This window comes from Bradysia coprophila, chromosome III, assembly GCF_014529535.1.
Source record: "Bradysia coprophila strain Holo2 chromosome III, BU_Bcop_v1, whole genome shotgun sequence".
NCBI classification, from domain to species: Eukaryota; Metazoa; Arthropoda; class Insecta; order Diptera; family Sciaridae; genus Bradysia; species Bradysia coprophila.
The window spans coordinates 38,944-111,032 of NC_050736.1; the positions used below are offsets into that span (position 1 = coordinate 38,944).

General features: G+C 34.8%; 3 protein-coding genes across 5 annotated transcripts; 1 reads left to right on the forward strand and 2 right to left on the reverse strand.

Annotated features, from left to right (window-relative positions):
- Positions 1-377: 377 nt before the first annotated feature.
- On the reverse strand, positions 378-4,157 carry LOC119080168 (hyphally regulated cell wall protein 3-like). 3 transcript variants are annotated; one of them, XM_037188409.1, is made up of 3 exons: positions 4,016-4,157; positions 1,845-3,762; positions 378-1,814 (listed from the first exon to the last, which is right to left on the reverse strand). In XM_037188409.1, the coding sequence occupies exons 1-3, from the start codon at positions 4,055-4,057 to the stop codon at positions 460-462; spliced, it is 3,315 nt and encodes a 1,104-aa protein (XP_037044304.1). In that variant the 5' UTR covers positions 4,058-4,157; the 3' UTR covers positions 378-459. The 3 variants fall into 3 exon arrangements, with proteins under 3 accessions (XP_037044304.1, XP_037044296.1, XP_037044287.1); XM_037188401.1 differs by having other exon boundaries at positions 378-720; positions 751-3,762; XM_037188392.1 differs by having other exon boundaries at positions 378-3,762.
- A 2,848-nt stretch (positions 4,158-7,005) lies between these two features.
- Positions 7,006-12,092, forward strand: LOC119074309 (cyclopropane-fatty-acyl-phospholipid synthase-like). The gene is made up of 3 exons (XM_037180360.1): positions 7,006-7,016; positions 10,486-10,919; positions 11,034-12,092. Exons 2-3 carry the CDS (start codon positions 10,496-10,498, stop codon positions 11,825-11,827), a joined length of 1,218 nt encoding a protein of 405 aa, XP_037036255.1. The 5' UTR covers positions 7,006-7,016; positions 10,486-10,495; the 3' UTR covers positions 11,828-12,092.
- A 35,204-nt stretch (positions 12,093-47,296) lies between these two features.
- LOC119079892 lies at positions 47,297-48,718 on the reverse strand. Its single transcript, XM_037187984.1, has 4 exons — positions 48,658-48,718; positions 48,523-48,601; positions 47,872-48,417; positions 47,297-47,812 (listed from the first exon to the last, which is right to left on the reverse strand). Exons 1-4 carry the CDS (start codon positions 48,691-48,693, stop codon positions 47,370-47,372), a joined length of 1,104 nt encoding a protein of 367 aa, XP_037043879.1. The 5' UTR covers positions 48,694-48,718; the 3' UTR covers positions 47,297-47,369.
- Between the last annotated feature and the right edge of the window lie 23,371 nt (positions 48,719-72,089).

Genomic DNA, 72,089 nt, shown 5'->3' on the forward strand with positions numbered 1-72,089 from the left:
AAAGAAACTATTCTACCTATCTCTATAAGAATTTTTGGATATTCTTATACAAATAATACCATTTGCTACCATCGGCCGAAGTTCAGAATGAATTGATTTAAGTATTAGTCTGGGTTCTTATGTTGAAAAAAACCGATCCGCGCGCAAACAATTTATGAAAAATGACTAATTTTGAAAAAGACATATGTTTCATGATTTTTCAAGCCCAATCGAATGCTATAACTGAAAAACTCGGGAAACGCCTAGCGCGCGGATTAACATAAGAACCCAGACTATATGTAAAATGACAACAATTTTAGATTTCTAGAGTAGTCTTCTCAAAATATTGACGATTACGAATAGATATTTGGTTTTTTATAATAATTAAAATTGCAAACGAACAACAAATACGTTTATTGGGTCAGTTTCAGATGTTTGCACTTACAAAGAAGTGTACTTTCTTGATTTTAATAATTCACATTATTCTTCTGTATCTGTGCCACTTCCTGTATCTGCGCCACTTCCTGTATCTGTGCCACTTCCTGTATCTGTGCCACTTCCTGTATCTGCGCCACTTCCTGTATCTGCGCCACTTCCTGTATCTGTGTCTGCGCCACTTCCTGTATCTGCGCCACTTCCTGTATCTGTGTCTGCGCCACTTCCAGTATCTGCGCCACTTCCAGTATCTGCGCCACTTCCAGTATCTGCGCCACTTCCAGTATCTGCGCCACTTCCAGTATCTGCGCCGCTTCCAGTATCTGCGCCGCTGTCGCCTCCACTTCCACCATCTTCCCCACTATCGCCTCCGCTTTCATCACTATCGCCGTTGTCCTTATTATATTTGCCGCATACTTCTTTCACTTTTCCTCCCAGCTCACTTGGATCAGCGTCTGGACTGCTCACATCAGCACTGACAGCGTCAGATACCCCCTTGTAAAACTCTGTACATTCTGTTGGAATATCAACTATGTACACCTTGAAGCTAATGAAAAGTGAGTTAATTATGGTTATAGTTGACTTGACGACGTAGTTAAGAGCAAACTGTGCGTTATAACCTTTTGGATCTAATTCAGTACTAGATGCACACAGAGTGTACGAATCAATCAATTCAATAAGGGCCAAACTAATTTGAGCAAGGAAATCTTGTAAGACTACGCTTACATCGGTCGTCGTGGTTACGTTACGAATAAAAGCGGTAATTGTTGAAGATATTTTTGTAACAGCTTTACCGACGGGATCTACTGGGGTGGTGTAATATTTAGTATATGATGTGACGGCTTTGCTTAGTATGGTAAAAGCGGCTGACACGCTCGTTGATAGTTCGGAGAAGGTAGCTTCGACTTCTCCTTCTGCCGGTTCTGTTTCACTGATTTTAGTTTCGGTTTCCTTAACGGCATCCAGAGCAGGTTTGGCTGTATCAACGGTTGTACCGTAACATAGCAAACCATCTACGTCAGTGGTCAGAGTTTCGAAGTTAATTTCGGCCTCACTCGTGGCTTTCGTTAAGATTTCGACTCCAAGCGAAAGCAGAATTGACACATCTATGGATTGCTCGGAAACAGCCGTAGAGAGTCCAGTTAAGACTTCTGTTACTGTTGTCAGTAATTTTTTCAAAATCAGCTGGAACATTTCCAATACCTTTGGATCCAATGATGTGTCAGTTGTAACGGATTTTGATGCGTCCACGATGCTTAGTATCGCTGCAAAAACGAGTTTGAAACGATCTGGAGCAACGTCCTTGCAGTCACATTTCTTGTCACCGCTTTCTACAGAAGATCCTGATCCATCATCAGCAGCCTCGCTTCCATCCGATTCACCATCTGCTCCGCTTCCATTTGAAGATTCATCTTCTGCTGCGCTACCCCCGGTAGATTCGCCTTGTGTAGATCCACTTCCTGCTTTACTGGCCTCGACGCAGGATAAGGTCGCAAAAATTTCTTTGATTAAAACGCTAAAGCTTGTCTGCAAGCTGGTGGTACCAGTACAAACTTTTGGTACTTTTAGCTTTTGCAAGGTGTAGCCGAATGCATTGAATATGAATGAAATGCGTGACTCAAACTTTCCGGAATCTTTCGATTTAATCTCACCCACAGCTTCGGTCGTGCATTCGCCTAGTCGTTCAACAACTTTCGTACAAGATTCAGCATTCACTTCCGTTGGCGATGTGATTTCAGTTAAATCCGTGACAATTTTTTTGGAATCTACACTTTCCACATTAATTTCACCAAGTGCTGCAACGACTGCATCGAAAGTTACAGTAACGAAAAGGTCTAATTTTTCAACAACAACTGAAGCTGCTGTTACTACTTTGATTGAAATGGAAACAATTGTTTTTCTAATTACTTCAAGTGCAGCAGTAGCAGTCGTCGCTGCTACAGAGGTGTCTGTAGACAATGATTCGATGAGGCTAGTCAATAAGTTTAAGAATTCTGTCAATGATTTCACATAAGCTGCAATACCAGCATCAATTCGTGTTGACAAGTCAATAACCGATGAACTTTCTGATGACTGTACAATGGACAGAAGACTAGTGAGTGCGGCACCAACACTACTTAGTGAAGCATCTACTTTTCCACCCATAGCGGGAACATCCGTTTTTAACGGAGCACAAGATTTTGTAATGCTTGTAATGGATAAATTGATTTTTGCTGTTATTTTTATGAGAAGTTCCATGGCTGAAGGTTTCTCAGTTGTTTCACCTGGTGTTTCACCTGGTGTTTCACCTGGAGTTTCGCCTGGAGTTTCGCCTGGGGTTTCACTTGGAGTTTCGCCAGGAGTTTCACTTGGAGTTTCGCCTGGAGTTTCACTTGGAGTTTCAGCTCCATCGGCACCTGAATCAACTTCTATTTCAGATGCTGAATCCGTCAATTCACCGAGTTCCGTTTCGATAGTGCCGCATTCTTCAGTTAACGCTTCTATATCAACTGAACTTACGCTGTTTATTATGACAGTCAGATTAGCAGAAAACTCGATGCAAACACTTCCGAGTATCTTGACATTTCCACCCGCAACCTTAGTACTTAATGCCTCAACGGTTTCACTTAACGTCTTTGTAATTTGACTGGCTTCCAAAGATAATTCTACTGAAGCAGAAGCCACCAAGTCAAGAATAGTCTTCACATTAAGTAAAATGTTGCTCAAGAATACTTCTGATGTTGCTACTGCGTCTGCGGCGTTTGTTCCGGCTGCTGGTTTTGCAGATCCTATAACGGCATTCAGCACATCAAAGAGCGCTTTAAGTAATATCGCCAAGTTTTTCACAGACACGTCGATATCTTTTCCACACTTTTTAGTTTCTCCTGCAGTCGATGCTGCACTGAGGGAATCGAATATCTTTTCAGCATTTGATACGAAGCCTTTAATTACCGGATCAACTTTTTCTGAACAACTTGGAAACTCGTAGGAAATTTGTTCGGTCACAGTAAAGAACAATTTGAACTCGGCTGTCATGTTCGCTTTGGCTGTCATACACTGGCCTGCAAGTGGGCCCTTACTCTTTTTGACATTGGAGCATGATCCTCTGACTCTTCCAAACAATGCTTTCAACAGTGCAGTCAATCCCTTCAAATCGCATTTTGGATTTGGTAGTGGAACTTTGGGAGGATTGACAATCACTTGATCCGGATTGGCCGGAGTAGGCACCTTGGGTGCAGTTGGAAGTTTGACTGTAGTTCCTGCTGCGGCGTTAGCTTGTTTTTGTTTGTCGGCTAGCACTGCGTCCATTTGCTTTTGAATCGTACCCAGTAATTTACCAACGGTGGTTATGGTAGCACCGTTAATATCCTGCAGGCAATCAATTTTTTTATGATGAAAATATATTCTTTATGCTTTAAAATATGCACAATTTTCAAACTTTAGATGCCTCTGTGGCATAAAACGTTGTATGCAACTCGATGCAAAGTACTTAAGTAGGCTCACAATGTGTAATATGACACAACGCCTGCGGCCTCGTGTCGAAATTACACATCTAGAGCCTAATAAAGTACTTTGCATCTCGGTTGCATAAATAACTATTATCATTCAATGTATATATTACCTGCGCTAAACAGCAAACTAGCAATAAAGCTAGAAACTTCATTGTGATGAAATCGACCAGAAATTTCAATAATATTGATAAGCTGCTATTCTAAGCGATCTCCTTTTATAGAAGAACTTTTTTCATCTTATTGATTCAAAAATACAGACATGTGTCGATCTTTCTCACATGAGTCGATTTTTATGTAAACAATTATTTTAATTTGTTCACCTGGTTAGAACGTACTCGCAAGCACACGTTGGTTTTGACCTTTGAAAGTGATGCGATACATTATTAGGCCAATAGGCGATCTTTAAAGAAATCTCAATTTTGATTATGTACCTTGTAATTATGACCTCATTACCTGACGATATTTGGATATATAATATAACGGACATTTCTCGAAGCTCTAATAAAAGTTATGCAACCAGGTGTCTAACGAAAGGGCTGGTCTACAACCAGAAATGTTGTAATGACTAACTGATTGTCTTCTTTGTCGTGTTCTCTTATTCCGAATCGAAGGTACAGAATCGAATAATCTGATTATTGGCCATTGAAGCATTTCTTCTGTAGAAAGTCAAGCGAAATTTACAAACTTTTTTGGAAAACCTGTGAGACTTAGAAACAGTATTTTTGATGTGCGTATCGAATGGGTTAATATTTCTGTTTTCATTCAGGTTCGAGGCTGAATCGTGCAAAAAAATACAAAGAGCGATATGCGTCATACAATTAATACAATGTGAGCTTAAAACAGATGAAGGTGCAAATATACTTTGAATTAATAATTAACTATATACCACTAGAGTATTTTTTTGACAGAATTACGTCGGTCTTATATTCTGTCTATTCAAGGAGCGATATTTGATTAGTTAAACGGAAGAATATACACAAAACTCAATTTTTATTTACCTATTTGAACTATTTTTAATTCAAATTGTGTTTATAATTTGAGTCAACGATTTGTCAGACAATTTTCCTACTGGGTGTATAGTATACAAGCATTTAACAAGCGATTTTATATCTTGCAAAAACTCATTTTGGCTGAAAATCACACTGATTGTAGAAAATGCGAAATACCTTAAGGACCCACAAAAATTTTGTGGGTCACTTATTGATTCGATGGATTTATCAATGAATCAAAACCGAGTTTGTTTATCTTAACAATAAAAAAAACTTTGTAAATTCAGTTGAACTATTTGAACAGTATGATTTTTTCTTTTTAATTTCAACATTTCAGTCTTTTGACATCCATTTATTTATATAATCAAATACACTAACGATAGGCTTATGGTTTGAACAAAAACAGCAAGGGCCTTGAAGTTCGCGAATTACTGTTTTTTTTTTCATTAGTGGCGTTTTCGACGTGTTTTTAAAATCTGATTACGGTGTATACAACTCAGTTTGTAAAGCTTCGAGCAAATTTTCATTTTAATTCTCACCGCGAAGAAGTGGTTGAGAACTAACTCATTTTTCCCGATTTTACGTTGTATGAATAGACCGTGTGCAGTATAAATAATTTATTTTTAATTGATGTAGATTATTATTCTGTAGAACAAAAGTGTAAACAGAATATCTGAAAAATGTCTGCTTGATTTTATATCTCACTTTAAAAGCTGTAATTTTAATGAAAATAAAAGGATATCCGAACCATTCTAACTCATTCTAATTGGATTCTTACTAAGATTCTAATAAGTGGGATGGCATCGGGATGGCAACAATATTTTTCAATAATTTCTATAAAAAAAAATTATATATTTTTTTCAATGGTTTTCATGGTAAATCTTCTTTTTATTGAAATATGAAACTTTTTTCTCAAAATCGCACACGCTCTATTCAGAGCACTTGTATGTGAAATATTGTATGAAACATTCACACTTTCAACCTAATTAAAACAATTAAAAGAGCTAAGTCACATTATGGTTTGGAAATAGTCTTATAGACCCGTACGAAATCACAAGAACCGAAATTTTCAATTAGTATTCCAAATAAAAGTGTATCAAAAGTAAATAGCCATTTTGGACAGGGCTGTCCTCAGGATCCTCACTCCCAACCCAGTTGCTTTGTTAGACTTATCTGAGAGGACAGTTCATATTGGAATACATTCTTTAAAAGATTTGTATGTGCAGAATAAGCACCACCTGGTGTACAAACAAAAACACTGTATTGTAAACAATTCAAAGACAGCATACACTCAGTGCATTTCTACGTTAACGTCATCTATGCGCGCACATAACACGTATGATTGAAGTAAACACATTGTTAGGAATGTGTTTTGATTGTTTATCATACAAGAAGTGTTTTAGGCAATTTCGAGAGATATAGCGTCCACAACAGATGCGTATACAACTTTTCATGCTGAGGGCCTAATTTGCGAGAATAATTCCGTAATTTGTGCCGAAGGCATAAACGATTCTTTGCAATACGAAAAGATGCATTTGGAAGTAAAGAACCAACCACCCTAACCTTGTATTGAAAGATTGAGCTTACTTGGAGGAAATTACCAGCGCCTAAAACTATCAGTTAATAATTGGTAACATTGCATCAGTCCAAGTGAAAGAGATATATCTGCATACCTGCAGTAGTTCAGTTTTCTGTACCAGCATGGATCGTGCATTTATATTTTATTGGTGGATAAATATAGCAATTACCTTTCTCGTGATCAACAAAGTGTGTTATTATTATTGGTTTATAAAAAAAAGTGTTTAATCAGTTTGGCTACCTAAATGTGTAGCTTTAAAAATGCGTACAAGTGCGATAATGTATTCTATGCCAACTAAATTGGAAAGATCTGCATTTCGCGATAACATCTGTTTCAACAGGATTTGACGTCATCTTTAATTGTGTTCGAAAAACTGCTAAAAATTTAAATATGAAACTTGTGTGCAAATTCATTTTTAACGATCCGCTTGCTAGAAGATAAATTAAAAATTTAAATTTTTTGCTAAAACCAACGAAGCGTGTGCAGCTTTTTTATGGGTGATCAACAACATGATTCTCAAAAAGTTACGAACAAAAACTGAAGGTCAATTTGTAGTCACTTTCGAACCTCGTAAATATATTGTTTTCTCAACTCAGTGATGGGATGTGAAGCTTTCGTAACCTTTATTGAGAAAGACATTGAATGCAACTCGGTTAATAACGTTTTTCTTGCTTGCCACACAAGGTCTCGTGTAACACATCTAGTCCATCTAGTGGTTGAAAAAGCAACTATAGCTCAGTGTCATAACGGTCATAACAGTTATTTCTGCAACGGTGCGGTCGACCCCTTACATGAAAATTTTTTTTGAGTATCTGTTTTGGACGATTGATTTTAGGCCTAAAAACAATCGTCCAAAACAGATAGACAAATAACTATTAATTGATATTGAAAAGCGCCAAAATCATGTGCAATATGAAGCGGACATCATTTTCTGCAGTAAAATTCGTTCCACTTTCAGATGTTCCATAAAAAAGTCACAGTTTCACCTTCGATGGAACAAAAGATAATATGGGCAAGAATACAATTTAGCTGAAACCCTTTTGTTATGTAATCAGCGACCGACTACAAAAATAATCACAAAATGTCTGTTGGTTGAAACTAAATCGTTTGTATTATTATACGTTCTGGTGTCAAATTCATCTTCCTTTTTATCGCATTTTAAAACAATTATCTTTTTGGCATCAGTTGTTCAATTAAAGAATTCCTCGTTTGTGTACACTATTAATAAAAATTTTACCGGATATCGATGTTGATATAAAAAATAGTAAGACACAAAAAAATACAATAAAAACAATGCCATAATAATTGTAGCAAATATTATATAGCCGTTCTCTGTACAAGACACCCACTTGCTGGCTACATTCTCCACTTCGTGTAATGTGGGTTTTATGATATCGATTTTATTTTCTTGTGTATTATGAACGAAAAAAAAATTGAGGTAGATATGAGATTTATTAGATTTCCTATTATTTATCTTCGTGATATAGCAATAACCCCGTAATACGTTTAAGAGCTTTCATAAATAACATTAAATGGAATTTCATAAGGAAAATATCCGTGTTAGTGTACGTGTACGTGAGAATTTTTCGAAAACTTGGAATTATTTATACCGTAAATAAGGCAACGAACCTTATAAATGTAGAGAAAACAAGAACAAAATACAAATCAGTAAGAAACGTATTATGGATAAAGTATGCCAAAGTCGTTTCATTTCAATTATAAGTTGTAGTAACTACTCATCTCGTTAGATTGTTCTGTGCATACTGCAACATTGCTTCGTATTCAGAGCAGCTAATTATAATATGCATATGAATATGCTTCAAACGTTCCTTACTTCTGACTTTACACGGGCTTTTGCTTTATGTATGAAGCATGAAATTTATTCAATGCTCTGCAATGCTCTAATTTCGAATCGAACGAAGTTTAATATTCGATATGCCTCCGCTACTCTCTTCTGGTAATAAAAATAATGCTAATTCCAGCAATTCATTTTATATTCATATAAGAAGAAACCCTTCATCACAACTTCAAAAATTTATTCAGTTTAAGTGGATGCTGCAATTTTATTACACACATTACCACTGCCAGGCAGACTCGGGATGCTGGGAAGTGTAAAGAGCTGTCAAGTATTGATGATTAATTCGATTCTTATATGCAAAATTACTGATGAAAAAGAATTCGATTTGCAATTTCATTTTTTTCCTTTCTAAATGAAATTATGGAAGCTATTTATATTTGCTAGTAATTAAGGAAGAAACCGACTAGTGTATGGGTATTGAGGGGTGTGTCAGGTAGAGTTTTTTCCAACCGACACGGACACCCATAAATGTGGCTTTTCTCATTCCCTTAATCTTGCGACTAAACTACAAGCATTTATAATAATTCCCAACAGCCTGTCGTTCCGATTAATATTCATTTCAGAAAAACGTAAATTATATTTTAAAAACGTGGCATTGCGCGCTAGCAAATAAGAGTCTGAATTTCATTTAAATTACGGTCTGTAACGAAATTTAATTGCGAAATAAGAGCGTCCAATTTAAAGCTGCAATTTTTTGTATGTGAACAATTATTGTGATGTAATGTTGTAATATGAGCAGTAAACTTGTCAGACGATTTTCCATTTTTAGAAATAATTCATATTAAAAGTTCTGTTAATGCAAGCATAAATATATTTAATTCGAGTAAATAAAGAAAATGAAAATGGTAAAAAAGTGTTTGAGTTAAATCTTTTTTGGAGTAGAAAATGCACTTTGATACATCCTTAGAGATTCATCGATTGTGGCGTATTACTACTTCTTTGGAAATTATTACTTTTTTCTGTGCACATAGTTGAAATCCACAGACCATGTTGACTCAGTAATTCTCGTTAAATATATACATCTTTATCTCAGCTTTCTAACAAACCCACTCTCACCCGGAACGATCATTTATAGCGGCCAAAAAATGAGGTTAAAAAACACTCTTTTTCCATCTTCGCATATCTTCCACCAGTAACCAGGTGTAGCTCGAGACTATTTGAGGACTGTTTTGAGGTCTACTGGCAAAGACCTTTCAAACAATGTATATATCCATCCCAGACGAAATGGGTCCGATTTTGATTGGTGGATTTTAAAAGAATCCCTCATAACATTTGCTGTTGTAAATAAATTGAATTTTTTTTGTGGTTCTATTTCATTTAGTCGTTTTTGACTGCTTTTATTCTTCACCACAAATCGGAACTTCCAACAGGTTATGGGCCCAGATCGGGGATAGGGCAGTGGATAGTGTAATGTTAATATTTGCAATGTGAAGCAAAAGAAAGAACGGCAGGAGTGAGAAATGGACCAATTATTTTAAAGCAAACGATCAAACCTACTCAGATTACATTCATCTTTCGCCGCGAGTAATAAATAAAACGTTTCACGATAGTGATGCGGAATACCAGGATTCTCATACCTTTTTTTAATTTCCATTTTTTCTCACAGAGTGAAATTATATTGGCGAAAATGAGAGTTTTGGCACCGCGGGCAGATGTGAAAACAATTTTCACCACAGTTTAACGATTAAACTTTAACCAATCGAAATAAAATGTTTATGACGTAAAAACAAAAAAAAATCATGAAACACAAGAACATTTAATGCTTATAAGGCCTGTGTAACTAACTGCCCAATCTATTTATAATTTAATTTGTTTTTATTTTATGATAACGTTACATTACATCAAACAGACAGTGCATGGTCGATAACAGAATTTGCATTTAGATGTCATAACCCCCAACCCCGTATTATCTCTGGTCGACCAAATCTTCAAAAATGTTCGAATTATTTCTTATTTCGTTTAATTTTATTCGGCTCTTCATCACGGCTGTGGAGGGTTTTGTCGTGAAAAAAATCGAAAACTTTGGAAATCAGTGGCTTTCCAGGTGTAAGACTTTAAGCGAGACCTTATGTCTATGTAATTCAGTGTTGTGCATCTCGATTATCTTTGGCTTTGTTTTGTGTTTTTGTTGCTGGTGTTTGTGAGGATTTGCAGCTGAAAACTCATGGATTTCCTTATCAACAAACTCTACGTGGTTGTCTTAGAAGCGATTAGAGTATGGCGAATATTCATGTATATCGTTGCGTACATCGGATTCAAACCAATCAGAACATACATAACGAGGAAATTTTATGCGGCCGGCATAAAAATAAATGACAATACGGAACCGCATAATATGATCGTACATAATGATTGGTTTTACCATCGAATCGCCTGTGATGGATCATTAGGTTGGGGCGAATCTTATGCGGAAGGATGGTGGGATTGCAAGAAGCTTGACGACTATTTTTACAAAATCCTACAGAATGGCCTTTACCAAGAACTATTGTTTCCATGGGAAAAGCTTATTCGTTACCTCACGTTCGATGCTTTCAATCGGCAAATTGTTGGGTGCAGCCAAGAAATTGCTGACAAACATTACGATTTCGGTAAAATGTTAATTCCGAACGGAAGTTTGATTGTTTCTTGTTTTAAATGTTAAAATGCTTAATATTTGTACTACAATAATCGTCTATTTCATTAAAATTCGAACAAAATTTCAGGTAACCCGTTCTTTAAGTCGTTTTTGGGTACCAGCATGATCTACAGTTGTGCATATTGGATAGGTGCTAAGAATTTGGACGAAGCACAGCAAAACAAATTGCAACTCATTGGCCGAAAGCTTAAACTGAAGCCAGGAATGCGTGTGTTAGACGTGGGTTGTGGATGGGGTGAATTGTGCAAATTTCTTGCTCAGACGTACAATGTTGAAGTGGTGGGTGTTACCAATTCTAAGGAAGGTGCTAAAGAGGCTCGCCAGCGCTGTACAGGTTTACACGTAGACATTCGCTTACAGGACTATCGTGATATTAATGAAAGTTTTGATCGCATCGTTTCCATTGAACTTCTGGAACATGTCGGTCGAAAAAACTATCGATCTTTCTTCGAACTTATGCATCGATGTCTCTCTGACGACGGTATCTTTCTGTTGCATACTATTGGCCACGACAATGACAGTATTCCTCGCACTGAACCGTTTGTCTGGAAGCATTTAATTCCGAATGTAATGCTGCCGAATCACAAAAGCATTCCTGTTGCCATCGACAACCTATTTTGCATCGAAGATTGGCACAATTTTGGCCCGCACTATGAAAAGACACTGTTGGCTTGGCGTGATAATTTTGTGATAAACTGGCCCACCATTAGTCGTATGTACGAGAATCCCACATCATCTTTTTACCGCAAATGGACACTTTATTTAAACATTGGCGCTGCACTATTCCGAGCACGTAAAGCTCAAGTATGGCAAATCGTTTTGACAAAAGGACTTGACGGTGGCTATAATTCCGTTCGATGATAGTCTACTTTGAGCATCGCAGAAATACATTCGTCAATTAATGATTCGAATAAATTCTGTGATCAAACAATCAAAGCCAAATTCAATGTTCTTTTATTGAGCAGATGTACAAGAAGAAGAACAAGAAAAGATAAGTGAAGAAGAAGTTGATGATATACAGTAGAAAATGACGATGGTGATATTCAGGACAAAAGGAAGTAGCAGAAAAAGAGGGTGGTAAATAGAAGAAGAAGGTGCAAAGCAAAAGAAGAAGGACTGAATACAACAATGAAAAATAAGGAGACATATAAAGTTTCATCGATTTTTTGTTGTAATTCGTTATTCGGTAGAACTTTTTTTTTTTCAAGTAGTAAGATCTGTGAGAATGAGAAGAAATGTTGAAGTAGTAGACTTACCATTCTTAGCATTCATAAAATTTTGTTCATTCTATTTGAATCAGTTGTTGAATAAACATCACGTTTTGTATGACTGCTTTTATTCCTCTCCACAAATTGTAACTTCTAACATCTTTCGAATTTCATAGACCCTTCTCTTGTTACCTAAGCTTAAAAAATGTGTATTTCGACAAGGAGTGCATGTTATACAAACCAAAAAAAGTACAAAAATAAAATTCGTACGAATTTAATAGAGTTGCTCCAAAAAAATCCTCTAATTTATAGGTATATGTCGTCAGCGCCCCCACCTTTTTGGGCTGGGGTTTTCATTGCTGATTATTATGAGCTATGTTTTGTGCTTTCAAATGATGCTATCCAAAAATTTTGTGCTGCTCAGGCGCCCGAGCACAAAACTACTTTCTGGTCAAAGCATGTCGCTTTGTATGGGAGACCCCTAATATAACAACTGCACCCAAAATACAATTCCAGGACTAAAATGTACACATTATGTGCTCACGATATCACCCCACCAATAGTTTCGTGCTGCCACCTATGTCCAGCACAAAACTACTTTCTGGTCAAAACATGTCACTTTGTATGGGAGACCCCTAATATATCAACTGTACCCAAAATACAATTCCAGGACTGAAATGTACACATTATGTGCTGACGATATCACCCCATCAACAGTTTAGTGCTGCCACCTATGTCCAGCACAAAACTACTTTCTGGTCAAAACATGTCACTTTGTATGTCACAATTCTCAGAGTTTGATTTGCATACAACAAAGTGCTTGCACATTAGTCAGAGTTCATTGTGCATGCAACAGAATGCTTGCACAATAGTCAGAGTTCATTGTGTATGCAACAAGATGCTTGCGCAATAGCCTGAGTCAATTGTGCATGCAACAAGAGGCTTGCACAATAGTCAGAGTTCATTTTGCATGCAACAGAATGCTTGCACAATAGTCAGAGTTCATTGTGCATGCAACAAGAGGCTTGCACAATAGTCAGAGTTCATTGTGCATGCAACAGAATGCTTGCACAATAGTTAGAGTTCATTGTGCATTCAACAAGAGACTTGCACAATAGTCAGAGTTCATTGTGCATGCAACAGAATGTTTCCATAATAGTCAGAGTTCATTGTGCATGCAACAAGAGGCTTGCACAATAGTCAGAGTTCATTGTGCATGCAACAATTGACTTGCACAATAGTCAGAGTTCATTGTGCATGCAACAAGAGACTTGCACAATAGTCAGAGTTCATTGTGCATGCAACAAAATGCTTGCACAATAGTCAAAGTTCATTGTGCATGCAACAGAATGCTTGCACAATAGTCAGAGTTCAATGTGCATGCAACAGAATGCTTGCACAATAGTCAGAGTCAATTGTGCATGCAACAAGAAGCTTGCACAATAGTCAGAGTTCATTGTGCATGCAATAAGAGGCTTGTATAATAGTCAGAGTTCATTGTGCATGCAACAAGAGGCTTGCACAATAGTCAGAGTTCATTGTGCATGCAACAAGAGACTTGCACAATAGTCAGAGTTCATTGTGCATGCAACAAAATGCTTGCACAATAGTCGAAGTTCATTGTGCATGCAACAGAATGCTTGCACAATAGTCAGAGTTCAATGTGCATGCAACAGAATGCTTGCACAATAGTCAGAGTTCATTGTGCATGCAACAAGAGACTTGCAGAATAGTCAGAGTTCATTGTGCATGCAACAAGAGACTCGCACAATAGTCAGAGTTCATTGTGCATGCAACAATAGACTTGCACAATAGTCAGAGTTCATTGTGCATGCAACAAGAGGCTTGCAAAATAGTCTGAGTTCATTGTGCATACAACAAGAGACTTGCACAATAGTCAGAGTTCATTGTGTATGCAACAAAATGCTTGCACAATAGTCAGATTTCAATGTGCATGCAACAGAATGCTTGCAGAATAGTTAGAGTCAATTGTGCATGCAAGAAGAAGCTTGCACAATAGTCAGAGTTCATTGTGCATGCAACAAGAGACTTGCACAATAGTCAGGGTTCATTGTGCATGCAACAAAATCCTTGCACAATAGTCAGAGTTCATTGTGCATGCAACAGAATGCTTGCACAATAGGCAGAGTTCAATGTGCATGCAACAGAATGCTTGCACAATAGTCAGAGTCAATTGTGCATGCAACAAGAAGCTTGCACAATAGTGAGAGTTCATTGTGCATGCAATAAGAGGCTTGCACAATAGTCAGAGATCTATATCGAACTTCTTATCAAAAGACAAGCTCAGGTCAACCTGTTGTTGTTGAGTTCAGGTCAGGGCCTATTTGTCTCAAAATTCTAAAAGTTAGAGCAAAACAGATAGCTTTGTTTCTTTCTGTAGATGCTAAATTCTCGTTAAAAACTTGAAAAGAAAAATTCTGTTTCCTCTTCTTATCGTGTTGCATCAAGCTATGGCCTGTAGATGTGATTTCCAGTCCCCAAAGAATTTCTTTTTTCTAAGAACACTTATGATGTACAGGAGGTTGACGAAACAATGAAATTGCATTTTAACAATCGTATAATAAAGTGGACGTCCAACTTTCATTTAAAGCGACCAATTCCGATCCTTAAACTGCAATAAAAAAAAGCTCTAAGAAGTTTGTTGTGCGTACACCACCAAATTAATACTTGTTTTATACTTCTTACAGCTACCAAATTGTGGCCAAAGTTCATCCGATTTCGAACCTCTTTGCCGCCACAAGCTGTCTAATATACCGCTTAGAATTACATTAAGTAACGTAGAGTACATTAGGCCTGCTCTGACTCCGGGGAGTGTGGGATATTGGGCTCAATGAGGTGTTTAGAATTTAAAAAAATAGTTTAGGCATGGGGAGCGAGGCGTTAGTACAAATGTACGAAAGCGTTGGTTAGAAGAGAGGAGAATGATGGTGTATATCTTTTTTACTCTTCTAACCAACGCTTTCGTACATTTGTACAAACGCCTCGCTCCCCATGCCTAAACTATTTTTTAAAATTCTAAAAAAAGATATGGGTCCAATATTTAAGCCTTCCGGACCAGAAAAACACCTCATTGAGCCCAATATCCCACACTCCCCGGAGTCAGAGCAGCCCTAAGAGTACATTCTATTTGGTGCTATCTTATTAAAACCTCCATTAATTGACAATGATGTTGGCCATTACATCGCAGCTATCAAGTTTAATGAAACTTTCGAGGTCTTTGACGATCAAAACGATAAAAGTCGATTTTACTCAAAATATAAAGATGTTTTGATACATAATTTGTTTTATGTACGCCAAAAATAATTTACGTTGAAATAAAACTATTGCAATAGCTTTTAACAAATATATTAGTTTTATTGTAGGTCACAGATATTTAATAATAAGTTTTTATTTACGGTCATTCAAAGGTTTGTGATTCTGCATTGTTTAGAGTTCATCAGTTCATTATGCATGCAACATGATGCTCCAATGCCCAAGATGACAAATTCTGTTGCATGCACTATGAACTTTGACTATTGTGCAAGCATTCTATTGCATGCCCAATGAACTCTGACTATTGTGCAAGCCTCTTGTAGCATGCACAATGAATTCTGACTATTCTGACTCAGGCTATTGTGCAAGCATTCTGTTACATGCACAATGAACTCTGACTATTATGCAAGTCTCTTGTTGCATGCACAATGAACTCTGACTATTGTGCAAGCCTCTTGTAGCATGCACAATGAATTCTGACTATTGTGCAAGCCTCTTGTTGCATGCACAATGAAGTCTGACTGTTGTGCAAGAATTCTGTTGCATGCAGAATGAACTCTGACTAATGTGCAAGCACTTTGTTGTATGCAAATCAAACTCTGAGAATTGTGACATACAAAGTGACATGTTTTGACCAGAAAGTAGTTTTGTGCTGGACATAGGTGGCAGCACTAAACTATTGGTGGGGTGATATCGTCAGCACATAATGTGTACATTTCAGTCCTGGAATTGTATTTTGGGTACAGTTGATATATTAGGGGTCTCCCATATAAAGTGACATGTTTTGACCAGAAAGTAGTTTTGTGCTGGACATAGGTGGCAGCACGAAACTATTGGTGGGGTGATATCGTGAGCACATAATGTGTACATTTTAGTCCTGGAATTGTATTTTGGGTGCAGTTGTTATATTAGGGGTCTCCCATACAAAGCGACATGCTTTGACCAGAAAGTAGTTTTGTGCTCGGACGCCTGAGCAGCACAAAATTTTTTGATAGCATCATTCGAAAGCACAAAACATAGCTCATAATAATCAGCAATGAAAACCCCAGCCCAAAAAGGTGGGGGCGCTGACGACATATACCTCTAATTTATCCGTTTTAAATTTAAAAAAAAAGGTTATTCTGTTGGGGCATGTAAAGTGGTTTTTTTCTAGTGGCTGCAAAAAAAATATGAACTCTCCAATCCACTGTAACATGTAAAACAATAAAGCGAACAAGAGAAACGAAATATTTCAGTCAATCATCGGATGGAACAAAATGAAAAGCGCAGGAAAATCAATCAAAATATTCGGTAGTGAGAAGATACATAAGCATGAATTGGTGGAGTACTATTATCGTATACACTTCAGCATGAAATACATGCCAATGACATGATGCATAGTTTCATTATAAATAATTCTCATTCCATTGCAACACATAGACATCATTTAGAAACCATATCTAAAATGTTCCTTTGTTCCAGCATGAGATCTAATAAAATACGTAACGTTATATATATTCTTGTCATTAGAAGCTTTCTATAGGGAGTCGAGAGCCAAAATGACTGTGCTGCGTTGCTAAAACAATTATGTTGAGATGAACATACACACTTAGAACAACACTAATGGTTTGAAATGCAATTACGTCTGCTACAAACATGCTCTTTTGCAAACTGTAGTTATTTTAAATAATAGCGAAAATTTAATTGGGACAGCCTTTGTTCAAAGAGGAAAAAAAACGGAATCATAGAATAAGCATGCCACGACATAGCTGGCTTGATCAGGTTGTCAGAGTCTTACCTGTCGGACTCAGATTATGGCTATCCGTCTGTTAACGGAAGCGATGTAAAACATAGGTGACGTGATCTGGCTAATGTCGTCCTCTTTAGTCCTTAGACTAATTTCTACCTAATTTGTTGAAAATACTTCGAATGAAGAGACGTTGTATTTGTGTTAGACTGTCACAAAACGTCAAAGTCACCAGTCTGTTTTACTTCTTTTGACCTAAATATTTTGAGCATATCGATACAAAATCAGGGAGTTGAAAGTAGAGCTTGAAACATGAAAAGTACGGTTTTCGACGCATGTAGCATGTAAAATCTTTTACATGCTACATGCGTCGAAAACCGTACTTTTCATGTTTTAAGCACTTCTTTCGACGCCCTCAGCATGTAAAATCCATTACATAACTCGGGATAAAAATGAAAAGTCTCGTTTTCGTGTGTTTATTGACATCGGCTTCGCCTCGGATCAATAAAATTCACACGAAAACTCTACTTTTCATCTTTTTATCACTAGTCATGTAAAATACTATTACTTCATTGTACATTGCGATACGGAATGTCTGTCTGCAAAGGATTAATGCAAGTTGCGTGTGATATGCATCGATAATGTAGGGTTAAGCAAACACAAAGAATGTTTATACGGAAAGAATGTATAAATGGATGTGTAACGTGCGGAATAAAGCCAAACAAATATTTGAAAATATGTCCCTTTACCTTTTTGAGTGTACTTTTCAATGTCCTTGCGCTTTATTTTTAGTTGTGATTAAATGTTTGTGTCGTTGTGTGTGTGATATTTCTCAGAGTTTTCGTTCTTCATCTGTGCTAATCTACTCTAAATTATATCGATGGCGATAGAAAGAGAAGGAAGAATGACAAAGATGAGTTTTGAAAGCTTTAAACGGGTGTAATGGTAATATGTTACAAAAGAGTGAACGAGTTAGCAAATTTGGTAATGAGTTATAATTTCATTTCGACTATGATTCGCTAGACTTGTTCATGCGCAAATCGGTATAGTGTTCTTAGAGCATTGTATCGAGTACCACTGTCGCCATGGCCTGATGAGAAATGGTATTTTTGAACTGCATATTAATGCAAAACGTCGAAAGACGTATTTAAATTTTCTCTCAGATCGAAACAGTGGTCGAATGTTTATGAACGGTAGTATTATCATTTTGACCAATTTAATTAATTGAACTGCTAACACAGTTCATCAATATTTATTCAATGACTGTCACGCGTACCCATCAAATATACAAGATAACAAATTATTATTCTCGTCTCATCAATTCAACTAAATACGCCAGTTTTCCATTTGAAATACTCTCATCACCAGCAAGAACATTACCATAAAAAAATATGAAAAATTTTCAATCGTTGTATATACACCCGAACGAGGAATCATGTTTTTCCTACGAAATTAATTTGCATATCATTTTAAACTTTTGAGTTTTAGGCGTCAAATTAATAAATTTACTGTGAAATATTATGCAAAACATGTATTCAACAACAAAAGTGTGCTCTTCAAAATAATTAATGCTGTGCGATTTAATATGTATGGTTAGAATGTAGTACACTACTCTCGGTCGTTACTAGCGCACAATCATATTCTATTCAACGTATATATTATATACACACGACGTATCTATCTATCTGTTATTATTCAAACGCTGTTCTCGAGTGTTTAGGTTAATGTTTTGCAATGGACCAGCGAGGACCAAAAATATTTTATTCAGCTAATGTGTCGAGGGTAGGACTTTGTTTAATTGTGAATTTTAGCTGAGAGTGATATGCTTATGACAATTCAATAATTGCTTGTGCCGTTGACACAGTGTGGACTTGGCGCAAATAACGAATGGGAAATATTGCGCACGTATTGTCGCCATACGACAGTAGTTTTCATTTATTATTGAATCCCTAAAATGGAATGAACAAAACGGCAAATAAATAAAACATTTTTTGAATAACTTTTTCTAGCCAAATATATGTGGACTGAGAGGTTGCAGAGATAGCAGAGTTGAAAACTTATTAATAATTATTATCTTAATTTGTATTTCCTTTCTTCCAGGCACACACTGACCATACTGGGCGATCGGTAGAAGGGTTACTGGCTATTTTGGGAAGCTCAAAATTTTTAAATTTCAAAAATAAATTTTTTCGAGCCGCCTGACATCATTGTCCGAGCGACCGTTGGGTAGCCAGTCCAGTCTTGCGGGTCTTGCTTTTTTCAAATTCACGATCTACACTCAACGATAACACAAAATTACCTCTTACACCTACATGTCATCTGTTGTCGACAGCAACGACATAACTAAACCCTAAGAAAATCCATATAACAAAATGTATGCTGAAAATAATGAAGTGATCGATTTCCTATGAATCTATTGATTATAGTCAGAAATAAGTAATAACTCGATCTACGGATAGTTTTTCGTTACACAGCAAACAGATAATGTAATGTTGTTACCAGATTCATTTAAAATGTTTGAAATCGTCCGATGCGATGCTTTCAATCATTTACGTTTAATTTACAAATTATGAAGCTTTGACTCATCGAAGCACGACAACAATACGCCTTACATAACTTATTATAATCAGGAATGTAATCATTTATCAAAACGAATCATGCTTAAAACAAAGCCATGAACTGAAATTAATTTTGGTGTGCCTTTAATCGGATTGACTGTTGTCAATAGTATAAATGGGGTAAGTTATGATGTTACACATGTGTTAGAACTTAATTATCAGATCCGAAAAGCTCTAACGCCAGTAGCGAAATAATGTTCGTAAACAGACAACTATTACAGATGATTAAGCCGTGCTAAATTAATTACTTTGATTGTCGTCTAAATCAAACAACTTAAGCTTTAAGCAATATTAATTATGGGGAACTATTATAAGACATAATCATCGTCATTGATGCTATTCTAGTCTAAATAATGGCTAATTATAATAATTAAGTGGTTTAATTGTCGAAAAATGACGCACTATTGCAATATTTTTTGGGGTTGAATGGATGCTGTTTCTACGTGATTTTTTTTCAATTGCAGTAAGACATCATAGAAGTATCATATTGTGTCACAATAGTTTTGCAAAGATTTATAGCATTAATTCTGTAGACGAGCACAACTTGCATTAGTTCGTGCACGAATTATAACAACAAAACCATCAGCACGATCATAAATATTTGTTTCCCATACACACATAATTAAATCTGCCCCCAATCCATTAGAGAAATTCGTACGCTAATTGTTTACTTTATTGTTTACTTATATACTAATCCAAGACACATTTCTCGATGTTTTGCACTTATCCGCTGTAGACAACAATCTTTGGAATAAAACGTTCGACAAAATTTAAACTACCGATTTCTAGGACAAAATCGCAGACAAAAAAGAATTTCCTTTTTTTAATTTTTTTTTTTTTCATTTATCAGTCGTCACAATGAACGAGAAAATAAATGAAAATTACAGACGTCTAAAAAATATAAAGGTCAACAACAGCAAATAACTTTTATTTGTCGTTCAGATAAAACCGGTGAAACTTCGAGTCCTCGGTCAGGTGATTTACGATTGAGATATTGTTATACACCAGCGAACATGTTGACCAAATCAAATAAACCTTTTTCTCATTTTCCCTCCTTTTCAAATAATAATTTTTAACACACGTGCGTTTTATTCTGTCTGTTGTAACAGTAGAGCAGAGAGGGAAAAAATGAGACTAATGACAAAACAAATCCAACCTTCATAACGTATCATTTACATCGTTTATTATTTTTGATAGATTATAAATGGAACTGTGTCAGATGCACTCGTAACATTTCAGTCACTGTTATTTTGCTATACGCAAAGCGAGACGCAAAGAGTTGTGAATAAAGGTGGATGTGACTTTATTCAGAACATTTTAGAGAATTAGTGGATGTCTCTGGGACTATAAATGGAGATCTGGTACCCAGTCTAGAGAATACACAAAAATATATAATGTAAATATCGACTAACAGGCCCGGACTGGCCACACTGGGCGTTCGGGAGATTCCCAAAGGGCCTCTTGCTTTAGTCGGGCGAAGTCTCGGAGGGCTTTTTTCAATTTCAACCATTTATTGTTCAAACAAATGAAGCCCATTTTAGCGAACATAGACAAATTCTTCGATTTTCAATCGAAATTTTAGTACTTTGGCTTTTCCGTTAATTCTTTTGAGTTTTTCTTTTGAGGCCTTTCTGTTAATTTTTTTCGATTTCCAATATAAATTTTTCCACTGAGTCCATCTTCTCAATTTTTTCTTTGATTTCCAATCAAACTTTTCCAACTGAGGCTTTCTACAAATTTTTTCTTTGATTTCCAATCGAAATTTTCCTACTGAGACCGAGGCCTTTCACTTCATTTTTTCCGGTTGGTGAAATTTTTTTTGAATCGGACACACCATTTTTGTTTCCGGACGTTTACGGTGCTATCGATAGGGAATTTCATGGTGATCATTTCGTAGAAGAAGTTTTTTTTTTAAACGACCTCTCCAGCTCGGGGCGACTCTAAGAAAATTTGAAAATTTCAGAATCATGACTTTTTCAGAAAATTTTACCGCGCAATGAAACGACCCGCTCGGTTTTGATCTAATGGTAGTTTGTAGAGAATTGACAGACGATTCTAATAAAAGTAACGTCGGGTCGAAAGGTTGTAGCTGTGAGTCAGGGTGAGGCATCAAAGTCCAATTTTATGGTTTTGTCAATGAGCACCCTAACCGATTTTTCATTTTATTGGCTTAAAATGAAGGCTAGCACATCCCATTTAACATATCAAAAAATTGGGAGGGGGTTTTTCAATTTTTTCAACAAATGTTAAAAAACTTTCTAATGGGTGCCTACATTCCTGAGATTTTTTAATGGAAATGTATGGAAAGTTCGACTAAAAATGAAATTAATTGCTATATATTGGTTGTCTCTGGTCTACCGAACAATTATATGCACTAACAAGAAATTTAACATTTTAACTTTGTGAATGTGGACAACTTTCACTGATTTTTTCACCATCGGGAAGCTTTCTGGTCATGTCTAGCTCATCCACTGCTGGGTATAGCTTCAGTTGCTACTATATCTCATAGCCTGAGACCGCACCTTTCCAAAAATACCATACTTGCCCTATTCGCTATCTGACTTGTATTTTTTACCATGTCAAATATGTGGGTAAGTCGACCTACTCGAAAGATTTTTGAGGCAGTTTTTTAATTCCAATTTTAACCGAAATAAAGTTACAAATTATGTCAAATAAGATGTTTATGGACTCATTTAATGAAGTTTACACGCAAGGTGTATCAGAATATATCGATCCGCCTGACATCATTGTCCGAGCGACCGTTGGGTAGCCAGTCCAGTCTTCAGTTGCTACTATATCTCATAGCCTGAGACCGCACCTTTCCAAAAATACCATACTTGCCCTATTCGCTATCTGACTTGTATTTTTTACCATGTCAAATATGTGGGTAAGTCGACCTACTCGAAAGATTTTTGAGGCAGTTTTTTAATTCCAATTTTAACCGAAATAAAGTTACAAATTATGTCAAATAAGATGTTTATGGACTCATTTAATGAAGTTTACACGCAAGGTGTATCAGAATATATCACCTTGCGTGTAAACTTCATTAAATGAGTCCATAATTACCTTATTTGACATAATTTGTAACTTTATTTCGGTTAAAATTGGAATTAAAAAACTGCCTCAAAAATCTTTCGAGTAGGTCGACTTACCCACATATTTGACATCGTAAAGAATACAAGCCAGATAGCGAATAGGGCAAGTATGGTATTTTTGGAAAGGTGCGGTCTCAGGCTATGAGATATAGTAGCAACTGAAGCTATACCCAGCAGTGGATGAGCTAGACATGACCAGAAAGCTTCCCGATGGTGAAAAAATCAGTGAAAGTTGTCCACATTCACAAAGTAAAAATGTTAAATTTCTTTTTAGTGCATATAATTGTTCGGTAGACCAGAGATAACTAGTATATAGCAATTCATTTCATTTTTAGTCGAAATTTCCATACATTTCCATTAAAAAATCTCAGGAATGTAGGCACCCATTAGAAAGTTTTTCAACATTTGTTGAAAAAATTGAAAAACCCCCTCCCAATTTTTTGATATGTTAAATGGGATGTGCTAGCCTTCATTTTAAGCCAATAAAATGAAAAATCGGTTAGGGTGCTCATTGACAAAACCATAAAATTGGACTTTGATGCCTCACCCTGACTCACAGCTACAACCTTTCGACCCGACGTTACTTTTATTAGAATCGTCTGTCAATTCTCTACAAACTACCATTAGATCAAAACCGAGCGGGTCGTTTCATTGCGCGGTAAAATTTTCTGAAAAAGTCATGATTCTGAAATTTTCAAATTTTCTTAGAGTCGCCCCGAGCTGGAGAGGTTGTTTAAAAAAAAACTTCTTCTACGAAATGATCACCATGAAATTCTTTATCGATAGCACCATAAACGTCCGGAAACAAAAATGGTGTGTCCGATTCAAAAAAATTTTCACCGGTTAGAAAATCAAAAAGAATCAACAGAAGCAGGAAAATTTCGATTGGAAATCAAAGAAAAAAGCTCGGAAAGAGGCCTCAGTAGAAAAATTTCAATTGGAAATCGAAGAAAGGCCTCAGTAGAAAAATTTCGATTGCAAATTCAAAAAATGGTAAGAGAAAGGCCTCAGTAGGACGATTTGAAATCGAAAAAAATTCACAGAAAGGCTCGGAAAGAGGCCTCAGTAGAAAAATTTCGATTGGAGATCGAAGAAAAATTAACAGAAAGGCCTCAGTAGAAAAATTTCGATTGTAAATTCAAAAAATGGAAAGAGAAAGGAATCAGTAGGACAATTTGAAATCGAAAAAAATTAACAGAAAGGCCTCAATGGAAACATTTCGATTCGAAATCGAAAAAAAATTAACAGAAAATTTTGATTGATAGTCGAAAAAAATCAAGAGAAAGGCATCAGTGGAAAAATTTCGATTGAAAATTACGGAAAGCCCTCTCCTAATCAAAATTTATGCACTAGCGAGCGAAGTGAGCGAAATTTTGTAAATAAATTTTTCGTTAGTTGTACATTCCCCTCGAAAACTTTTCACTATTATATTTTAAATGTCCCAATTGTCCGTGTGATGCGGCGGAACTGTGTTATTCACTTACATTGTGTAAGTTAGAAGTTACACAATACTAATCAGTCATACGAATCGAGGGCCTAATTGGGAAAAGTCACCCGAACGGAAGGGGCTTTTGACTTTTTCCCCTAAGGGCTTTTTTGAGCCAGTCCGGGCCTGTTGACTAAGTTGTACGATTTTTGAGAATGACATTTTGGAAATAATTTTGGAAAAGTTTTAATTTTTGCAGTTGTATTGACAGTTACTTAATTGATAGATGAAACTACAAAGTTCATTCAACCTGTGAGGAGAAAAGATGGCACTATCGATTATCACTTGCTAATGTTATTGCCAAATAAATGTTAACACAGATAGAGTAAAAGATGCTGTATGAGCCTCTTGAAAATATGTTGAATGTGCATGCGAATTAAGAGACTTGAATTATTATTATATTAAAACTATGCTGCTGTCTGTGGAAGGTGAAAATAAACTCTCTTTACAGGGGCTAACATTCTATAACCAGCAACTTTATTGAATTCTACCAACGCACTTCAAGCAAAAGTGGTACTCTAAATAGGGTACTGACAATTTGACAGTGCTTCATACAAAATTTTACACTTGATTTTGCTTAAAAATGTCAAATGTCAGAGGTTCGTTTATTGGTATTTCGTCTCACACCAGAGTTGGATCGGTTATCCGAAAAACCGAAATTCTCGGTTCGGTTCAATCCGAACCGAAATTCTCGGTTCGGTTTAATCCGAACCGAAATTTTCGGTTTTTCGGATAACCGATCCAACTCTGTCTCACACATGAGTGCATGCGACAAGAACAGTTATATGATTTGTGTTTTGATGTTTAAAATATTAGTAAAGGTCAAAATTATTGAAAAAAAACTGTCTTTGATTGACTGATTTTAGAATGTTAGTCACTGTAGATAAAACATTTCATAGCCAGCAGAACATTCAGCGCACTAACCATTTTCAGCTGTTGTGTAGAAAGAGAAAGAAAACTGTAGCTAGCCAATTAAATTGAAGAATTTGAAATAGTTACACTCACCTCAAAATATTTAGCAATATTCATACGACTTTGCATTTTTTCTTAGTACCAAACCTTCCAAGCGTTTTAATGTTAATATGATTCCCTTTATGCTCGGATTTAACATGTTGTGAGAAGTGAACTGTTCGAATTTAAGAAACACATTTAAAGACTATTTGGACGTTTCAATGAGTCGGCCTTGACATGCCGAATGGCTATTCATGCAGTATGTGGTCCAATCCATGAAATAACCATTTTGTGGTCACGTTTTTGAAATACCACATCGAATTTCAATGACCATTCATGTATACTAGTCAACGATTTTCACACTTTTCCAAAGAAATTTCCCATGGTTTCGGTACCGGCCAGCGCAAACTTTCGAAATGTTAACAAATCTCTCAAAAAGCAAACTTATGTAACAGAATGTTTATCTCGAATCAAATAGAAGCATTTTGGATTCTGGCAAAATAAATCCTTCTTCCATTATTTCGATATTTTTCAGTCTACGAAGAAGAGTAGCAAAAAAACACCAATTCCACGAAAATGGGAAAATGGATGCGACAACCTTTTAGATTTATATATGTAAAAAACACACAATTCATTTGATTTATTTTAGTGTGAACGTGAATTTGAGAAAGGTGAATTTTCGTATATTTCTCTTTCCGGAATAGGTTAAGTACCGATACAGCGAAACGAAAGGGCCGATTTTTTACAAACAGATTTTTTTTTTCTTTCTACACCGAATTGACTAAAATGAAATCTGTATAAAGAACTACATATGAACTAAACTAAACAAATCGAATGCCATTAGTTAAACACACCTACCATCAATAGTTTTACCTGTTGCTCATTCGATTTGATTGATTTATGTCATTTGGTTTGTATTGTTGTTACAGTTTACAATACAAAATGAAAGCAGTTTTGATGAAAAATTGATGAAGGTGTTAATCTTCAAAACTGTTTTCATTTTCGACAGTGTATAAAGCTTCTTTGTTCGTTTTTTTTATATGTTAGTTGAAGGTACACTTGTCACAATGATTTGTTGACAAAGCTATTCACTGTAAGCGGTTGGAAAACGTTTTTAGGTTTCTCCCTTTCAATTTTATTCATTAAATCACAACACCAACATCAGATTTTCTTATGATCAAACTAAATCAACATTTCGATTCGAACATTATTATTTACCGAAACGATTGAGCCCATTGAACGCAAACGATAGAGATATAAATTTTACATCAACTTTTCCGGTTCTTGACACGACTCCCACGTAAATAATAACCCCATAACCAGATATTCTATTCGTAACCCAAACAAAATGCCTCATTTTTTATATCACAGGCTCGAAGCAAATTTCGGTCACAAATTCAAATAATTTTTCTTTTACCGAACCCTTTTCTACCGAACGCTGGATGCGAGTCGTACAAAACCGAAACTACCCACCAAACAACAAGAAAGTGACAAACTTTTCCATGAGATAAATTTCCTTTGAATGATATCTTAATCTTGTGAACCCAACCACACAAAACTTACGATTCATACCCACACACATACACCTTATACTGCTTTTGCTTATAAACAAAATATTTTCATTAGATTAAGATAAAACTAAGTTTTCGTGTATTACTTCCTTTCCGATTAAGACAAAGAGAACATCGTTTTCATAATGTTGTTATGTAAGTTTCGTTTTAATGTGTATTATCCATGAGAGTTTCTGTTGATGAACACATATTCCTATAAATTAATTAAGTTAATCCGCAAATTTTCGTTTCCCTTCTTTTTTTTCTTTACCTATCATGCTACGATTCTAAAGGTAAGCATATCCTAATTATCGTTATATTCAAATAGCTAAACGTAATTACAGACGAAAATCAAATAATCGTGTTCGTGAGCAACAATAATTATTGTGTAGAAAATGCAAAAATATTTTATTATCCGAATAATTTTATTGAATTGAATGATTTCTTTTTAATGTATATTCCGGTAAACTACAGTACACACACACAAAAAACTATCTCGTTATTCCATTTTATGATGTTGATGTAGACTAGAACGATATAGTACAGCTGTAAAATTGATATACAGCTGACATGGAGCGGTTTAATATTATCTACAAGTTGATTATAATATTTGTTTGACTTTCCACATGAAGATTTTTTTTTTATACCATAAATGCTATGAGTCGGAAAATGTTTATGGCTGGTACTTCTAGATCGTATCTAAAATCGATATGTATAAATAAGGGTTTGTGTTCGAGTTTTACGGAGCATATCACATTACTTATTTATGTTAAAATTTTTATGTTCTTATCTACAGGTAGAATAATATTTTCCTATACTAACAATGGGCTAGTTTATTTGCCCGTTTTCCACTCAGATAATTTATGAGAATACTATCATCACAATGGGATGTTTTTTTTCTCCCTCTCCCATTTTTAATATTTTCCAAAAATGGACATAATCTTCTAAATCGCCACATTGAACAGAAGTATAAAAACCTTTCAGAGTTCACCCAAAAAAAGAAGAGATTTTGCTCTCGTTTTATTCAAATAAATGGTAGGAATATGATGTGAAAATGGAGTGATATTTCTGTACAAATTTTCCCATTTATTTGACTACTCTACAGTGTAGAGTCTACACACATATAGTCAAATGTGAAATTCTGTTCGTTCGTGATAAGGATGGGAATATTCTCGGATCCATGTGCTGCGCACAAATTTTAATATCAGCGAGCTGTTAATATGTTCTCTAAATATTTTATAATAAAAAAAATCTTATCAAAATTGTTACTTTGCATAATCTGCAGTCAAGGGATCAGCGACTCGATATGGGAGGTAGAAGAGTTTCAAATTGCTTCTACTGTCGCTTTTGTCTTTACTTTAGTTTTTAAGTTTGAAAACTTCTTTATCAACCGATTTAGAAATTATAATTAAACTTTACAAGGTATACTCTAATTTAAAATGCATGAGCTCACCGTGTAGATTTTAGCTCAACTATTTTCAAATACTCTAATTAAAAATGCATGAGCGCAGCGTACCGTGTAGTTTTTAACTCAAATGTTGTCCACTCTTACTTTAACCTGTTATATGCACGTCTGTTATCGATAACCACTTTACAAATAAACGACAGGCCATGACTAATGCGGTATTTTATTTAAAAAAAAACTTTGTTTAAAAAAATGAAGTAAAAGATTTGAAATCCGAATCTAACACGTCCTTGAAAGGTTTATACACTTTGTTTTAAACTTAATTTTATTTATAGGGTAATTAGTTCGTCTCCTTACCAACTTGCCTTAAATAACACCTGGATCTATTTGATTAGCACTCACAAAAACAATCAAAACCATAAAATCTATATGAACTCAACTGAAATTCTTTCTTCGATACAGACGATAGATGCATCTCGGGAATACCAACACCACAAATTATTAATTTCTAAAGATATATAGATTCTCAAATGACATGGCCGTCGTCGCCACTTCAAGTCTGGCTGTCTGTGTTCAAGTTCATAATTTTGTTTTTTAGTTTATTAGAGTTAATATGACACGACACGACCATACGTCAATTTTTATTTCGATTTGAAAATATAATCGAGTTCCAATGCCCCGAATAATATGTCAGTATTTGAAGAAGACCGAAAAAATGGAAGAAGTAAAATTGAAGATTCCAAAGACTTTTTTCCATATTTATGCACACTGGGGACAAAAAAAAACGAATTTGCGATGAAGAAGAGAAACATGCAAAAGCTTTTATACGAACTTATATTGTCTTTCACATGCAAACTGTACATTTCCTTTCATATTTCCTTTTTTCGTTCTGGAAAAAGATAAAAACCAAAATTCGAATCCAATTTTCGTAATACGTATTTATCTTTGTACCGTTAGTGGGATATGATAATCTATACAGTACAGTGAAATTCGTAACTAAAACTGATTTTCAACTTCAGTCGTCTACAACAACGAAGAACGTCATAAGGATTTTGTATTTTTCGTGCAAGTTTGTAAGTATATTATTTTAAAATTCAAAACATTTAACTTGCGGACATTCAAAAGTTAAGAAAACTTCCAGATATTCAAATTTTTTTATTATTCGGTCCAATTTTCTACATTTTTATATTTTATCGGTAAGCTTTTTCCTACGTTGAATGTGCATTCCCTCCAGGTAAATCATTGAAAATCGTTTTATGTGACATGCAAAGTTATGAAAAAGTTTTTTTTTTGCTTTGAATAAACTAAAGTTTCATCTTCATTCTAGTCAGTTAGTCAGTATTTTGATGACATTATTTCAACATCAAAACAATCCTTAAATCAATATTTATCAACAAATTGGTGTCGAATTTCATTTGCTCGTAAAGATGTTGTTAGCTCGACTCTATAGACCGTTGAAAATTATTGCTTCATCAATAAGCTCTGGAGACAATTAAAATCGTTCCTTGTCGTTCTTTTGACCAGGGTAACTTCCTGCTTGCGAATACTGATTTAATTAAAATCACAAATTTAAGGGTCTTAATTGTTGTAGCTCGGTTGTCCTCACAATCAAAAGAAGTTTTTATGAAAAGGTACGAAAGGATTGAAGGAATTGAATTTGAGAGCAGATCTTTCCCCATATATAAATTCATATAAAGAAATTCCATTTGAAAAATGAAGATTTTTGAAAGTTGTTACGGAAATGAAAATTGTGTCAGAAGGAGTTCAAATCGGGTATCTGTTGAATTCGATCAGATCCTTTATTATTACTGAGGACCACCGTGATGAATCCATAATTTTTGTGATTATCTTCTCTCAGTGTCATGAGAACAAATGAAGTAAAACTCACAATAGCAAAACCACTGTTCCAACAAAAGCTATACTATTGCATCAAAAGTAATACGGTCGTTGCAAAAGAGAAATACGTTTTTTTAGAGGAGTCACGGAAAACACATTTCGTCTGTGAAAACGAATGACATGAGACATAAAATATTATTCCACAAGTTTTGTAGTTTGTAAAACGAATTATTAAATTTCACCATTTAAAAAAAAAGTTTCTCCCCATTTAAAGTTACAACCCACCCGGCTATTCTGTCACCAACCACAACTATAATACCTTTTCAAAACCAACACTTCTCACTCATTCAAAAACATTTTTCAATTCAATGTTACAACATTTTATGATATACACACCATAACAATGTCATTTTCATTTCCACACCGAAAGGAAATACGAGAATTAATCAAATGGTATGCAAACAAACTAGAAAACCCCTTTTCTCAACCGGAAATTAAAAGAAATTTCTAAAATTTCCCTCTATAACTTGGTGATAACCTGAATATTAATTTCTCAAAACCATGGATATAAAAATAAAAAAAGGAATTATATTAACATGGCAAGAGCCTAATTCCATTTGGAAGGATGATGATGGTGTTACGTATTAGACGAGTTTATTAATAAGACAGCCTGCCATTTATTTGTGTGTTTAAACAATTTTGTTTGTTTGCTGTTAATAGTATAATATGTCTATCAACAATAAAGTATTCGCTTCTCGCAAAATTAAGTCCTTTTTTATTATTTCACATTTTCCGTGTTAATATTAATTATGAGCATGCCCTTTTCGGAATATAATTTTAGCACCAATAAAATACAATGCCGAGTGTCATTCATTAAATATGCAAAATTTAATTTGTTTCAGCACGTTTTTAACCCGAAAAACGTTTGCCGTGGATCGTAAACTTTGCCGTTTTAAAGCTGCTTTTAAACGTGATAAATTTTGTTGTGGAATTTTACTACAAACTGGTTTTACATGTTTTTTTTCGCCTCCGTCTTCAAAGGCATATAATGTCTTCGTCGGTTTGTTGTTGACGATGTTTTGTGATTTTCTTTTTTTTTTCCTTTGTTATTCATGTTGCATATTAACATGTTACAAAGTCTGACATAGATTGTCTGAGGTTCACTGTGTAAAGTGGAATTATATTATTCAAGAGGATTTAATTAAGTATTTGGCGGGTAATTAAAAAGTCCCACAGACATTTTTATTTTATTTGATTTCTTTTGACAGTGGAGTGTTTTAAATAAACTAACACTTGTGGTTGGTGCAACATGAAAAACAGGATTGGTAAAAATCAGTCTGTTTTATATTTGAATAGGTCATCTGATATCGACAAAATCCAACGTCGAAGTCTACTAGCTTGGTAATAGATTTTGTAATAATCAACACCAGTAACAGATTCTATAAAACAAACTTGATACTCGATACATGATGAAAATACAGGTAGTCAAAAGTTATTTGAGTGTGTTCCGCTCAGGGTTGGACGTTGGACTCACCGTATAAGCCAATCGGGCGAACACTGAATTGGTAATTTAATATTTTCGTATCATTTGAGATAAAATTCGTTATTTTCCTGAATAGTATTGATGAAAATAAAACATGTTAAATGTAAACCAAACTTCAGTTCGTCATGGCTATATCGCCTCTTAAAAATGATAAAATTTTTACCTGCGGGGGCCGAAAGTAAAATTACGGGAATTTCTTCTACCAATCAAAACGTTGTAGTTTTTTCAAAGTGTTTCGAACCTTACTTTAGTCTCTGGCTCGTGTGTTTAAGTCAAATTTCACCAATGAATAAAAAATAAAAATAACTCGCTCCGCTCGGGAACTAACTTCATTATTAGTCAGGAAATTGTCTTTTACTCGAAGCAGTTTAGGTGTACTAGTTAAAATATATTATCCAACTACAGATTGCTAGTGGCATGTAGAGGCACACACCTAGTATAGATGTACTTTCAGTTCAACTATTTGAAAGTTAAAAATCCAAACACTTTCATGATAAAAACAATTAGAATAAATATTATTTATACGGTTCGCCCACCGATCTAACCAAAACCGCTTCCGATATATCATTGGTATCTTTAATAGAACGTCTAGATACGAATTCATAAAAAGGATATTCTGGCTGTCGGATCATTCTTCATTGCACATTTATATTAAGACATTTTCTTGGACAATTTACTGTCTCGAGAGATTTTTCTTAACTGTTTTCAATTTTTCACCAGTACATTTCACATATTACATGCAGTAGATTCTAGCTGCCAGTAGAAGTTCATATCTAAGTCAGAAGTTTTATATTAAATTCTAAATTAATATGTTTTGTTTTGTTCTGCTGTCTGAAATATCATCTTTGCATATACATTAGGCCTGTTCATTTTAGAGAAATAGTCTCAAAATCATCTGGCATGGTGTTTATCTGGTCCGGAAGGCTAAAATATTGGACCCACATTTTTTTTAGAATTTAAAAAAATAGTTTAGATCTGGGGAGCGAAGCATTTGTTCAAATGTACGAAAGCGTTGGTTAGAAGAGAGGAGAATGATGGTGTATATCTTTTTTACTCTTCTAACCAACGCGTTCGTACATATGAACAAATGCTTCGCTCCCCAGATCTAAACTATTTTTTAAAATTCTAAAAAAAATACAGGTCCAATATTTTAGCCTTCCGGACCAGATAGACACAATGCCAGATGAATTTGAGACTATTTCTCTAAAATGAACAGGCCTAATATACATACAGCTGCATAGTGATGCTTGTTTTGCTTGTGTATTTATAGTTTAACTTTATATATTGTCTTGGATGTGAAAGTTTTCAGTGTTTTTTTCTTCTTGTTGTTGCTGCTATATTTGATGCAGTATGGCACTTTGTGATGAGGATTGCATAACTTTATTATTATCTCAATTTTTTTCACCCGAACTTTTTTGATTTATTATCCCAAAGTTGGACAATTTTCAATTCGATTGTTTCTAACTTTTTCAAATGAAATTCACATTTTATGTATTATTGGAAACCATCCAAACAACACATCCCAGCTATAACTAAATTAATGTAAAAAAAACTAGAGTCAAAGGTGTGTACTTCAGTATTAAAATTGCTGCACCAATGAAAACACCATTGACCTGACCTAGTTCCTCATGATTTCGTTACCTACCCAGACAAAATTTATTGAACATCACATAGATTCTTGTACTCGTAAAAATGTTTTTCAGTATACGCAATACTGGTTACTAATTGAAAGGTGCATTATATTACGAATACCATTCATCTTACTCCCTCTACATATCCTCGGCTAATACTCAAACCTTTCAATTCATATAAACAGCTAGTTCTATATAACATAACATATATATAACTCACTATTCCAGTTTGGCTGTTCGATCCCAGCGACATAGGAACAAACCGACATGGCATATAAAAATACACTTAATTAATCAATCGGAAAATTGGGTTCATTGAATTGTTAAACAGCCATCTATAAGTTCGGCAATGTTTTCTTTAATTGAAAAGCTTTATTACATTACAATGCCATGGCAGTTTTCCGCATAAAAGGGAACTTGTGTTTCCTGAATGGTGAATGAAAGTGATGGTTTCGATTATATTTTCGTGGGGTTGTATGAATAAAGAGTTAGTTTATATATTTATTGATGTTTGAATTAATAGAATTTAATTGGTTTTTGCAATCGTCTTTTTCTTGTTAAAGAGTAGCATTGCTGTGTTTGCAGTCGGTAGAAATTCGATACCGAAATATCGGATTTTTGTGGGTTGTGTGTGGATCCTATATTCATAGAGAATTTTAATATAGTAAAAATTACGTAAAATCCACATAACAGAATATTTGTGACTACAGAGGGCGTAGATTCTCCTACCTTTCTTAACTTTAAGAAATCGTAACTTGACAATTCTTATGGGATTTTATACACGCAACTGTCAAGTTACGAATATTAGGAGTTACGAGAATCGGTGCCCAGAACTTTCTCTGTGCTTCGCATATAGATAAAATCCGTGCCTCTATGGTAAATCAAGACCAATCTATAATTTTGTAATCGGTTGACGATTATATTTTTGGGTTAACTCAATTTCAAAAGCTCTATGAAACCATTTCGCTTTTATGCTGAAAACAAATTTTATTTTACAATTTAAATTTTCTGCAAAAAGTTGTAATAAATTTGACGTGATTATTGATTGATGATCAAAACAAATTTTATTCACAAAAATTTCAACATTTATTTAAATTTTTTCCTCTGCCGCCTCATTTACTTTTCGAGCAATTACATAAATTCATTACCCGTAGAAATAAAATCAAAGAACAGCGCAATAAATTTGAATAAAACGAAATAAAACTTTTACTGGTCTGAAGTTTTATGCATAGTATATTTTTCGGGGTGAATATTTTGCGAGACTTTTTTTTTCTCACAAAAAAAAAGTTCACAGTGCAGTGTTCCGAATAAATTTCATATGCATCGGTTCTAAATTGAACTTTTATGTACATAGGATGTGGTAGTTCTATACTAAAATACATTAAGTGCGAAGAGAATCTGTTTAATTTGTTTAAAAATCTAATTGTCACGGAAAGGTAAACGATTTTGAAATGTTTGTGCACTCATTTTGTCCAATGACGTCATCAATTGCATTGCATATGTTGGTTTATACACATAAATATTGAAAAAAAAATCCTTTGAAATCAATTTTGAAATCGAGAGTTTCCTTGAAACTGGTAAAGAAATAAATTTGACGCTAAAATCAACGGAATACCATCGTGGCACGAGAAAAAACTGCCTGAAGAGGAAAGGGCATAAATTAGCAGGCGATTATGTGTACGAGTAGCATCTATTGATCGTGACTCCTATGCAGTTATGTGACTCCGACGGGGTGATTCTATTGGATTTACGTGAGACATTGAGACAATAGCACCTTACGCTAGGATGGCGTTCGACAAATACGCAGAAGGAAATGGATTCGATCGTGACACTCTTCACCAACAAACAACCATCACTATTTTTGATTTGTGGAGCTGAGTTTGGTACCAATTCTTCCATAAAAAAATGTGTCGATTTGCTCGAGGGGTTGCTCACTCTTTTTTTCGTAGTGATTAGCATGAGTAACCATAACCATGATTAACATGATTAACCAGTTATTAACATGATTAACCATTGATTACCATGATTAACCAATGATTAATCGGTGATGGTTAATCAGTTATCAACTAGTGGTTAATACGTATTAAAACTGGAATATCAACCACTGCGCAACATCATTTCGTCTTCGAGTTATTTTAACTTTCCTTCTGAAAATTTAAAATTGTTAATTGTTTTTCCGTCGTTAGTCATAGCTCTTCAACTGACTTGGAAAAAAACGTAACCGTAAGAGGTAAGAGTAAGGTGTTCCTTAAAGCCTCGAATGTTCGAATGTTTTCGCGTCTAATAAGTTGTAGAAATTCTCGTTCTTTCAATCAAAACGTATCACCTATAGGCAAATGAAACGAACTTTCGAATATTGGACAAATGCATGAAAAATATTCCAAAAAAATAAGTTGAAGATTTTGGAGTTTCCATTACTTAAAAATTTGGATTTATAAGTTGACTTTATGAGAGTTGTAATCCATTTGCCAAATATGTCCACTACCTGACAGCCAGAGAGATGCTAATATGACGGCTGGGACGCCGTTTCGACGGATAGAGGGAATTTGTCCATCATTTCTGAAAAAATTTGAACCGTATGCGACCAGCTGTCAAATTGAAAAAGACATAACCACAGATTTTTTTTAATACTTCCAGCATCACCAATTTTAATGAAATAAATTGCTAACATGATCCTTGTGGGATCAGAATGAACGTAAGTCCATTTATTTATAAATCAGATTCAGTATTCGTACACAATTTCCGAATTGAAAAAAGCAATTTTGGAGACCAATTTTTGAACGCGTATATCTCAGATAATACGAAAGTACCTTGCAAATAAAACCCTTTACGTTAATTTTGAAACCGATGCAAACGTATTTCCATATTCTGCTTCTCGAATCATTGTAGTCAAAAATTAATTATTTTGTAAACAACCGACCAATTTTGGAAAAAGTCAGCCATTTTTGACATTTCATTCGTTATATGAAAAAGGCTGACAAATTCCCTCTATCCGTCGAAACGGCGTCCCAGCCGTAATCTTAGCATCTCTCTGCTGACAGCGTAATATAACACGGGGAGCTTGAACGAACTTTTATGCAAAAATTAAAATCGCTGAACCGGGTATTTTCGATAAAAGGTAAGCCACTTTATTTCTGCGCCGATCGATACATGCTACTGACTGTCACAACTACCGTCGTATCTAATATGGTGACCAGTACTCTCAATTTTATTTCTAAGAATATATGTCGTCTATCTGCGACAAAATCGAACTTTGGAAATATGCGGCTCGAACGCGTACATATGTAATGCACGTTTTTGGCTCCCCAATCACATTACTTGATAAACGATAGCCGTTAGGTCTCTAACCAATTATTGTTGCCAATTATATTCGATAATTAGAAAACAAAAACTTAAGCAAAAAAGTCTGGTTTCGACGTTTGCAAGGAATCGTGTTGAGTGTGCCATATCGTGTCATAAACCAAAATTCTTTTCCCTTTAATTTTTTTTCTTCTGCATTGTCATAACAAATTCACACAAAGTGTTCCATTTTCGCAAAATACCGTCAAAGCTTATAATATGAGTAGATTTTGTCGTAAAAAAAACCGAAAGCATTTTGATTCGAAAACAAAGCTTGACGGCAAATTGCAGCTTATAGAAAATAGGGTGCGATAATACTAACATTGACAATTTCATCTTAGCATGTCATACAAATTATTTATTTCAGTCAAAAAAGCATGCACAAAAAGAAATAAATAAAAAGCTTTTCCTCGAAAAAGAAAAAAAAACGAAAAAAAAACGAAAAAAAAACGAACAAAGTTAAAGTCTTCCACTTGATAGGTACCGACTTAAGCATATATAACGGTAAAGACTTTACCATCACCCATAAAAAAAGAGAAAAAGTTATATTTTCCTGCTTGTACATACACTTGGAGGGAGGGTGATAAATTACCTTTATTACAATAATCCTTAGCGTATTGAGATTTTATGCCTAAAGTTGATTTTAATAAAGATTTTTGTTTGTTTTTCTAACTCTGTGAAAGAAAGAAAAAAAAGAGAAAAGATAAATCGTTTATTTGGGAAACATAAAATTTTCTCCTTCTTTGTTTTTTAAATAAAAGTAAACGGCGAAAGAATAAAAAAAAACATCGAAAAACATGACAAATTGTACGATTTTCTTTTTAGAAGAGAATAAAAATCGTTGTGACGTTCTCAATCTGGTGAAACAAAATCAAATATAACGTGTCAAAGTATATTAGTTTGATTGATCAATGGATGTTTTAAATAAATATTCAGTGAAAATGCCGAGTAAAAACTTAATGCAAATTCGAAAATTTTGTTTTCGATTGAAACGGCAACCGTATCTTAACGATTAAGTCGAGGATTAGGTCTCTTCGCTCTTTCGTTAAATTTTGAACTTAAAAGAAGAGAACACGGCTTGGAATCTATTATTTCATTCGTTTTACCATACACTTCATTGTAAAAGAATATGTTAATCCGATTCTATTGCTTATGTTTGTCATTGCTGTCGATATCAGACGATTAACTAATATTAATCTTGAATGATTAACAACTTAAATTCACAGTCATCCGTTTTGCCTCCGTTTAGCTCTGCGTCTGGATTGTAACATTTGCGAAGAATATTTATTAAAAATATCAAACGAAATTAGACTCTCGTCAATTCTCGCATTTTATAAAAAGAGAGAAATCGATCCGACGCAGCATATAAAAAATTTTGACGTTTGGCTCGCTTTCTCTCTCGTCTGACATCTCAGTGAGTATAAACAAACAACGTGTTACTATTCGATTAAAATGGAGTCGCAACTGTATTATTTGAAGTGTAAATTTTATAAGAAAAACTTTGTTAGCCAGCGAAATGGCGTTCCTATTTACACTGGGGCGAAGGATATTGGATCTGGTGACCTCACCGAACTACTTGATAACATTTGGAAGACAATCGTTGATAGTGGTTGCCTGGAGCGTGAAGTCATCGTCGAAGGCGAAAATGTTGCTTGGAGCGCTGATGTTCCAGATATTGCCAACAATCAAATTGATAAATTTGTGCAGATCTTCGATCCTAAGGGCAGAAGAAATCACACTCCTACAGGCATCAGCACGGATTTGCTAGTGAGCCTAAGAAGCAAAGAAGTGGACGTGGTGGTCTTTGTTTACACTCGCAACGTTGCAACAAACGGAATTTTCAATATTGTGAAAAAACAATTATTGGACCCAGCTGTTCGTGACCGATCTACTGCCGTTGCCAACGAGTTGATTGACGAGATCATCGGTAAGCTTAAGTCGGCTCACTCACATCATCTAACGACACCACAACCGATAGGCTGGCGAATATGGGCTACATTCATCGCAGCAAAACCAACGCATGCACACGAACAACTTATACGAGACAGTCCTCCGGACCATGTTGTGGTGTTGTTTCGAAATATTGTCACCAGTGAGGCAGAAATTTTATCGAATGCTCAGCAAGGACTTCGTCTTGCTCGAAACGTGAATGGGATGCAACGTACAAGTTTGCATGGTATTCGTTTGCGGGTGCAACAATTGCAATCGATTATAAACTCGTGCCAACGAGAAGTGGAAAGTTTGATGACGCACCTCGAGTATCTGGAACAGCAAGCCGAACGAGAAGAGTCACTCCTGTGTGATATGAACAACGCCGTACAACCAATGGAATCTACGTTTTCGCTTGATACTGCAGAGTTGGTCACGGATTGTGAAGACATTGACCATATGAACTGATATATGAGGCAGATGGTTCGGTTAACATTTTTCATTTATTTCTTTATCGTAGGACAGAATTCATTATATTGCTCTTGGAGCATTGCTTTGTTAAAAAACCTTTAGGGGCTTGAGAATTACTTTGTTAAAACCTTAAAGGGTCTTGAGAATTACACATGTTGAATTACGGCACTCAGAGGTTTTTCATTGGATCGAACGTGCCGTCATAATTGTAACCACATTTCGTAAATATTGCCGTCGAGTCGAAGTAGCTGAATTTAGTGATGGTGGATGCCACAGCTGACAACAAATCGCTTCCTTCCTTGTAGCTTTTTTTCATGCTCTTTTTGCACAACCCGAAAATGATTTCTATCGGATTATAGAACGGACAATATGCGGGTAAGAAAATCACCATGATTCCCAACGACCGCAAGTAAGTCGTTATGTTCGGATCACAGTGTATCCTAGCTCCATCCAAAATAAAAACCGAATGTCTGCCGGGATATGTTTGCACCTTGTTGCTCAGAACGAAATCTCTGATGTTGGAAAAGAATATCTTTCTCGTGAATGTCCCATCCGTTTGGTAAGTGGCCTGGATGCCTGACTGACCCAAGAAACACAGCAACGATATTCTGGGTTTTCGCACAAACTCACCTCGATGCACCAATCGCTCACCCTTGATTCCGTATCCTTTGTTCCTCAATATTCCCTTGTTGTCAAATCCTACCTCATCCAAAAAAGTCAACGATGACAAATCCCATTGTATGGCAGCCAGCTCAAAAAAAAATCGGGTGATGTCGTCCTCACGAACTTGAATGGCACGTCTTTCCAGAGTCTTCCAAGTGTATCCTGCGTGATGAAGTATACGGCAAATAGACGAGGCCGATATGTTCGTTTCGAATTTTTTCATGAAAAGGCACTTTGCTTCGTGCAGGTAAGTAACAGGATTCCGGCGGTACAATTCAATAATCCAATTTCTTTGTCCATCATTAAATTTTGCCAATTTTCGAGCTTCGGATCTGGAGTAAAAACCATTTTCGAGGTACTTTTTTATCCAGCGCGTGATGGTCGACTTATTTTTGTTGAAGGTTTTTGCGAGCTGTGATTTTCGTTGACCCAAAAAGAAATATCCGTAGAGGCAGTAGTATACCACATCTGACGATGCGTGTTCCTTCGAAGTTTTATATAAAATTAACGACATGGTGCTAACGACTTTCAAAACAAAATACAAATCAAAACATAACCTCTATGTTTCGAAATAAACTCTCTTTGCATAAATGACAGACGAGAGACAAAGAAACGTTGAGAGAAATTTAAAAAACTACCGCGCTTGAAAGCTGCGCTCGAATTTGTGAGAAAATCATGATCTAAGTTTCGTTGCATTTATAATCGCACGCATAATAATTAGTGAATAAAAACGGTCTACACGGCCTGACATGTATGTTGAGTAAAGGATGGATCCCAAGACATAACATGGTTAACACATTGAAATTAATTGCGGCTTGCCAACTTTCGGCACCCTGGACTTTACTTAAATAGTCGAGGAATGCCTCCAAATAAATTTCTAAAAATCCAAAACTGAATTCTAGATTCTAGATTTTTATTTGGAGGCATTCCACGACTATTTAAGTAAAGTCCAGGGTGCCGAAAGTTGACAAGTCGCAATTATTTTGAATGTCAGATTTATCCGAAAATTTCCAGATTCAAATTTTCAGTTTTCAGATCAGATCAGATCGGCTTCCAATTTTCAGATTTCAGATCAGATCAGATCACGCCGCCTGAGATCCGGATCTGAAATTTTCATATCTCCTTTTTTCAGATTCATATCAGGTCAGAACGATCTGTTTCGAGCCCTATATCCAAATATTATACAACACCCGATATTTCGAGAGTTGATGGTAAAAGACCAGATGGTATGACGTTGATTCCTTGGAGCAGAGGCAAGTCGTCACTATTCGAGATACATTAGCTCCATCATACTTGAAAATGTCATCTTCAAAAGCTGGTAGTATTGCAGAACAGCCAGAACGTAAAAAACACAATCATTACATCAATCTGAAGGAGAATCACATATTCACACCGATTGCATTTGAGAGTCCAGAAACAAAGCTATTTACGAATAATATTGACAAACGTCTGAAAAAGGCTACAGGCGAAAAACGAGCTGTAGATTTCTTATATCAAAAGGTCTTGCCATTCAACGGGGCAAAAGGTCTAGCCATTCAACGGGGCAATATAGCTTGTATACAGCACATTCGAGAAGAAAAAATTAGATGATTTTTTTTTTATATAATGCTTTTTCTTACTTAATATTAATTTATTTTCGATACAGTCAAAGGCAGTCAATTTTCAGCATAAATTTGCTTCAGCTGTTTTTCAGCTGATCCTCACATACAATCAAAACGGTTTATACTTGTTTATACGGTTGAAGCTGCTACACGCACGCTCATGATAGTGGTAAAACCGTATAAAGACGTATAGACGGTGCTGATTGTTTGTATGGATCAGCTGAAAAACAGCTGAAGCTAATTTATGCTGAAAATTGACTGCCTTCGACTGTAATAAAAACTGTAAAAAAAAAATCAAACGAAACAATAGGGGACGTTTTAAAACGGAGAGCTAATGTTGTTGCACAGTTAAAGTTTCATGTAACCAAAGTTAACCTGTTACAGACGGCTGTCATCTGTTATCGACCACGACAGCAATAATAAACGACAAGCTCCGACTAATGAGGTTTTATATAGTAAAAAACATGTTCAAAACAAATGAAGTAAAAGATTTCTGAAATCAATATATAAATATTTTTGATCACATGAAGTAATAGTTTGAACAGTGAAATTGTTAATTGTTGATGACAGGTTAGATTAAAATTTCAAATTAACATTTTTCCTTTCTCATCTGGTAACCTAATATCTATCTTTACTCATGCATATTAAATTAAGTCAATTTACCCATTCTCACATGTAAAATCAACCCTTGATCATATAGGCTTTGTTGAGAGGATTTAATACACGGTTTTAATACACCGTTTAATTGAAATGCATTTTACATCATAATCTCTATCGTCACAGCAACATTATTCTGCATCTTTTGAAAGGTCATTGAGCTTAACATTAATTTGCGAAGCCGATTGACAATCCCATGGATATGTGTGGAAAGTAGAGGCGTATGTGTATTTTAGAGATTGAGTCACACACCTCTCATATATTTCGAAATTTGCTTGAAATTGGGTCCAACCACATATCTCACATCACAAGGCATACATCCTTTGATCCGGAGGTAGAGGTTTTGGTATCGTTTGAAAGCTGAGGGTCCCAGCTAGGCATTTAAAGTAATCTTGTGCTGTTTGCGGCGTTTATGGATTTTTTAGAGTCTGTCAAATTTCGCCGAAGGAGGAAAATTTACAAATTTTAGCAGATTTTGGACATTCAATATTTTTTTAAAAATCGGAAAACTGGTTTTATTTTGTTTTTAAATCATGCCTAGCATTCCCAGTACTAGTCTCATTAAATTTACGAAAAAAAATTCGCAGAAAAAAATTCGCCATGCAAAAGGGTTCAAATTTTCGATGAAAACTGAAACTATTTACCACTGCTGCGGAACATCCAAAAACTTTTTCATCGTTAAAAGTTTGGAAACTGAAGGTGCAACGATAATAGCGAAAAAAAAAATTGAATCAATTTTAAAAATTACCTAATTTTCACCTCAGTTTTAAAATATCATTTTTAAGAAAATTCGGAAAAACTGCGGGAAAATCGGAAAATTCGTGAAATTTTTTTGCACTAAAAAAACTTTGAACCCTCAGCTTCCGTTTGAGACCAATATCACCTGCGTAGCTTCGATTCCTGCTACACAGAAATTCATCAAAGTTACCTCTGCATCGAAATCTTCAACCGGATGAAGATGGCACTAGAGGTCACTTTTTCAAAGTCTCCTAATCGTTTTGGAATCCCCAAATGCATATTTATCAATGGTAAAAAATTCACGCTTTTATACCAAAATGCACCAAAATGCAGCTAGTGAGCCGTACTACGATGCTTTCGACGCAGGCTAACAAACAAACATCCCCACTCATCAAAATGAAAATATCGGAACACTTACATTGGTCACTGTCAACAGAGAAAAAAATGTAAAACTCAAAATAACTGATGTAAACGTAGGTTTATTGGATATTGTGAAAGCGATGTGCTTAACATTTAAACTTAATCGTAGAAATGTGAGCATCAATATTTACTTTCATCATATTGACAAATCAACTTTCTCTAATTGTTTACAAAATTTCGTTTATGCTTCAAACTTTTCCGTAACTCTTATTCTTTGTGGAATTGAGCTTAAATAAACATAATAATCTTTAATATTGTATTCGCAAGAATTTCTATTGCTACCTTTTTTAGGCAGTGCCGTAGCCAGGTGCTACACAATCTCCTTTTTTGCTTTACTAAAGTTTTGATTCTATTACATCAACAGGTGAGGGAAGTGTATTGAAATCAAGTATGTCACTATTTTAATTAAAGACACATACATTCAAACATGATGATGTCATGAAAACGGCATTAGTTGGAAATAGTTAGGGGTGTCTTTTATAGCAAAATACATTTATTATAACAAATGAAGTGAACGATCCCTGGTGAAAATAAAAGTCTCAAAATTTCGATTCACGGTCTCAAATATCTTGTCTTTTGAGACTTTTAATTTCACTGGGGATTTTATTTCAGACTATTGGAAATACTTAAATCAAATCAAGTAATAGATGCATTAACTGAACTGTCGTAATGATTTGCCTGCCGCCTCCGCCTATGTATATTACTTCCCACGGCTGTATTCCCCACTTGTCAAATACACAACTTGGAACCTCGTAAATACAATACTTACGTGATTAGGCAATGTAAATGAAAATGGAACATGTCGTAACACGTAAAGTTAATTCTTAGAATTTTGTTTTGGTGCCTGAGTTGTTTGTACACTGTGTAGCATTGTACCGAAGTTTATACCATTCCACAAAGGCAAAGTAACCAATTTGATTTTGCAAAGAAGGATAGTTACGGCCCTGTTTTAGAATGTTTGTGTGATACATTGGAGAGTAGAAGTAATTCGAAATTGTTTTTTAAAAAAAAATCTTCGATTCCTCGATAAACTTTCAATGTGTGACTTAAACAAAACAAAAAAAAAACTTGAAAACAATCAAATACTCTTAAGATGTGGTGAATAAATATTGAGGGCTGCAAGCGTTTGTGATAGCTATAGCGCATTATTTGTTTCTTCATTTACGACGAATTCTCGTTGTATGTCGAGAAACTTTTCATTGTGGATTTAAGAGTATTAATATTGATTTATTTATGTGCTGGAAATTCAACCAGAATGAAAAATCGTTGATGATTAAGTTCTACTACTTCAGACGGGATATTTGCTCTTGGTGTATTTTCTGTTAAATTAAAATCGATTCGATGGGATAGATGAATTTTCTACCGGTTGATTGATGATTAAAATAAAACCTACCGACAAAATCAGTTTCCTTCAATCGGTGTCTACTTTAAAGTACAATCGCGTTTCGTCGAGCACTATTTTTATTGACTTTAAGCCAATACCGTGAACTTTTTTTTTGAAGGCTGATAATATACCATAATTGCTCCAGCAGTTAGCTTTCGAGTGGAACTAAGTGGATTTGGATGACTGCGTTTTATTTATGTGGTTTAAGGCTACAGCAGATACAATGGTTGCATGTTCACTTCACACTAACAATTGTGTTTTTTTAATGAACCAGTGACACTATAATCGGTTAATTAGGAAAAATAGGGCTAAAGGTAGGAGAATGCTAGAATGAGTCCCTAGCGTCGAAAGTGGGTTATTACAACCCTAGGGATGCAATATATATTACACGCTTGTCACGAAGAAGTCGAGGCTTGCCAAGACTGATAGTGACAAGTGTGTACTCTATTTTATCACATAAGCGAAAACGAGACAACAACATAGAGCTGAAGTGTAATTTTTGAATTAAACTTCTAGGTTTTGACATCCGAACACCGCGCGTATGTGATAAAGAAAATTAACTAGAAGCTTAAAATCATATAAAATAGTTATTTGCGTATCTTTTGTGGATGGTAGATTTTAGGCAATTTCGCGAGTTGTAGCCCGAACAAAGTGAGAAAAATTCAGATGTGTATGCCCAATGCATGAAATAACTATTTCCTAGCGCACGCAGTTCTGGAATGCAGTTCCTATACTATTAGCATAAATTATGAACAACGTTTTTCCTAAACGATATTGAAAATACGCGACATATTCGCGATATTTTCACTCTAGTCAGGAAAAAAAACTATTTACTTTTATTCTCTAAAACACTTTTAGCACTCGTTAGAAAAATTGCGGGCATGTGACTGGTTCCTCTAACCTTCAACGCTCACCCACGTGCCACCAAAAAGCCACTTCCTACATTCTTCCCACACAATGTGTTTTGTCACACCTGTCATCACATCTTAAAATTTATTCTGTCGGCTAATTGTTACCTTACCTTCTTTTAACTACATTTCATGTTACAGAAAGAGTATCAATCGTCTCTTCATTGCAATGGGAGACGGATTTAATCATAAAATGAAGCTTTTCGAAATCTCCATTTTCCCTTTATTACGTTGTATCCCTTTTTTCACATATAAAATATCGAAAATTCGGTTACTTTATTACGCACAACAGCACAACATACATTATTATATTCAGAAAAAAAAGGAAGAAAGAAAATCTCCATTGTTGTGTGTAACAATATAATATTAAGGGTCGGTTAAGCTATATTTTATATAAATATATTTATCCAAATGTTTTTTTTCTGCTTCTTTTTCTCTCTCATAGCTTCCGGACAGAGAACACAAACATCGGTTCATATAAATGTTGGTAGACTTTTCGAATATATTATTATTGTATCGTCGTACAAATAAAGATTTTTGTTTTAGCAACAAACCTTCCATATATTTATTAGACGTGTCATGAATATAATATATTTTTTATTATTATTTTGTTTCAAATACATGTATATATGTATTTGCTGGAGTACATTCATGCTATAAATATTATTACAAAATTGTTGGATTGTAAAATTTATGAAATATAATTTTAAACAGGAAAAATATGATGAATCTGATGAAAAAAGAAAAACTAGTTATATGATGACGAAAATATTTTAGGCATACCGGGTGTGTGTTTTTTAAATGTGAAATATATATATTTTGTGTAATAAAATGCATCAATAAAATGTGTTTTTTATATTCAGCTTTATTTTTATTAAAAATGGCGCACTAAAAATAAATTCCAAACGATAAAAAAAAACGTTTTTCACATAAATATGTGGGGAAGGGGTAGGGCAGATGAATGTATGTTGCCAATAAATTGATGTTGACACTTTTATTATCTATTTTTTAGGTGCGATTTTTAAAACCTTTTCTTTTGTGTCGAATGCTGGAATTCACAAGAAATATTTTGATGGAAAATATTTATTTTTCAGTCAAAGGATTAAATAAAATTGGCGCATAGTTATTAAATCCAGAGAGGGATTTATTTTCGTGTTGATTTAGAATTTGGGAAATGCTGTTCACAGCAGCGTGCAAAACAATCTCTTCAAAGAATATTCACAAAGAAAATTCAACAATCCTAAAAATAAAATTGAAACCCAATTACATTCAGAGGCAGTGAAACTTCAGCACGAATTTGCTTCAGCTGTTTTTCAGCCGAGCCACGCATACAATCAAAACTGTTTATAAAGACGTGTGGATCAACTGCAAATCAGCTGAAGCAAATTCATGCTGAAATTTCACTGCCTCTAACTATAACGGTGTTTGGAAAAGTGTGTAACTCATTTCGACACGAGTGCAGAAAAGTATGTCAAATAATTCGTGTTGTTATTTGTCTTACTTACAAACAACTGTCATATTGTCGTTTCCAATCGCGAAGAAAAACTTTGGTAGTGATCATGGAATTTAAGGCATTGATTAGCAGCTTTAAGTCTAGTCGTAGGCCAGGTGAAAAACAGCTGGAGAAAATTTATGTCTTAATTACACTATCGTCCTCTGTATTTGAAAAACAACCAGTTTAGTTAATGAGTAGATAAGTTGCATAAATAAACGCTGACACGAGCAATGTGATTTCAGTGTGAGTTAAATTTTGTTTCACAAGTGAAGTGCTGTTCTGACTGGAAAATGGTAAAGCTTTCAAATGAGGGCTCTTATCTGCAAGGTCTTTGAGAGTCCACAATTTAACACAATCATTTTTAAGAGTCTAATAAATGAATGCATAAGTCACTTCGTGTCTTCAGTTCTCTAAATATTTATTCTTTGATAATTTACTTAATCCAAAACATTCTGTAGCACAATATAAAAATTAAATTAATTCTGTTGGGGCCAAATGTAACATAAAATTCCTTCCAATGTTGACTTAGTTGCAAAGTCCTCATTCTGATCAGTGGTGTAGAAGTGGCTTTGTACAGAATTGTTTCTCTTGTATCGATAATAAGGTATTGAGGCTCCACAATCATTCATTTTTTCAGCACAGTAGTATGAAATGCCGACATTGGTATAGCCTAGTCCAGATACAGCATCATCAGCCTCTTTTTTACTCGTTGTAAAGAGTTGATCTTGTTTCGGTTGTGATCTATCTAGACGATAGACAGGTATTAAATTACAGCGACAGCTAGGATTCTCTGGTGCTGCATATCCTGGTGAAAGTTGTGGATCATAACTCTGGTTTTCGTAGGCGTTTTTCGCTTCGGGATATGAGGGTGTGAACAAGAAGCTATCCGTTACATCGTCATATAATCGGAACAATTTTGCTGTTGAATGCAAATGTAAATAAAGAAGATCGAAAATCGAAAAAAAAATGAAAAATTACTTAGTGCTAGTGAACAACTTCCAGGATTATCCAAAGGATCCCGTGTTGTAGTTGTTGTGGTCGTCGTTGTTGTTGTGGTTGTCGTGGTTGTGGTTGTCGTGGTTGTGGTAGTCGTGTTTGGCAAAGGCCAAATGTAACATATTATTCCCTCATTGACACCATCTCTTCCAGCTCTTTCCTTTACTTCCACTAAATCCGTAGAATAAATATGAATTTTGCCAGTCCAAAATCTGTATAGCGGTAACGATGCGGCACATGGACTTTCTGTTGTAGCACCGTAGAAAGCAACGCCTTCAATACTATATTTTGGTCCTAGATGTACATCATCTTTGGTTTGGTACAGATAATCACCAATGACTTTATTCACATAACGTGTCACTGGAATCAGAGTCTTTCCTTTGTTACAATCTATTTCACCAACCGCCACTAGACCGACTATTCTTTTACGAATAAAATTTCTTTCATTCACGGCAGCGTTCAGTTCACTTATTGATACTGTATAGAAATACTGGGCAGTCTTAGATTCATACAGTTCATATAGAGGCACTGAAAATTATTTGGAAAATTAAAGATTTCATGAACGTTAACCAGCTCTTGTTGGTAGACAACTTCTATGTTGTCTGCTTCGTCAGAAAAGTAGGTGTTGCATACCTAATCTGAAGTCGCCAGATTTGCAGCATTTGGTGCATTTTTCCTTGCAACCGCATTGTAATGAAGGGTGTGTGAAAAGCTGTGAAACAATTTTTTTTGACTATGTTTTAATAATTACAATTGAAATTAGTATACCACGATAGCCAGTAAAACAAAAATTATCGACTTCATCCTCGAATTGAACTTGATATGATTGAAGACTGATCACTGTGAATTTGTCAAGCCCTTTTATAGTCGAACGGTGATCATTCGTGTTGGAAATAATAATTTCAGGTCATTGTTATTTGTGACTGTATCAATTATATATAACGCAGAAAGTACAGGTTTGGTTGGATATGTATTTATGTACAGAACATCAGGGCATAATACTCTTAAAAAGTTTTCGCGAATATTTTCGTGAGTTTTCTCGATTTCCGAGATAGCCAAAAATGCTGAAAATTCTTGAAAACTAAAGAATTTGGTTGAAAAAAAAGTACAGTAACTGTGGGTATACAAAGTATACATTATAACATGTGTCCACATGAAAACGAACAGTCGAGCTCTAAACGTTTAATCGCACCAATTCTTTTGTGAGAGAAGAAACGCACAAATGTTATGAATAGGTGTAGGTACTGTGAACGGATGTCGGTCAGATAGGGGTAAATTTATTGTGAACACAACTGAATTCTTGAATTTGCTAAGTCTTGTTGCCTAGGTGGCTTTAGTAGAGCAGATATTTTGTCTGTGTAACAAAATACAGCTGATGCACTTGTGTCAATATTGCTTGTTCAACGCGAGAACCTCAATTAGCATCTGACCTGACACCTGAATGTGATTTAACACATGTCCTACTTTATCGAATTATTAAATATTTTATCCGGTCGTCCTGTTTTGTTTATGGTGCTTACATCAGCTGGCAGGAGAAATAAAGTTTTTTTTTGCCTAGGACCGAAATTTTACTCAAGTAAAATCAAAACTGTATAAGTAAGTATGTGACCGATGATTCTGTTGACTAGAAACGTGTACAAGCGGAATTGCATTGTATCATAATTTTATTGAGAAACAAGGTTGAAAAGAAGTTCACCTTAATTCGCAATTATAACAACTGTTTATGATATTTACTGACGTCGTTTAACGACACAACATTCTATAGAAATGCAGTACCATTTAACATCTCACTTCAAAATCTAGGTAATGACAAGAAATGTGTTTTTGAACTAAGTAAATACTGTAAATACTCGAATGTAAATTACACTCTTTTCCATACTAAGTCGTATATGGTTTACGTTCGTAAATATTTACATTTATTCCATTATATAATTGTAAGTCACAATTTGTGACACACATACAACTTGAATCTCGTTGAATATAAAAAGCACATACGAAAGGGATGTTTATGCTTGTTTTTAAGAAAATGTTTGAGCTTATTAGTTATCAAAAGAACTCTCCTTTTATGTTTTTCTACGGTAATAATATGAAACAAAAGCAACTGCGTTTTAAAATTACATCTTATTCACAGATAATGCTTAGTTTTTGCATTTACTTTGTTTCTTTTTATTCACTGAGGATGTTTTTTTAGACATGTCGACTGCAAAGAAATAATCTTGACTCTTGATCTTAGTGTGTATACAATATTTTAACCTTACAGAAATGGTTAGTTATCTGCTATTTTAACATTCAGTCAATTCTACCATATTGAAGCTTTTAATGCTTCATTATTGCTTTCTATGTGTTTTCTACATGCGGTGAAAACTTTATTTTTTATAATTTATGCATTGCTTTGAAAAACACGGAACAGATTGATTTTGATCTGACCTGAACCTGAAATAGTCGAAATAGTTTCTCATTAAAATTTCCAGAACGTGACCTGATATGACCGGAAAATCTGCCAGGTTAATATTTTCCAGGTCGAATCAGATTTCAAGTTAATTCAGGTCAGGTTAAAATTAAACTAATCAGGTTCAGGTAAGGTTCAGGTAAGGTTCAGGTAAGGTTCAGGTAAGGTTCAGGTAAGGTTCAGGTAAGGTTCAGGTAAGGTTCAGGTAAGGTTCAGGTAAGGTTCAGGTAAGGTTCAGGTAAGGTTCAGATAAGGTTCAGGTAAGGTTCAGGTAAGGTTCAGGTAAGGTTCAGGTAAGGTTCAGGTAACAAGCTGAAAACAACACGACACGACCTAATTCCGAATCTTACTGCTTTCGATGCCATCAACAAGTAAACACCATTACATAACTCTGAAGAAATGAAAACCTTCGTTTTCGGGTTTTTATTGAACTCGGCTTCGCCTCGGATCAACAAAATCCCTAGTTATGTAATAGTACATTACTATACCAGCTGAAGCCCTCGGATACTTTTACTCATCTGGATACGAGATATCAAATTATTTCACGTGTAAAGTATGGCGTTTTACTTTACGAGCGAGGGAAAGGGTCTTCACTAGTGAGGGAAAGGCCACATTACCTCACTAGTAAAGTAAAATACTATTTTATTCACTAAAATGGTAACACACATCGTGTGTATAAATAAGCATTTATCACTCAGTTGCATACAACGTTTTTCTTTCTCAAAAAAGCCAATGAAAGTTTTACTTTTCGTCGCTGAGTTGAGACAATGACCATTAATACATTGAACTCCTAGCACACCACACAAAAATTGTATCAATGGCCGTGAAACAGAATATTGGATAAGAATACCATGAAAACGAAAACTCATGATCTAATTATTTAGGGCATGCCCTCTATCGATCGACCAGCACCCGAGATACTTCTACATATTTCAGCAAATATCTCTATATACACAGTTTTATGGTATAAATACATTGAATCGAATAACACAATTACATGCATATCTCTTTCATCTTTTTTTTCCTTCTAAAAACTCAATTTTATTTTAATGTAATAGAAAATCAGAAAAAATATAATTGAATTGTGTGTTTTTTTCGTAAAAGAAAAGAAAGCCATATCGAAGGAATAAAACTTTAATTCAATATATTTCGTGTGGATGTGGAGCAAGAGAATAGAAGAGGAGGATCTTAATGTAAATTATAATGGACTGTATCAATCAAAAGGTTCGCACGACCAAAGCAATCTATTCAATGCTTTAATAAACCTTGATAAGACAATGAAACTAAGTTTTGATCTGCCATCTCTCCATATCAGCTCCATTTAACGTTATAATCATTGTTACCAAAGTATTAGAGATGGAGATACAAAATCATTTTCATTATATGTCACTATTAATTCACTCTGATTGAATAATGACGCTGAAATAATCAGATAAAACTTTTAAGAGTAAAAGTCTGTTCACCCTTCGTCAAATGTTAACGAATTATTATCAAAATGAAATTGATTGATCTCTCTTATCAACAATTACCCGTTTAAAATTCGAATCGACAATCAATTGGTTCAATTCTGAAAATTTTGAATGAACCAACTTTTACATCAAATAAAACTGCGAGTCTCAAATCAGTCAAACAAATATATAGAAATGGGAATTAGTTGACCAGACCAACCAACGTATATTATATGCCAACAAAATATGATTCCATTTGCACTTCTTTTACACATTTACACGTTTCGTTCAAATATAATCTATACTTACGAATTTTCCAATTTGGTTTGGTCCTTGATTGACGGCTTACATGATTTTGTACTTTGTTAAAATGATAAAATTTGCTCTGGGATTTTTCACTTTCGGACTTGTTCAGGGTGAACGGAAAAGTTTTATTATCTCCATTTACCAGTGTCGAATAATTGGAAAGTAAAAATTTTCATTTTCCATGAATTTTCAGCATTAATGTCAACTCAAATTTTTTGACATTTCCAACAATCGTATAGTTGCATGAATCCCCCGAGACAGTGGAAACGAATTGAAAACTTTCAAGCATTCAGAATTGAATTGAAAATTTAAATTTTTGGCTTAACGGTGCAACAAACACATTCGTTGTCTGTTTAGATTGTCGTCAACATCAGCTCGAAAGGCTTGGTATTTCGAGGATACAAGGAGTAAATCAGGTGATTTAATGAAAAAGTCTTTTCTTACAAAGAGAAAGAAAATTACTTGACATTTGACTTACAGTCTGGATTTCCCATTAATTTATAATTGAATTTTAAATTAGAAATCGGTTTTAACTTTTCACTCGTTTCATAGGTGAATTTCCAAAGATTGAATGCATTTAACCCATCTTTCCGTTCAACGTTCAATCGAACACACAACTCATTCTATTGAGCTGGTGGTACAGACATAGTTGTCAATAACGTCAGTAACATATATTCCACTCACAAGAAATAACATCATTGACGACGAATTTATGGAATCATTTTAATGACATAATTTAATTTCGTCAAACGAGGTTTTCTAACTGTTTTCGGTAAATTAAAGAATTTCTACATACACCTACCGTTTCATACTTGTCTTTTCCATCTTCATTAATTTGTTCAAATTTGTGTAATAAATAACCGTCTTGAATTAAACTCTTACCTTTCACAAACTATTCACCAAACTTAACCATTTATCATTCATCACTCATTCACCGAAAATATACACTCATTCACATGTCGTCAAAGATAAAGTTGTAAGTGTTTTCCGGTTGACCTCAAATCCTCAATGGATCATACATCAAAATTACAACATATATACACTCCGAAAATGCTTAAATCTTGAAAATCCAAATCACATCATCAAACTTCTCGTTGTGGTTGTGTATAATTTCTAATCTTTGTAAATAAACATTAAGGAAAAGGACTAAGCCACATAGTTATGTATGTACAAATTTTGATTATGTTTAATTTCATTCGCAACAGTTCATGTTGCTGTGATATTAGCATACATTAACAATCATCGGTTAGAGAATTTGCCGCTTGATTCCAAGGTATAAAGTGCTTTTGATGAATGTGTATGTGAGTTTGCTTTTTCTGTATGAAGTGATTAAGACGAAGAAAGGTGTAGAGGAAAACATTTGTCGTAATAGAAAACGATAGAATGGTAGAAATTGCAGTATTATATAAGTGGGAATTCGTTTACAGAGAGAATTATTGCATGGATGTGTTTGTTCAAGTCGAAAGCGAGGGATACGAGCGGAGCGAGTGAAAAGTTTTTGCGACTTTCTACTTTCCAAACATTTCACTTCTGATCGCTTCTCAACGCCCCAATTTTCCAAGCGCACTGGGCCGGGCCCAATTTGCCCATTGGATAATGCGGCTCAGATATTTGCATCACTTGGAGGGAAACGACGAAATCGCAGTATAAGTGTGCACTAATCTACTGATCCACTGATATAAAGATAAAGCGAATGCTAGGGGCGATGGCGATATGTCAACTTTTGAAGTTCATCAACATTTCCGGCCTTGAGCTGAAACTTTCCTTTCGTTATTCCGAACAATGGTTGAGGACATGTAACGTAACTATGCTTGTTCCGTCTCTCCACGACAGTTTCAATCAAATGAACCTCCACACATGTATGTTCATAGTCTGTAGCGTTTTTGTGGTCTGGCACCTGAGACTGGCGTACATATCATTAGGTTGTCCAATCTATACCAATCTCACGTTTCGGACCTACGGGTATTATGATCTACCATCATTAGATCACAATTGCCTTAACGACGTCTTATCGAAAGCAAGGAAATTTTCCTGACAGAAGTACTAAAGGTCAGGGAGTAGGGAACAAAAGATCTTTGATCTGGCTCCTATCTTCTCAATTGAAGAAGCCTCCCAAAAACTCTAATCTATCTATTGTACAATTAGCGGCAATCAATCACGGACAAAAACACCCTGTTTCGACTTTAGAGCCTCCACCACTGCCAAATAAGTGAATATTAGATTATTTAGGCCAAGTGCTACCTGGGCATGCAAAGAAACCGTTGCTAAAAAATAGATCTGGTCTATTTTAAAATCGCTCTACTATAAATCGATAAAAATTAGCTTGCCAAAACTTCTAGTGCCATTTCTTAATTAAAAATATTCAAACGGTGAATGGATCTAATCTGATGTTGGGTAACATGCGGAAATCAATTTCTGCCATCTTTTGCCATTGTATCGTTTCGTTTACACTGTACGATTGATACCAAAATTCCAATCAACTTCAGATATCTTCTTCAAAGGAACGCAATTTCATATTTTACTTGTAAGAATTGATAGATATACCGTCGGTTATGCACAAAACTGTGTTCGTTCGTATCCGTCTTCATGTCAACACCTTCCAATTAATCATACGTTACACAAATACCAATTTTATCCCGTCCCAAATTCACAATAATATATACATGAATTCGAACTGCAGTTAGTGTAATCCTTTAAGCCACATTTAATTAGTATGGATTACAAACAGCAACCAGTAAAGCAAACTCTGTTCGGTGGATGTGTGATGACTAGGATAGCGACTCGTTTCATTTCTATCCCATTTGTTTTCCATACATAGGTAGAGTAATACGCTTTATAGTCTCGACATCCATGCATAAGCAATGTAATATATATATATATCTAATCTATGCAAATGTGTTTCATATGTTGGCAACTCGTTTGACTTTGCCCCGCTTTGCTCTGATATATATATATAAATGCACACCTGAAATTGATTATTGTTTTCGCGTAAGTTTTATATACGTTTTAACTTTCCCGTCCATACATATCGGTTCTCTCTCCCCTGTATATATTATGTAAACCAACGCTACATTGTTACGACCGTTACCACCAGAACACCTACAACCCAGATGTGATCGTATAGATTTACTGCAAATTAGTTTTGGCATATCATTTTATATCGGTTTTGTTTTGAAATTTAATTCAATTCTTGTTAATAGTTAACTTTTATCCCAATAATTAATTTTCGGGTTTTGTTTATTTGAATTTGCGAACCGACCATACACACATATCTATAAATGTATGCATACTCTACTTACAGCCAGTGGATTTACATTTTATGTGTACCATTTTACTATATTTGCTTTGGAAGAATACATTTGAATGGGTAAATTCATTTGCTTTTTAGATTTATTTGTTCGAATTCCGGTATGCTACCACAGGAAGTTTTGATTGTGATGCGATTCCGATATATTTGATGAGAACGGCAAACATATTATATCCATGCTAACTTTACCTTTTCAAACCCAAGACTCGCACGTCGTGAAAACAATGATAGTGTTCTAGCTGAATTAAATACCAAAATTGTAACTGGCTCTGTAAAATTTGTTGATATTGCGAAGAACTGACCTTTATTATTTAGAATTAGAAATCTATTTCTCTTTAAAAAATAACCGTATCGTACCCTCGTCTCTAGTCATTCTGTGAACATGCGAGTCAAATGATATATGTTTTTATTAGCTAATTTTATAACATTTCGTAAACATTTTCCCCATTCTGTGGAGAGAGCATCTACATCGAACTTCCCAATTGGTATTTCAGTAATTTATAATTAAATCGATTGTATTTATTGAAAATACAGTACAATGTTAAAGCGCTATGCGGCTGTATAATGCAAACAAAACGTAAATTGCTATTTTCATACCGAAAGCGAAAGTAGTATCAATTTAACAAGATTGAATTGTGGAACATCCGCCAATTGTGGGAAAATTTTGATGAAGCAATTTTATTGACTCTGATAAATTGTTGACACTCCATCTACCTTTTATCCAATTTTCACACTAAAAAGAAATTGCTTCATTATGACACGACAGAGCTGTGGTTTCCCGACATTACCTTTTCATTCGAATTTTTAATTATCGGCAAATAGTAGGACAGTTTGTTAATGCGATACAAAATTAAATTGATCAATTAAATTCGTCGACAATTTAGCAGTACTATTTTTAAACTTTTCCTAACTTATCGAAAATTTGTGGCAGTCAAAGGGGGGAAGGGTGTCGAAGTTATGGAACATTTTTTTGTGTCTTTTTTTACTTATAGAATTTGGTTTGCTCGAAAGTCTGATTCCTTCCCGTTATTTTGCAGTCTCGGAATTATAAGAAGTAACAATTACAATCCAATCGACGCTTTTCATTCCACCACATGCATTACCAACGTTGCGACATTTACGCATGTATATGCTTTATAACGTGTAAATCGCATGTGGAATGAATTTCGTCGATTGGATTGTTAACTGTTGAAAATGTAACTTGTCATAATTCTTCCACTGTATCGAAGAACATTTTATGGGACAGGAAAATGACCTAGCTATTTGGGAATTTTATTTCTGAAAATTTTAACTTCCTAAAAGTTCTGAAAAAGTTGAAGTTTTTGAGAACTTTTAGGAATTATTCAGAATTGCAGTTCTTAAAAATAAGATTCAAAATTCATCCGCTCTCTGTTAACTTGTTGATAGTTGTGTTCAAACAATAAAATTAAGGCTCGGAACATGTCAGGCCAATCTGATCTGATAGATTTTGATCTGAACCTGAAAATCTAAAACCTGTCCTGACCTGAATTGGCCTGTTTCGAAAATTATTATGACAATATCTTGAGAAATATGTTACTTTGATTATGCAAATATCCCCCATGAAACGACGAGACGATAACCACGATTTTAGAACTCCGCGTCAACGAAAACTAACCAGAAATATGCCAATGAATCAAGTCAATTCACGTTATCTCAGGTTGAATCTGAAACAGGTCAATTTCAATTATATCAGGTCAGGTCAGGTCAAATGCAAATCAGGTCAGATCGAATTAAGGTCGAATCAGACTTTACATTTTCATGTTCAGGTCAGGTCAAAAGCCTAGGAATAGGATATAAAATAGAGGCATGGCTAACGAAAATTTTACTAAAAGTATGCACATTTTTTTGTAAACGAATGATTATTTCTTGAGTGTGAATCCAGCCTAAACCCTGAACTGGATGTACGGAGGAAACACAATCATGGGCATCAATAGAAAATCTGAATTTATTCATTATATTAGGTCCATTAGGCAGCCAAGATTGTTGTGAAAAGTTCACAATCATTATAAATACTTGAATGAATTCATTTTTTTTGGGGTCTAGCTGGTCTGGTCATGGCTTTTTATTCAACTCATTCAATAAAAAAGTGTGAAGCAATATATTCCTTTTTTAATTTTCTCTGTTCAACGTAAAATGGCATCATCTATATAACCATATACATTGTATGGTACACTTATACGCCGCATATGCTGCCTGCATGTAATATGAATTTTGTTCGTTGGCTTTTATGGATGTCTATATATATTATATGAATGGCGAAAAAAAAAGTTTTTCCCATATGGTTTTTCTTTTGTATTAAATTTAGAACTTTTAAACGTTACAGAACATTAACCTTGATTTAAAATGCATATAAACTTTTATAGTACAGCACATTTTTGTGGTGCCTTTAAAAAAAATGGAAGAAAAATAAAACGAAAAAATGTTTCAAAGACTTTGGAAAATACTAATAATGTTGTCCGTTGCTGAAAGTAGTGATAAAATTTTATTTTATGGACAACGTTGGAAAACATTATTGTTTTTATGTTTGTTCAAATAAAGGCTTACATCTACATGGTTCACAAGTTCATTTCTAGACTTACGATGCAGGTCGCGACCTGGTATGTTCGAAAATTGGTCCTTGATGTTTCGAGGGAAATAAATCTTTTGATTTGTGTGATCCACAGATTAGTTTCATTAGAAATTAAGAAGAAATTTGTACAAATATGTTGAATGGCTCGTATATACTATTTGTTTTTTGAGGTATACGTCTTTCGAATTTTAGAGATTTTTATTTTCACTCGGAAACGTAAGAATGGCCTCATATTTTTGTATGTAATATTTTAATCAAAAAATTGTATCTGAAATTGAACATAAATTTACTTATCGAAATTTACAACAAAATTTGTTAGCAACATGTGTAGGTATTACTTTTGTAACGTCGGAACGAGGCAATTTTACTGGGATATTCCATAGAAATTGGTAAAATCTTACCTAAAGGTTTACCACAGTTCTGCTCGATTTACATGGAAATATCAACCCTCTCAAACAAAATATTTGTTGAATTTCAGGTAGAAATGTAATATCGGGAACAAATGATATTCTCATGTAAATCACTGTTTTTTTACAAAATTATGAAATTAACAATTTCGCTCGGAAAAAGTAGGGCCTAACATTAGTTTGATTCATCGTTATTAATTGGATGCGTGGCTATATTTTGAAATATTTTTTATTTTTTCCGAGCTTTCGTAAAACAAACAGTTTTCATCTTCAGGGAATAAAATGTGAATGATATTGAAAGGATTGCTAAGTACAATCAGTGAAGTCTGATATCTTTAGAGTTATTGGAGCCCATGCTCGACTTAAAACTAAACCTTTGTCCACGTTCATTAAATTACCGTTGTATTGCTGAATTGCTTAACCTTCTTTGATGCTTCTCAGGTAGTATTTACTCTCTTTTATTATTATTTTTGAATTTTCCCAATCGATTTTGTGATTTTGGTTACGTATCACATGTCTTGCTACTGCAGATTTTTTGTATTCGCGTCGTCTTACATTTCCTTCGTGATCCTTTTTCTTTCCACGAAACATAGTGATTGACCCAAATAAATTGAATCACAAGAACTGCATGGAATCTTGTATACTCCTGCTGGTTCTTTCTCTTCATCAATTACCATTCACTAACAGCAAGCGTAAGTATTATTATCAAATTTTTACATCTTTTGAATTTGAACGAAGTATATCATTTGCGCAAGCCTAATGTTAAATCTTTCACTTCATTAGTTTAAAAATACATTTTTTTACTATAAAAGTCAGTAATAGCCAGAGCTCATCCATTATTTTGATCATCGCTGTCGACAACAGATGACAACGTTTGTGTATGTGTGTGTTGCTTTCATCTTGTTCAATGTACATGACAGTCTCGATGACAGTGGTAAACTTTTTTTCAAAATAATTTTTGTCTTCAGGGTCTTCGTGATTACATGAACCATTTCCAAAGAACCCTATTCTACTACAAAATTCATTTATTAAGATTTTGTGGGCATAATTACATTGCAAACTACAAACGTATCAATTTAGATTTCGAATCCTAGCCAAATCAAAAGTCCTCTTAACAACCTAGCACCAAATCGACAATTCTATTCAATAAATTGTGTTGTTGATTTACATATCTACCTAAATTATTCTGGTTTCATACGTCTGTCTGCTAAATTTGTTCATAGTTTCAAAGTATACATTTTGATAATTCAACTCTTCGGTTACAGTTTGTAACTGAAAGCACCTTAATATAGTTCGTCCACATCTCAATTCTCCAGCGCATTCATATGGTTCGGTCTCAAAAGTACATTTACTATTAATTTACCAACCATAGAAAGGATATTGGATCCTTTGAGAAACCTTGCACATCTACATATAACTATACCACATAGCGTCACAAAATGTTGAAATATGATATCTTGGGGCTTCTAAATATGTTATTTTCTCCAACATAAATCACTGTGCAATGCAAACTATTGTCATATGTTATTATCACCCTGAGGACTCACAATATTCTATACTTCACTGATGTGACAAATGTGCGAATACAAATTTGTGATAAATTGTTGTTTTCCATGTTTCGTATAATGTATCGCAATAATACACACAACTTCTGGTATACGGTTCGGTTAATGTATATTTATATTGCAAAAATATAAGAAGCGAATGGATGGGTGAATAATATCGTCATTCGTTTGTGTCTGGCTAGAGTAGGTAGAGATATTATTATTCTTTTATTTGGAAAAAGGACAAATTCCAACTCTAACTATGAAGATTTATTTATTTATTATCAGAGGATGACTTTTCGATAGAATATTTTTAGACAGAATATACCCGCAGGACTAAATAGACAACTGGACATGGTCATGGTGATTGTTTCGAAAGGTTCACCTTTTCGTAGAATAAATGAACTGGTCGACAGTAGCATAATGATGAAGTTGTTTTTCTTGTGAAATGATTTCATTGCATGTGCAGCGGATGTGTATATTTTATGTATGTTTTATCATCAATCCAAGCTTATTGTGAATTTTAAAAATAGAAAATTCTTAACTTTTCTGATGACATGCATCGTTAAATATTTGTTTGATGTTTCCTGCTACACTTTGTGAGCTTAGTTTTATTCAATTCACTGCGTTTTTCGAAATAGTAAAATAGTCAGCAGCAGAAGAGTTCAATTAAGAGAGAGCAAGTCAATAGTTAACAAACGAACTCTTCCTGGAATATGTTTTCTTAAGGGGCCATCCATAAAGTACACACGCAAAAAGCTTCATAATTTGGGTAGTTGCAGTGTGCAACGATGTACATTTGCGTGCATAGTATTAAGTAGTAACTAACTTTCCTCACAGAGTATGTGTATACTTCGAGTCGTAGTTCAGAAGTCCTATTAAGCCGGTGATCAAAACTGTACTTGCTATTGGCTGTAGTTAAGTCTCTCAACGAACAAATCAAATAAAAGATAATTACGATTTTAAGACCAGCACTCACAAGCATATGAAAATCAATGAAAGTATAAACCAGGTATGGTCTATTCATAGAAACCGGAGGACATGACGATTTCATATAAACAAACTCACCTCTCATTAGAGGTGAGTTTCTTTATATGAAATCGTTATGTCCTCCGCTCCATACAAAGTTTGACTTTCGACTAGGGAAAGGAAACCGGAAGGCTTTTGGCAATACCGGTTTTCGGTAATACCGGTATTTCATCGAATTTCTATTTATCGTTAAATGCCAAATATAATCGAAGAAATTAATGTGTAGAATCATTTCAAACAGTTTTCCATGCTTGTTATGGGAACCGAAAGTAAAAATGTCGATTCAAATTGACATTTTTTTACTTTCGGTTCTCATCACAACCATGAAAAACTTCGTCTAGTTGAAAATGGATTTCATAACTTCATTAGGACACTTTCTGTAAATACAGAGAGGGAATAAATTCATTCAATAATATCTTCGTGTTGGGTCTAGGTCCTCATTTTCTTCTTACAAAAAATAAACGAGAGAATATCTCATGTAATTTTCAATGAAAAAAGACCTCTATCTGACATAGTTCCATTTTGTATCACTGCTTGAGAGACGCTTGGTATAAAATCAATAGTGTTGGTTTTTCCGAAAGTCTCCATCACAAGCATTCCCTATGAGGACAAAATTCTTAGTATGCTTTCATACTTAAAAAGATACCGATCGGTCTTTCCCTATACCCAGAACTGTTTCAATCTTCCACCGGAATTACTTCTGGCTTCAATGTGATCATGTCGAGGATCATGTATAGAAAACCAGGCATTACTCACTAGCCCATACAATTTTTTTTATGTTTGCCATTACGGAACAAGCTTTTATGTTCTGTTTTTAATTCATCTACATTTCTCCTGAATGCTTTGTCAAATATTGTACGTAGCGTACGTAATTTATGGATAGCCCCTTATCTGTTTCGAATGTTTTTATTCTGCAGAAATACAGAATAAATAGTAGAATGGAGGGATGGTTTTAATCACAATTTTTACGTCTTCTATAAAATATAAAACTCAATATTCTATGAAATACATCGTGTATCAACGACTATACCACTTGACGCAAGAATTCGTCATTAAATTATGTCTACAGATGGTGTAAATAAAAGCTTTTGTAAAATGACATTCCATGTTTCTATAGGTATCTGCTTTAACAATCGCAAAATCATCAAAAAAAAAATATTTTTTTTTGATGTCATGACACTAAGAATGTGTACTTATGAAATGAACCTCACAAAAATCACATAACAATAATAATCATTAAAATGAAATAGAACAGCGTGGTGTAGCGACAAACAACGTAGACAAAAAATACGGTATATATGCTGAAGGAAGAATATAATGTATCACCTCACGTATCACAAAAGAAAAGAAAATATTACATTTATTGTTACTTGTGTATGTATATGCTTCTACTCAACATAATACCTTTTTATATCACAAAAGCTTTTCCTATATTCATCAAAATTTGAATTAAAATGAAAATGTAAAAGCTGAAATGATTTGAATTTTCGAAGTAGAAGAAGACGAAAAAAAAACGCGGAATAAAGGTTTCGGATGTTTCTGTTCTGTTCATAATGTTTCATATCTATATGCGCTATATTTGCGTTATGTTCGATTTCAGCACTTGTATACTTTAACGTGCAATTTTTGTCTTCTTCTACGTCAGTTACCAATATTGCACAAATGCATCGATTCCGATGTGGAAGCGATAAGAACAGTGAGTGTGTGGAAACTGCTGTGCTCAGTGAACCATGCTAAAAGACTAAGAAATTTACTTTTTACTCACATATAAGAAGATCCATGGTGTTCCAAGTATATATTTAAGATATACAAAGAAAAATAATCTTGCAACTTGAAATGCATTAGACATTGTTCTCGATTAATGAAGTAAAAAATTTACGGAAAATGTTTGGATTAGACCAGCCAACCCAGCTTTTCAGACAAAAATGTATATATATACCAAGTTGAAGTACCCATCGTTTTCGTGCGATAAGTTTAGAAAGTACTTTAACCTTGTAGCATGTAAGCAGGACATCTTGAATACATGGGTTTTGATCTTATTCTCGTTTTGTGTGGATTAAAAGATATTTACACAATAAAAAGGAAAAGTTGAAAAGTCGAGTTTGTTTTTGCGAGGGCGAAGGCGAGACCATGGTCAATATTCACGTTAATGTGACAGGCCATTTTTCAGCCGAGTTATGTACGGTAGTGGAGCATGCAATATATTTCTTTTTACCGAATATTTTCCATAAAATATATAGAGCGAAAGTCTACGTAATTCTTTTACTGAATGTTCTCTGTCACCTATTTGTTCTCTATTTGGTTTTATTTCACTATTGCATTATACTGCGGTAGAATCGCACAATAGAATCGTTAGAAGCCAAGATGCTGCGACTATGTCTCACCTACATTACTTTACATGTTGTATCAGTCGGTTCGGTAATTAAATTTATCCAGAAACAGCAATTTAATAGTGATTTTATTTAAACGGCTATAATCACTTGCTACAACAAGAACGACAAAAAATAAGCGATGTGCTCCGGCTAGTGATCTATTATGTAGCAAAATGCATTGTAAAAATATTGAAGTAATAGATTCTGTATCAAACATAAGTAGATCTTCAACATAAATGAAGTAACAGATTTGAATGATTTTATTGCGATATTATTGCCGAAATTTATAGCTGAAAAGGTTCAATCTAGTTGACAATGTCAACTAGATATTAGCACATTTGTACATTCTATTATTTTGTTATCTCAAATTCCAAATACGGTTTCCGATATAATGACTGTAAATTTATCGTATCGTATGACTAAGTGGCTCTACAAATTGATTAAAATACTAATTATTTGAAAATGTAATATAATCGATTTCCTAAAGTTTCAACCGCCACATTTTACCAATTTACCATCCCAAAAACTCTATAAACTTTTTCTCTTTCAGGATCACCAATAATCCACTAAAGAGGAAAAGTTTATTTGAACTCTACCGTGTGTATAATTCATTTTGAAATGTAATTACAGAAAATGTATAATGTGAAACCATCATATAGCAGTAGTGGGAGTATTGAAGGTGCCGACAATATGTAACATAATATATAGAAACATAAGTTCACACAGAAACTATAATATACACTTTCCGTATACAGATATTTATATGAAAATATTTCGAATGAAAAACAACAAACTTTACCATTAATTTCACTACCGGTATACAACACGTTGACAACAATTTATTATTTAAGCAGCTAAAGTTGTGGCTTTTTCCAGACAAAGTTTCCAAAATAGAAATCGCACAACCAAGTACTGTCAATATTTTATCCATTTACAAGTGCTATGTCTTCCAGTTCTACAACATATCTTTAAACGAAAAAACAACAGCAAGAAACGTGAGTGCAAATATCGTATATATATGAGACGAGATGAGGATGTTTCAGTTGTTTCGTAATTTGAAATGAATCCTATCCATTTAATGCATTGTCTTTATATCAGTGCAATAAAGCAAGGTCCATATAACCAAAATAGAGTGCTTTGAATAAGATACCATAATACATAATGCATGTACCAGAGGGGGGGGGATTAATATCCGAAAATTCCATTCCTTTCGCAAAGTTATAGTGTTATGTTGTTTGGATGTGACAAACTATTTTACGATTTTCCTTGTATTATAATGTAATGACACATAATAAAAGAAAAACCGAAAATAAAATCTTCTTTTACCGGGAGGTTTTAATATTTTTCGCTTAGCTTAAACATATTTTTCGTCGTATATTTACTGTCTTCATGGAACTGAATATGTCATGTTATGTTAGACTTAAAAATTTTCTCGTTTATGTTCACGTTTATAGAGTGGCGAAAATGCTATAAAAGTTCAGAGTGTGCACTTATATGACATTTTGCTGTATGGTGTATGCACGATAGTGACTTTAAAACATTTCTCTTAGGTTGTGTGTATGTGTTGTGTATACGGAAAAGCGAAATATGTTTGGCGTATATTTTCTTCCCTGTTGTATAAATGCACTTACCATTATTTGTGAACGAAAATTGGGTACATCAGATCGCTTTTCGGTTCGCTGAAGAAAAAAATATTTTGAAGATACGTCGAAGGATATCATTTCTAAACAGAATGCATTATAGATCCGCGCTGTGGATTTGGGTACACATTGACATTAAATCGCACTTCGCAATGCTCACTTCAGCATTAGATGAAAATAGTTATTTTGTAACATGTGATTACAAGGTTGGTTTTGGGTAGGAGGTATGAAAATGACTAATACGAACTTAAGATACCTTTTCGATTCAAACCTCTTGAAATCGCCAAATCTGTGTAAAGTCTTTGAACAACACGTGCCAGCAAAATACACAAAAATCCTTTAAATGACCTCTACTTCAACATTGAAACGACGTAAATATATGAAAAGTTGGTATTTTAAAGGTATAAAAATAATAAAATCTCGTTCGGTTTCATAAAAACTCAACTCAATTCCAGCAAATTGTAGAATTTCATCAATTTTACTTTCATTGATTTTCATTAAAGATTGATAAATTGCATTAAGTACCATTGGATCTCGTTATGTTTGATTCAGGTAAGCGAAAAATTGTTTATTATTTCAATGGCTGCAATTAAATCACGTTGATTACTTAAATAAGTTATTTGTTCTCTTTAAAAAAATAATGCAAAACTAGAGCCTGACGGGTTGTTCAGAGATGACGGAAAACGTTTAGACGGATTAACATTAATACCATGGAAACGAGGTTCCTGTCTGGCATGGGACGCAACATGCGTGGACACTTTAGCGGCATCCTATATCAACATATCAAAGGTCAAAGCTGGTAGAGCAGCGGAAAAAGCAGCGTTGAGAAAGCACAATCTTTACAAAGCTATCAAGGAAAAGAATATCATTTTATTGCCTTTCGCTGTGGAAACATTATGGGGCCATGGTGTGAGGAAGCGAAATCGTTCACCGATGAGCTCGGTCGCCTGCTCGTTGCTGCAACTGGTGAAAAACGTGCCACGAAGTTTTTTAAACAAAATATTAGCATTGCTATTCAGAGGGGGAATGCGGCTAGTATCATGGGTACTTTCGAGTCAGGTCGCAACTTGGAGGAGATTTATTTTATTTTATAATTTATAATTGTATATATATATTTATTTGCTATTGAAAATATAAAACTATAATTCATGAAGAAAAATGAACCGATAGTTTTAAAAAGATACGAGTGTGTCCGTGTCGCTGAATTCACTTAAAATTTAGATCCGAGTCTAAGAACTAGCAACAAGTGGCCAATTATCTTTTATAGATAGTAATGAATGGTGATTTTTGTCAAGGGTTCTACTTTGTACCGAAAGGTATTAGTTAAACTAAAGAAGTACGAGATTTGGTATGTAAACGTTACATAATCCTTAAAACAATAGAAGTAACAGATTGGATACTCATGCGGCTTTCTGATTCTAAAAAGTTAACTCAAATGAAATTTTAATGTGCTTATCGTTCTATGTTCTACAGTTTTACTCGTTGCACACCGTTTTCTATCCTTTTAGCAGAAGAAACGTAGATAGAGTCGTTGTTCTCACTCGTATGTATGTGTGAAATGAAGATATGAAAAGAAAGACGTCACTGTTGTACAATATCCACAGAGCTGCTCCGAAACCGTTGATGATGCAGTGTCAACGTTTTACGACAAGTTATCGATGGGTATGGAACAATTTGTTCCACTGTTGAAGAGGAAATCTGATTCGCATCCGTTGTGGTACACAGGGACTGTTATCAACTTGAAAAATCGCAAAAACAGAGCCCATAAAAAGTTATCGAAGCCTCATCATAGCCTGTCCGATCGGCTGACGTATCTTGCTTTAAACAAAGAGTTTCAACGTAAGCAAAGTATGGCTTACGATGCATACATGAAAGCTTTGCAGAACGACCTGACGCACAATCCTCGTAATTTCTGGAAATACGTCGGATCCAAGAAGAAAACTAAGGGCTATCCTGCGTCGATGTTCTTGAAAGAAGAGATCGCCAATGACGCCAAGTCTGTCTGTGAATTGTTCGGGAAATTTTTCCGATCGGTGTACGTGCCAGATGTTACTCCATCGTCCGATTTTGGAGTTGATAAGATCGCCGACATTAGTAGTCATTCTCTATCTGAATGCGAAGTCTTGGAAGCGCTCCGGAAACTTGACGTGAGCAAAGGAAGCGGTCCCGACGACGTATCACCTCTGCTGTTAAGATCATGTGCGCAATCGTTGTGTATTCCGCTCCACCGTATTTTCAACTTATCATTGAACAAAAGATTGTTTCCGAAGCGATGGAAATCATCATACCTCACTCCTATCCACAAAAGCGGTTCTCGGAATGATGTCGAGAACTATCGAGGAGTGGCAATCCTTCCCACTATTGGCAAGATCTTCGAGATGCTGATTTGTAATCGGTTGACTAGACAGCTTCATTGAAAGTTGTCACGCAAACAGCATGGTTTTCACAAAGGACGTTCGACATCGACCAATCTGATGGAATTCGTCAGTTATACGTTGAACGTGATCGAATGTAGATCACAAGTTGATGCAGTTTACACGGACATTCGGAAGGCCTTCGATCAAGTTAGTCATAGCTGTTTGTTAATCAAGTTGAAAGAGCTCGGCTTCCAGCCATGCTTACTTGAATGGATGGAATCCTACCTCCGTGACAGGGAGCAGTGTGTTAAGATTCACGACTACAGGTCTGAGTGTTTTGCATTGACGTCCGGACTTCCACAAGGAAGCCATCTTGGTCCATTGCTCTTTATTTTGTATTTCAATGACGTAACGCGAGTCATCAAGAGAGCCAGGTGTAATCTTTTGGCCGACGACTTGAAGCTCTACCATGCGATTAACAATCTCGCTGACGCCGTTGATCTTCAGACAGATATCGACGCAGTTTCTGAGTGGTGTGTCAAAAATCACATGTCGATTAACGTCAGCAAATGTAAGGCGATGTCTTTTTATCGTGTTAAAACGCCGATTGTCTTCGATTACTCCATTGATGGATCTGATCTCATGAGAGTGGAAGAAATTTCGGACCTTGGAGTTCTGATGGATCCGCAACTCAGCTTCGACAATAAGATAGCAAAGGCATATTCGATGTTGGGGTTCCTAAAGAGGATCTGCGCGGATTTCAGCGATCTCAAGTCTTTGTCCAGCATTTTCAATGCACATGTTAGATCACATCTTGAATATGCTGCAGTAGTGTGGAGTCCTTCGTCACAATCGCATAGCGACCGTATCGAATCGGTTCAAAAGAAATTCGTTATGTTCGCTTTAAGGCGATCGGCCAGGCGCGACAGTCAATATCGACTCCCACCGTATGATGACCGACGTAAAATTTTGGATTTAGAACGGCTTTCTATTCGTCGAACGCAGAGCCGAATTTTCTTCCTCTACGATGTGCTGAATCGCAAAATTGACGCCCCGGTACTTACTGCAATGTTCGAATCGCAACGCTACAAACCTGAGCATGCGTACGGCCTCCGTCGGATTGATACTTTTCGAGTTCCCTACCATAGAACCGACTATGGTTTTCATGAACCAGTATCCTCCATTTGCAGAGAATTCGAAAATGTGGCTCATGTCTATAACAGCAGTAGCTCTCGCTCAGATTTTCGTTTGAGGATCAGATCCATCACGTGACGACGAATTACGCGGTCAATTATCAGTTAATTCGTAAACTAACTTTATTGTATGTCTTTGTCAGCATAGTTTATAATTTTGTAAGTTGTTAAACCGATTGACAAATAAATGTTTGAATATATAATATAATATAATTATGAATGGAATTTTCTCGGTACCCGGCCCACGCGTAGCTTTGATTCGCTTGTAAATTTAATTTGTCGAACAAAAAACGTTTGTGTAATTTTGTTTTCACTCATGAACTGAACCTACCACACTACAATTATACCAAAAGTTTTTCTAGCAATAATCCGAATTTTCATTTTACTTGGGCCATATCACCGCAGATTCCTATTACTATAACTATATGCCATGTACATTGTTCATACACGACGATATGAACATAAGAATGTAACATCTGAAAGATCTAATATGTATACGTACTACGAAAAAGTTTTGGTACAACCATCAAGTACTTTAGTTTCCATGACCGCAATTCACAGAGTTAAGTGAGCAGAAAAGTAGCTTAAAAGATATATGCGGTTGTGTGTATAAGACGCAATGCCACAAAGCTTAGCAGAATAGAAGGTGCCTGCTCATACTTGCTGAAGCAGCAACGGTAGCGGCATCGAATTATAATAGATGAATCTATCTATATAAAAAAACGTGGATAATTCCCTTGACTGAAAGTCAGGATCTTACACCAGAAAATACTGAATAATGTGGGTAACAAAAAGGTTCACTGTGATTCAAAATGTATGAAATGCTATGAAAAACGTTAAATGTGGGTAACAGTTTTTCGTTGAGGGCACGATAACTTGAGTAATTCTCAACCAATTTGGACGATTCTTTTGAAATTGGTACCAATTTTCCGAAAATATTGGTAGACTGTGTTATTTTTAACGATGAATCAAAAACTAATAAAGTTCATTTATTACCATGTCACCATGTGAAGGTATATTAAGTACCGGGGGACTTCCTTATTTTACGCAAAATTGTAAGAGACGAACATCTATCGCACTCTTTTATTTCGTGAAAAACAAACTTCACATCTACTCTGATGTAACAAAAAGGCAATCAAACAGAATAATAGACAGCTCATACGAGTGGGAAGTTGAAAATTGAAAATTTACAATAAAATTGAGAGCTGAAAAAGTGGTCAAAAATAATTTCACCTTACACCCGATGGTTTCCAAGAAATTTTTTTTTGTCAAATTTTACTGTCATTTGCGTGGAGTCATTAATATAGTAAACATATTATGTATTAAATGTGACAAGTTTTTATGAATACGTCAAAAATACATTTAGAAAAGTGTCAGTCAAGGGATCCTGACCCGCCCAAAAGGTGGGACCTAGTGTGTACTATGTCTACAGTTACATAACTAAATACTAGGTGACGATAAAAACAGTCGCTTGGCTTTCAATGGAATGAATTATAATAAAAACATCGGATTTCAATTCGTTGTTTAGATCCTACTTCTTTCCATATTTCCAGGTGTTATAATTGAAACAGATTCTCTTAAGTTCACTTAACTTTTTGTGTAAATGAAAACTGTACTTTCTGTTCACACTGACAAAAAACCATTTATACAAATTTAAAGTTTCTTCATTCATTAACTTCCACGAGGGCTTTACGATGTAGGAGTTAGCATTAAGATTCGATTATGAGGGATTGTTGGATGAAAAACGTTTCTTAGTAGCGCTAGGGAAATTATATCGTAGAAAATAGAGCAACACGTTTCTGGATATAATAGAATACTGTGTCAAAAGAAGACGTAAAAGAAGAATGTGCCCTACCCGGATTTCATCAAATAAATCTAAACAATTCACAAAAATTAGTGAATGTTTTTAGTGAAATAATTCTCAATATTAGACCCGGTTCTCTACACAAGCTTCAATTCTATTCTTTCATGAAACTTTGTACTAGTTTTTACTATAGTTCACCGAAATCAGGAGAGCGATTACGGCATCAGTTCTCTTTTCTCAATTCTATATGATAGAGTATGGTTCACCACAAAGATGTTGCTGTCACAAACCAGGTGTCAGCAGAAAAATAATTAAATTTTCACTCAACGGGTCACGTTCTTATTCGGCCCTATATAACTAATTACTGTTTCATGTTCAATGTCAATTTATTTGACTAAAATCCGTCGAGTAAAAAATTAATTATTTTTCTGTTGAATTAAGATATAGTTGAGGAAAGAGAACGAATGCCGTGGTTTCTCTCCAGAAAAGTTCAAGATGCCTAAGAAAAGTATAATAGATTTGAGCTTCCTCGGTTTGAAGTTTCGTTAGACAGATTGCTTCGTAATGGCTTCAATTGTACTTGTAAGATATATTGTAAAACTAATGTTGTAAAAGATCTTTGGACAAAGACCATGCAACAGTTTAATCAAAGCAGGTAGCAGATTACAACATTTTCTTCTATTTATTTGCTGAAAACGATTTCAATCAGCCTCCCTTTTCAACTATCGCCATAATCTTAACTTTCTCCCTTTTATGAGAAAATAAAATCGAGGAAAACAAATATGGCAACATATATAGGAAAACAAAACAAAAACCACACGTTTTTGTAATCAGACAAATCAAAACGAGCTGTTAAAAGTCATGTTATTGAAACGAATTGCCATCGTGATAAGTTCGTTGTTTACATCCCTTTTTCGGGCAATTTTTTCGGTTTTAGAATTTGTAGGTTGATAATCATCTCTTTGAAAATGACTTAATCCATTCAAATGATTCGTAATGTTGTAACTTTAATCTTGTTGATATTGCAGACATCTGATTAAGATGGATTGGGTAAATATGGAAGTGGCGTCTTCTCTGTTCTGTTCCTCGATTTAATTTTTTGTCTTTATTTTTAAAATAATCTTACATAATATTGCTTCTTTATTTAGAACAATGTCAACGCAATTTCTTGCTACTAATACCTTCATTTTGATTACATTTTTCTTACTAACTTAAGAGCTAAATTTAGTAAAATTATATGCTAAAACTAATATACACAGCAAAGTAAAGTAAACCAGGCAGTAATGGCTAATTTTTGAAACGTCAAATAAGGGTCCTAATACACCGTATGAAAATGAACTCAAATGGACACGCTGACAAAAATTGAATTAATTTGTTTTTCCAAAATATAAGGCTTCTAGATAATTCAGGTCCTTAGTCAAATCATTCGCCCCTGCCTGGTTTACTTTACTCTGCCGTGTTAATATGACATGGCAAATTATCTAACTATATATTTCGTTTACCGAAATGGTACACCATATATCAATTTTAATCTCACTATCACTTTGTGACTCAGTTTAGTTCCGAGTAGAACATTAGTATAGTAATATTGCAACACTGTTTCAACAAAATTATTAATACGATTCGACAAGGGGAAGTTAATTAAAATCGAAAATATTATTCCACTTGTCATATTTACATGAACGAACCGGGCTATATAATATACATTCGCGGCAAAGTGAATAAAGTTATGATTCTGCCTTTTTTAATGAAGC

Coding starts and splice junctions, on each gene's coding strand:
- LOC119074309 (XM_037180360.1), top strand. CDS start 10,496: ATGGATTTCCTTATCAACAAACTCTACGTGGTTGTCTTAGAAGCGATT. Junction 10,920..11,033: donor TGACAAACATTACGATTTCG/GTAAAATGTTAA, acceptor ACAAAATTTCAG/GTAACCCGTTCTTTAAGTCG.
- LOC119079892 (XM_037187984.1), bottom strand. CDS start 48,693: ATGAAGTCGATAATTTTTGTTTTACTGGCTATCGTG. Junction 48,602..48,657: donor TTGTTTTACTGGCTATCGTG/GTATACTAATTT, acceptor ATTGTTTCACAG/CTTTTCACACACCCTTCATT. Junction 47,813..47,871: donor AAGTTGTTCACTAGCACTAA/GTAATTTTTCAT, acceptor TGCATTCAACAG/CAAAATTGTTCCGATTATAT.
- LOC119080168 (XM_037188392.1), bottom strand. CDS start 4,057: ATGAAGTTTCTAGCTTTATTGCTAGTTTGCTGTTTAGCGCAG. Junction 3,763..4,015: donor TAGTTTGCTGTTTAGCGCAG/GTAATATATACA, acceptor GATTGCCTGCAG/GATATTAACGGTGCTACCAT.